Raw genomic sequence first — 72089 nt, forward strand, 5'->3', positions numbered from 1 at the left:
GAACTCCACAGTCAGCCCGTCCAGCCCCGGGGTTTTGCCCATCGAGAGCCGGTCGAGGGCACCGGTCAGCTCCTCTAAAGTGACGGGAGCATCGAGCCTCCGGGCTGAGCTGCGGCAGGTCCTCCCACATAACTCTGCGAGCATCCTCGCTGGATGGATCCGGAGAGAACAGAGCCGTGTAATAATTTCGGACGTGGGCCCTGATACCCTCCGGATGTGAGACGAGGGACCAGTCGTCGGCCAGCAGCACAAGGAGCTGCTGACGGTGCCACGCCTTTTTTCCAGCGAGTAGAAGAAGGGGGAGCCGCGGTCCAGGAGGAGCTGGATCCGCGACCTCACGTACGCCCCCCCGAGCCCCGACGAGCTGCAGGTCCCGGAGCGCGGCCTTCTTCTCTTCGTACGCCCCTTGCAGGGCCGGGTCCGCATCGGGCTGACCGAGGCGTGACTCCAGGTCGAGCATCTCCCTCTCCAACTCCCCGATCCTGGATTTCCGCCTCTTCGTCGACCCCCTCACGTACTCCTGACAGAAGACGCGGACATGAGCCTTGCCCACGTCCCACCATAGCCTCAGGGAGGGGAAGCTTCGCCGCTTCCTTCTCCAGCCGGCCCAGAAACAACGAAACGAGTCCCGGAACCGCTCGTCCTCCAGCAGCAGGTTGTTAAAGTGCCAGTACGTGGAGCCGAGCCTGGCGCCTGTTAAGGCGGACCCCCGGGGTCCCGTCTTTGCGTGTTCTTTCGGAAGGAGAGACTCACACTGGCAACTATGGTTAGACGCAGACAGCAGTTTATTCACAGAATCTTAACTGATACAACGAATCGACAAGCATGCATTCGTTGGAGAAAGTGTTCTGTCTTCTCGTTCAAACTTGACACAATTATACTTCGTGCTGCCTGGAGTCCCCGGTCAGTTCGCCTTCCCCATTGGTCCAGTCATCTGTGCGCGCTGGGGATCCGTCCTCCTATTGGCCGCATCGAAGTTCCTGTCCAGCTCCTGCTGCGCTTGACAATGGCTCAGCCTTCCCCGGGAGCGGTTCCGATCCCGTATTCAATAGTTCATTGTTTCAAGGAATTACTATGCGTCTGACAGGCTAGCCATTTTCAATAGTTTCAGTTTAACTAAATTGACAATTACACTTATCAACTTTAGACTTAAATAGAGCCATTCACACTCAACAGTTACAGGTTCCGATAGAGCAATTCACACTTGTCTAACAGTTACAGATTCCGATCGGTTTCTTTATTAATCCCGAGTTTCGATGGGGCAATTGATACTGGCTGGTATTTACAGGCTCCAAGATTTAACTAACATTATGCATATCCCTTACAAGCTCCAGCAGTCATGCAGTCGCCAGCAGCAGCTCGCTTGGCTGTTGTTAACCATTTCAGGGCTAGAAGTGTCTGTTGCAGAACTAGTGTCACCCTCCCTAGCCCTACATTAAACACCCCAGTGAAATCTCCCCAACATGCCGAATGGAAGGAGTTCCGCTCACACCAGGTGATGGTCCGTGCACGACACCTGCCACATGGAGGCCTTCGGAAAACAGGAGGCGTACGCCCGTGAAACGTACAGGCGGTCGATTCTAGACGCTCCGACCCCAGGCCTCACGAAGATGAAGGCGATGGAGTCGGGATGGAGATTCCGCCAGACATCCACCAGGTCGAAGGACTTGACCAAGTCCACCAACCTCCTCCCGACGCCCAGCCAGTGCGGGCACCGCCGTGGTCCCTGCCCTCGAGGACACAGTTAAAATCTCCAGAGGACGACGCACTGGTTCTCGTCGATGGAAGCAAGATGAGTGGACACTTCGAAGAAGCTCGCTTGCCTTGGCCCGGCCAGGGGAGCGTAGACGTTCACCAAGTGAAGCACCGCACCCCCAGCCGAACCGTCAGGTGAAGCAAGCGGCCTGGCACGGGCTCCCTGACCCCCAAGATCTCCGGCTGAAAATGCGGGGCCAACAAGATAGCCACCCCGCCAGATCTGCGGGTGAGGTGACTCATGTAGACTTCCCCCCCCCTCCATTTGGTTCCAATCACTGCACCAAGCATCCTCAGTTGCTTCATCAATGACCTTCCCCCTGCTTTATTAGGTCAGTGATGATTGTATAATGTTCAGCACAATTTATGACACTCAGAACTGAAATATTTTGTGTCCATATGCAGGCAAATGACACTTGCACCACACAGAAAACAAATAATGGCGATGGCTACATTGAGAGAGAATAGGGCCGCTCAAAGATCAGCAAGGCGGTCTTTGTGTGGAGCTGCAGAAAATGGGGGAGATACTAAACGAGTATTTTGCATCAGTGTTTACTGTAGAAAAGGATATGGAAGATATAGAAAGTAGTTAAATAGATGGTGACACCTTGCAAAATGTCCATACTACAGAGGAGGAAGTGCTGGATGTCTTGAAACGCATCAAGATGGATAAATCGCCAGGACCTGATCAGGTGTACTCTAGAACTCTGTGGGAAGCTAGAGAAATGATTGCTGGGCCTCTTGCTGAGATATTTGTATCATCGATAGTCACAGGTCAGATGCCGGAAGACTGGAGGTTGGCTAACGTGGTGCCACTGTTTAAGAAGGGTGGTAAGGACAAGCCAGAGAGCTATAGATCAGTGAGCCTGACGTCAGTAGTGGGCAAGTTGTCGGAGGGAATCCTGAGGGACAGGATGTATATGTATTTAGAAAGGCAAGGACTGATTAGGGATAGTCAACATGGCTTTGTGCGTAGGAAATCATGTCTCACAAACTTGATTGAGTTTTTTGAGGAAGTAACAAAGAGGATTGATGAGGGCACAGCAGTAGATGTGATCTATATGGACTTCAGTAAGGCGTTTGACAAGGTTGCCCATGGGAGACTGATTAGCAAGGTTAGATCTCATGGAATACAGGGAGAGCTAGCTATTTGGATACAGAACTGGCTCAAATAGGAAGTGTTTGGAGGGATATGGACCAGGTGCTGCCTGACCTGCTTCGCTTTTCCAGCAACACATTTTTCAGCTCTGATCTCCAGCATCTGCAGTCCTCACCTCAGATTACAACAGGATCTGGACCAGATGGGCCAATGGGCTGAGAAGTGGCAGATAGAGTTTAATTCAGATAAATGCGAGGTGCTGCATTTTGGGAAAGCAAATCTTAGCAGGACTTATACACTTAATGGTAAGGTCCTAGGGAGTGTTGCTGAACAAAGAGACCTTGGAGTGCAGGTTCATTGCTCCTTGAAAGTGGAGTCGCAGGTAGACAGGATAGTGAAGAAGGTATTTGGTATGCTTTCTTTTATTGGTCAGAGTATTGAGTACAGGAGTTGGGAGGTCATGTTGCGGCTGGACAGGACATTGGTTATGCCACTGTTGGAATATTGCATGCAATTCTGGTCTCCTTCCTATTGGAAAAATGTTGTGAAACTTGAAAGGGTTCAGAAAAGATTTACAAGGATGTTGCCAGGGTTGGAAGATTTGAGTTATAGGGAGAGGCTGAACAGGCTGGGGGTGTTTTCCCTGGTGTGTCGGAGGCTGAGGGATGACCTTATAGAGGTTTACAAAATTATGAGGGGTATGGATAGGATAAATAGGCAAAGTCTTTTCCCTGGGGTCGGGGAGTCCAGAACTAGAGGGCAGAGGTTGAGGGTGAAAGGGGCAAGTTATAAAGAGACCTAAGGGGAAACTTTTTCACACAGAGGGTGGTACATGTATGGAATGAGCTGCCAGAGGAAGTTGTGGAGGCTGGTACAATTGCAACATTTAAGAGGCATTTGGATGGGTATATGAATAGGAAGGGTTTGGAGGGATATGGGCTGGGTGCTGGCAGGTGGGACTAGATTGGGTTGGGATATCTGGTCGGCATGGATGGGTGGGGCCAAAAGGTCTGTTTCCATGCTGTACATCTCTATGACTCTAAGTCAAGAGAGTGATGAAATACTCCCCAATTGCTTGGATGAGTGCAGTTCCAAAAACCTTCAGGAAGCTCAACACCATCCAAGTCAAAGCAGCCCACCTGATTTGCACTCCATCCGCCACATTCAACACTCACTCCCTTCCTCATGAATGCCCAGTAGCAGCATTGTAACGAAGCAGTAGAAACCAGTTCTCATATATCGGGTCGGTGCCCCTCAGTTAAAAATATGCATTAAAAGAGGTATAATAGAATCGCTGAAGAGCTAGTAGAATACATTAAGAAGATTGGATGGTCGACATATGTAGAACCCCGTATTAAGGATAATGAAGGGAAGCTTTGGATTCCTGACTTCATTTTTAAAAAAGATAATGAAATACATAGGTCATCTACACTACACATTGCAGAAACTAACCCAAAGTCTTTCACCAGCACCTTCTAAACTCACAATCTCGATCACCTAAAATGGCAAAGTAACAGAGTCATGGGAACACCAACCCCTGCCAAACCCCCCCCAAGCTGCATACCATCCAGGCTCGACCACATTGCTGTTTCTTCACTGTCACTGGGTCAAAATCCTGGAACTCCCTCCCGATTGGCACTGTTAGGGTGCAGCTACACTTCAGGGACTGCAGCAGTTCAAAGAGACAGCTCACCAACATCTTCTCAACAGCAATTAGGGATGGGAACTATGTACTGGCCCAGCCAGCAACCATCACATCCCATGGACAGAAATAAATACCAGTGATGGGATAATTACGTTCAAATAACATTTTAGCACAGTGGAGCATCTCATGGAAATTTTCAAAACAAGATCACAACAGTACGCGTAAAAAAAAATGCAGATCAAAAACACAACAAAATCCAAAGTAACTCATTTTATTTTTGATGCTAGAATTCTCATTGTTTTAAAATACATTCCAAACAAAGACTGGAGAATTCAGAATTTTACAAATTAACAGCAACATTTGAAGACAAATTTCCTCAGGAAAAAGTTAAGGTTTCCCTTCTCTATATTTTATCACTTGTTAGTGAAATGGTAGTTCATTCTAACTTTCAAAATCCAGCACTTTTGGAATGTTGGCAGTGGGTCTTCAGAGCAGGAGTATGGAAAAAAAGTTATTTAGCCAAATGAATCATGAAACTGAAATGTGTCTGCAGTGCTTATTATATTATTAAGCAGAACTATATTTAAAATGTGCTTAAGATATGCGTAGCATCTTCTGATATTTTAATACAATTTAAAATGTGACTCTTTCATTTATGGGAGTATTTCATCTCCTTCTCTAGCCCTACTGTTCCATCGATGAAATTATGGTGAAGGAAGAATCATTGTGACCTCCATCCTGTTGAGATGAGGTAGTGACAACTGCTCTGCTTGCCTGTTTACAGTTAACAACAAATCTTACTGCGCTGACCTATAATCGTCCTTGTCCTGGGTATGACATGTTGCAGTTCCAGCATTGCAGAGTTTGTGAGGCTGCGCTAATACAGTACACTTCAGGCAATATTCAGCTTTGATGAATTGAGAGAGTGTTTGGGCTGGATTGGTTTCTGCTGAGGTGAAGTGGAGGATTGGTACTGGTCAGCACTGTGGAGGTAGGGAGGGTGTGTGGGGTGAAAGAAGCTGAGGGCTTGAATTGCGAAATGTTATGGCCCCAGAATTACAAAGTCACAACAGGTTTAGCTCTGAAGCTGTAACATTTAGCTATCATTGGTAATCTGTTGTTTATTTTTGCATTTTCTGTTTTTAAATTGAGGTGTTTTGATGTTTGAATTCACAGTATTGAACACTTGTCTTCTCCAAACAGAATGTATTCCTTGTCTGTCACAATATTCAGTGTTGTTAATTACTCCTGACAGTAGAGGTCATACTTCAACATTGCTCCTAATTTTGTTCCTGCTAAACATGCTTCAAACTTTGCATCCATCTCTTCACTCTGCTCTTTAGTGAAAAGGGATTTCCAGTCTCCAACCACACCTAGATTAAAAACAAAGCAAAGTTGTTAAAACTAATTTGGGCCAGTAATGTAGAATCCTGCCACTAGTTGCCTGTCACTTCTACACACCACCACGTTCCCATGGCAACACTTCCATCTCGGGCCTGCTGCAGAGTTCCAGTGAGGCTCAGGGAAAACTGGACAAACAGCGTCTCATTTTCTACTCGGTTACTGTGCAGCCTTCAGGACTCAGTGAGTTCAGTAATTTTTAGATCCTGAACATGTCTTTTACCCACATGTCCTTCCTTCTTTCATGTCCTCTATCCAGATCACACCCTGACATGACATGAGCGGCTTTCGGTAGAGTCAACACATTTTCACCTACTTATAGTCTCCATTATCAGCTTTTCTTTCTTTCTGGTTTACCATTATCCATCCCTTTGTCTGCCTGAGTGTCTTTCCCTCCCTCTGGGCTTCATCTCCACCAATTCACTTACTCCATTGCCATCTTCAACAGATTTACTACGAATATTTGTGAAAAATCCAATAAATAATTTGAAAAGGGCACTGGAGAATGAAGGAAGGTGAAGAATTTGAGTTGTGAAGAGGACATAATGAGCCTGCAAAGGGATATAAATGGAGTATAGTGTAGGAAAGTGTGAAATTAAGAAGCATATTATTTAAATGGCTAAAGATTGCACAGCTGAGAGATGCTGAGAGTTATGGGTGCCTTTGTGCATGAATCACATAAGGTTAGAATACAGGAACAGCAGGTATTCAGGAAAGCTAATAGAATGTGTTATTTTATTGAGAGAGGAGTTGAATGCAAGGGGAGAGAGGCTACTGTTCAGTTTTATGGGGCATTGGTGAGACCTCACCTGGAGTACTGTGTACAGCACTGGTCACTGGGTATATGGGAGAATCTTAATGCATGGGAAGTGGTTCAGAAAAGGTTTATTAGACTAACACCTGCAATGAGTTGATTGTCTTTACACAAGAAAGTCTCGACCTGTTTCCTCTGGAAATTTAGAACAGTCTGAAGTGACTTACATAGAATCCCTACAATACAGATGGAGGCCATTCGGCCCATTGAGTCTGCACGAACTCTCTGAAGAGCATTCCACTCCATCCCTGTATTTAGCTTGGCTACCCTACCTCGCCTACACACAATTCAGCATGACCAATTCACCTAACGTACAGGTCTTTGGACTGTGGGAAGAAACTGGAGCACCCAGAGGAAACTCATGCAGATACAGGGAGGACATGCAACTTCCACACAGACAGTCACCCAAGACTGGGATTGAACTTAGCTCCCCAGTGCTGTGAGGCAGCAGTACTAACCACTGAGCCACCATGCCACTAATTGAAACATATACGATCCTGAGGAGGCTTGACCTTGTGGATCTTGAAAGGATTGTCTTGTGAGAGAATCTAGAACTAGGGGTCAGAGTGTGCACAACGTTTGTCCGTTTAAAACACAGGTGATGGAAAATAAAACATCTTTCAGAAAGTTGAAGGTTTTGGAACTGCCTTCCTCAAAGACAGTCGATGCAGAATCTTTAAATATTTTTAAGGCAGAGGTGGATAGACTCTTGGTCACCAAGGGGATGAAAGATTATCTGAGTTACGCAGGAATGTACAGTTAAGATTAAAATCAGATTAACCATGTTCTTATTGAATGGCAGAGCCAGCTTAAGGGGTCGAATGGCCTACTCCTGTTCCTTGTTCATCATTTGGAGGATTACAAGACAAAAGCAGAGACGAAGCATGCTTTCACAGTGGGTCAGAAAAACTCTTCTGAGCTGCAAGGATCAATGAACAGCATCAACACATTCCATCTTCCCTTCCCAAACTGAGCATTTCAGACCCTGACGAGAGTTCATTTCTACCTACCCTTTCGGAAGATAACCTTGCCGATGCTGGAGTGAGTTTTCTGGGCGTTGTCACTCATGGCCTGGAAGGTAGCTCTGCTGGCAATCTTTTGAATCTGTTCCTCACTCAGAGACAGGCCGAAGAATTCTGCTATCGACTGCACCCCTTTCGCCAAATCCTATTGGGGGGAAACACACCCACAGGATCAAAATGAATAGAAAACCTGAGAAGTCGGTAAATCAAAATAAATGGGTAAATTCAGCACATCAAGACTCACTCTAAGGCAAGGCATGGCATGTTAGGCCTCTGTCTGACCATGTGCATCTCAAAATACATCGGAAAGCTGCAATTGTGGAAATGTAAAAGCGTGCAAGAGATTTTAATATATTCCACAGCAATCTTCCGTTTACTTGACCCTTGTCTTTTTAGCAACCCCTTCCAGCCCTTGCTTAGAAAAAGATAGGGGTCAAATGTCACCAGTAGTAACTTCATTATTTCCTACATTGTTTCACTCGATTCTCTCTCTCCCTCTCTCTCTCTCTCTAAAGCCATAAGCGAGATCACAAAGTCATTGCGACAGTGTTTGAGGAGAAAGATATTTTCCTCTATGGTAGTTTGAGTCAACTTGAAAGAAAACATGAAAAACCTTGTGATTTTGATTTTTCAGATGGAATCGTTTCCCAAAAATAGAAAGTCACACTCTGCCACAGGGCAACCTACTAAAGTAAGGTCAGCAAAAGAGGAAATAGATGATGATTAAATGGAGTGTTGCTGAAAGAAAACACATTTTGTTGAAGCTTTGCATCTTGCAGGCATCAGGACACTTCATAAGAAAAATACCAATAAACAAGAAGCTAATATTCATTCTGGATGAGAGAAGAGTTCTGATTGGTCTGTAAGCAAACTCTGGTTCTAGGAGGTGGTGCCATGGAGATGATGGACTGTTAACTGCTACACTTTATTCAGATTTCAAATGAGGCAGATTAACTCTGACCAGTCAGGGGATTGTCCTAAGAAACAAGCCAGTAATGACTTACTTTGTTAACCTGAAGTGTGCACAATGTGTACACATGTTCCTGCTGTTTCCATGGTTTCAGTGTCACTGGGTCAAAATCCTGGACTTCTCTCCCTCGTGGCATTGTGGGTCTTCCTGCAGCACATGGGCAGCAGAGGTACAAGAAGGCAGCTCATCGGTATCTTGAAGGGCCACTTGGGACAGCTAATAAATGCTGGCCCAGCCAGCAAAACCCACATCCCACAAGTGAACAAAAAGAACTGTGCCTTGCATTAAAATGTATAGCTGTTGACAGTCTCTCGGCGGCTCGGCATGACCTCAGCTGCACTGTTGCACTGGACTTCTGGCCTCGAGATCATTCCAGCGTGCGCTCCCAGCCTCGAGCATGGAGGTGAATGCCAGCTTTGTTTCTGTGCTGTACATCTCTATGACTCTAAATGGGACTTGATCAGTTTAGGAAGTCTGGTCAGCATGGACAAAGTTGGACCAAAGGGAGGAGGATGTGCTGGAGGCTGGTACAATTACAACGTTTCAAAGCCATCTGGATGGGTACATGTATAGGAAGGGATAGGGATATAGGTCAAGTGCTAGCAAATGGGACTAGATTAGATTAGGATATCTGGTTAGCATGGACAAGTCAGACCAAAGGGTCTGATTCCGTGACTCTATGCCTCTATATGAATTAGGAGCAGACACAGGCCATTTGGCACTTCTAGCCTGCTCTGCTGATCTTATAGTGGCCTCAATTTCACTTTCCTGCCTACTCATGATAACCGTAGCTTCTTAATTAACAAGAGAGTCAGTCTATCTCTTCCTTAGAAATATTAAATGACTTGGCCTCCATCACTCTCTAAAGACAAGAGTTCAAAAGACTAAAGACTCTTAGAAACAATTTCTCTGAATTTCCATCTCAAATGGGAGACCCCTTCTTTTAAACTGCATCTGCTAATACCCAGGACCATGGATCATAATGTAATGCGGCTTTGCTGGATTGGCTCATGGTCAGAGGTGTGGTCCCTTGGACGAAATGTTAAACTGAGGTCTGAACCAAACACTCAGAGGGCACTGACCAACCTGATATATAAGATAATGGTTCAAGAGGAATCAAATGTGAAACTGAGCATCATGGTCTGAGTGAAGATAGTGAGTCCTACATGAGCCTTTGTAGGGAGCAGAGTCCTTATATTTATACCTGAACAGTATGTAATGATATTTACATACAATAAACTAGCTTGTTAACTGAGAACAATGCCTCTTCTGCATAGACTGTAGTAGGGGGGGGAGAGCATACTCTAGCACTGACCATTAGAAAGATCCGAGACAAAGTATAGACAAAGGAGGACTGATGGCAGAAGATTATCTCAGACAACCCTTACTCTGAACCATATACTGGCTGATGGTATGAAGTGCCAGTCATGGAAATTAGGGCAATACCATGGAGTCAATGTTAAACTTTGACAAATATCAAAGATCTCTGTAGAACAATAACATAGAGCTTGCAACAAAGAATAAAATAAAAATTGACTGAATGATCATTGAACTTCAGAGCAATTTTGTGGCATTGGGTGTTGCTTGAGGGATACATAATGGTCTGGACAACAGGGACAGCAACAGTGCAGCATTCCCTCAGTATTGCATTATCCTATCATGTGCTCCTGACCTCTGACTCAGTGTGTTATCACCCAATTCCAGTTAGGTTCTGGTTAATTTTTAGTAAAGGAAAGACATGGATATGGCAAATGCATCAGGAGTCATGGGTGTTTCCCCATTAACAACAAAGTTACACACCCTGTTACAAATTATACTGTCAGCTCAATCTTATGCCAAAACCAGTTACCTTCCTTTTCTGAACTAAAACATATCAATTTATGTATGATACTCATTCATATTGTTTACTTCAACAGCCTGCCCTGGTCATGTACTTCTTTATCTTATTATTGCTTGGGTTCCACCTGACATGCCTTCTTAATATTCTCTTTCTAACTTTTCATCTTCAGCCTCATCTCAGAATCAACACAAATGATTCAATCAATTTATCAATTGTTTTTAATTTTACAAACTTCTACTCAATTGGCAAAACTCTTTTCTGCCAAAAACAAACTTCCTTATACTTTCTACATAAATTAAGTTTCTGATACAAACGATCGAGAGATAATTTTATGCCAGTTTTGTGACAAAGGAGTAGAGACTCACTGTGGTCATGTAAACTGCATTGGTGCGAATTAGCTGCTGTAAAATACTACAGAGAGAATTTTTACCAGATACAAAACAAGCAAGGGGGATTGTTCCTCATAAGAGGGAAATAAAGGTTGACCATTCTGTTAACTGTTCCCACTCTAATATTCAAGAAGGGCTTATGCCCGAAACGTCGATTCTCCTTCTCCTTCGATGCTGCCTGACCTGCTGCACTTTTCCAGCAACACATTTTTAAGCTCTGATCTCCAGCATCTGCAGTCCTCACATTCTCCTCCTTGGTAATTATCCCCCAATAAAGGGAGTCCTGTATACTAATCTACACAGAAAATATACTGACCTCTTTCAGCTCTTCATATGTGATAATCTTCACATTCTCATCATCAAAATGTTTCTCCCACACAAGAGCATGATCAAAGTAGGAGCCCCAACAAACTGTTTTAAAATAAAAAGTAGCATCAGAGAAAAATAATATTAATCATAGATTCAGTAACATATATGATTCTGTGCTACACTGAGTATTTCTCTCAGACTCAGTGCTCCCCCCCACTCAAGAATCATTTCTGTAATTGAGTTCCTCATTCTCTTCAAACAGAAGGGGTAACCTTGCAACACAATATCCAGTGATACAGCATCGACCACTGTTGAACACAACACAACTGTGAATGTGATTTGCTCCTTATGAATAGATCTACTGGTGTCTTAACAGAGTAGTGTCCCTTAGACCTAAACCTGTGAATTTGATTTATTACAATGCAGCTGGTAAATGTTAAGGTATACATTTGTTTAGAATTAAAAACTTACAAAAGTGAAGTCACAGAGCATTACATCAAGAGAATTAAAATGACAGGCAGCCTGTAGGTGCAGTCAGGCTGGAGGGAGAGAAATATCAGACTGGGGCAAACAGACAAAATTCAGATTTAACTCATCATTCAGTCCTCGCTTTATATTTTCCAATACAAATTAAAATGGAAACTTGCCTGAGTAAGTGTTTGATTCTGTACTAACACACCATCACCAATAGTATTTACACACCTAGTTTATATTAGAAATCTGGCCAGGAGTTTAATTATCATTTCTTTGGAAAACTAGTGAGACTGCTGAAAAATTAGATATTTATCTACAACATAGAAAAGAAGCCACTTGGCACAATCCATCCATGCTGTACACAAGCCTCCTCCCACCTCAATGCATTTGTGTTCTTCCATTCCTGACTGTAGTGGACTGTAAGGATGGTAGGGGCAGAAATCCTATAACATTTAGGAAGTATTTGGATGTTAATTTGTGATGCCAAGGCGAACAAGGCTGGGATTAGAATAATTGGGAGTTTGTTTTTGTCCAGCACAGGCCCAAAGGACCGAAGGGCCTTTTCCTGTGCTGTAAACTTCTATAGCTGTATGACATGTTTAGCTCACTGTTCGATGCATCAATGCTATTTGCACAATTGTTCTTTTGGAATACAAGCTCCACACCAAACCACTCTCTGGGAGGTTTCTCTGGAATGTCTGACTGGATTTTTGTGTGAATGGCCAAAAGCAGTTAGAAGAGTTGTTCATGCAGTTCCCCATTCGGGAGAGGGAAGGAAGGGGATCCAGATATTTTCTTGTCAGAGTCACAACAGATGACTGAGAGAACTCCTGCAGAAATTCAGGATTGAAGTTTTCAGCAATGTTAAGAAGGCCAGTACTAAAGTTAGAAACTGCAAAGCAAGTACATTAAATCAGGAGGAAGAAACTAAGAATCAAGTCAGCGGGGAAATAGATGAAATGTCTAACCTTTCTCTTTGTTTCGTTTGTTGAAGCTGAATATAGGTTGCTGCGAGAACACAAAGCAGAGGGGCATATAATCACACACCACTTAGTTCTTCAGAGCATCATAGCCTCACAGTGCCAGGTACCCTGGTTCAATTCTACCCTCAGGCCACTATCTGTGTGGAGTTTGCACATTTCCTGTGTCTGCATCGGTTTCCTCCGGGTGCTCCGGTTTCCTCCCACAGTCCAAAGATGTGCAGGTTAGGTGGATTGGCCATGCTAAATTACCCATGTGTGGGTTAGATGGATTGACCGTAGCAAACGCAGGATTACAGGGATGGGGTGGGTATGGGTGGGGTACGCTTTGGATAGTCGGTGTGGACTTGATGGGCCAAATGGCCTGCTTCTACATTGTACGGATTCTATGTCGAGTTTAAGACTCATTAAGATCAAAGTGTGGGATATAGGTAAAGCAGTGTTACTTCTGCAACCATAGTTATTTATGCAAGGTAAATGAACTCACACCGGTGTATAATTGTTTCAGCCAAGAGCTGAGTTAACACGAATGAAAACTATGTGAAGGAAATATATAATTACTTTTGCATTAGCTAAAGTGTGCATACGAGAATGAAATGTGCCTGCAAACAATGGTAGATGTTACAGACAAATAGATAAGGTGCTGTGAGGGGAGGGCGTGTAGGTTAAGCTAGATACGCCTGTACAAACAGTTACAAGCATCTGTTTGCTGGTTCTGCAAAAACAATCAAAAAGGACCACCATTAAGAGGTCATAAAGCTCTCAAAGACAGAACATGTGATTAAAAATAAATGAAGATTTTCCACCTTTGATTTTGTAGGGTCAGTGAAATGTTTCTGGGTCAACGTTCACTAGGATTGGGGTGAAGGAAGAGCTAAGCAGTTTGTGAATTATTTCACCACGTGGAGCCTGAGGCCTGGGAGATTTGTGCTCCTATTCCTGGGTGTGTGCCTGGCCATGGACTCACACCCGAAGTTGACAGAAATGATGATGTGGCCATTAGCAACCAGCTTTCCTGTTGGAGGCCTTGCTGTTCACGGAGCCAGGCAATACAAAGTGGTGATGGGGTATGGCAGGGTGGCAGGGGGAAGAACACAAACAGGCCTCTCCCACAACCACCCACCCCATAATCTGTGCAGATTGGTGACAGAGAAGATTAACATCAACTCTTTAAACTGAAGTCTAGTTCTTTGGTGGTGAAGGGACTGCAAGAAGGGAGAGTGCCATACTCCCCTTTCTTAGTTCAGGGACTGGCCAAAATTAAGGTGCACCAAATTCCATATGAGCCAGAGTAAGTGGTGGGTGTTTGAATCTCACTGGGTAGAATTTAATCCAGCCCATTACAGCAGCAAACATGGCGGCCAGGCTCACGTGATTACGAACTATGGCCTGCATCAATCTCCCAAGAAAACACACATCCTGGGAATGTTTGAAGCAGGAAAGGATGACGTAAGCAACTAATCCACTTGATGCTTTGGAGCCCGCTGGAATTTAAATGGTGCCTCAGGATTAAATGGGAGCCACATGGCTCTCCACTCCCTCCTGCAGGATGCCCTTCAAATTACTTTGGCTGTCGCTGTGGCCTTGGATTGCAGTTGGGAAGGGTGGAGGTGGAGATGGTTTGGGGAGTGGCTGATGCGTCACAGACACTCGGTGCTGAATTCCCAGCGTTGGAAATGTGGACTGGGCTTGGGTTACTGAGAACTATCCCCTACTTCTCTTAGCTCTGACCCAGCCCTTTGTTGCCCCTTGGGTGACCCCCTTTCTGTAATCCCCACAATCATCAGTATCCAGGGATATAGAGGTGACCATCAGGCTGGCCCTTGGCACATTCCCTGCAGAAGCCTCTGTTCCCAGTGGCACTGACATGTTCTTAAACCCAAGGAAAGCCCCATCTTTGGTCACCAAGTGCCTGAGCTGTGCTTAACTTGGTCGGGTATCCCCACGGTAACAAGAGGTTCCTGCCAGTTCTCCAACCCAGTGAGCAGGATGTCACTGCTACATTAAACCCAGCCTTTGACCCTTAGACAAGGGGTGTTTAATTAAGCATTTGGTCATCATGTGTACATGATGTCTCTGATTCTTGTCAACGAGAGAAAGATGATGGTAGGCAGATTGCATCACACTTCAGCTCTTAACACCTCGCCCCCATCAACATTTTTACTTTTCTCAACTTCATGATGAAGGTGACTCCTTCCTGGAACAGAAGCCGGTGCCTCATTTTAACAGTTTCAAATTGACCCACCATCGGAAGCTGGTTATTTGGTCCTACGCTCTGGAATGCTCTCCTTAAAGACCCCAACATTTCTAACACTCTTTTCTCCTTAAAGGTCTACCTCATTGACCAAATAGTTGGTCACCTGCCCTAATATCTCCTTAGGTGGCTCAGAGGGCCTGAGTACAAGTGGGTCACAGCCAGACTGGGGATAAAGAATGGTTTAAGTGCCAGTGGGGCAGAAGCTACAGCCACAGATAGGTTCTGCTGAAGGGGACTCAAAGAGAAGGATCCAGGTTGAGATTGCTCCTGGATTACCACATCAATGTACTTGATGCTGGCCTGCTCGACAGCATCCCATCAACCACTTTTACACTGAAATTTGTACTAGGAAATAAATAGTCAGAAAAGAAAACCTTAGTTTGACTGAAAGAAAAAGTCTGCCTGCCTGTATGCATTGTTTTTCTAATGCTTCAAAGTTTTTCCAGAAAACTTTCCTCGACTACAGATATTTCTTTTTTGCTTTGCTGCATATATTTGTATGCGTGATGTCAGCTTTTCCAAAATCTGGGAATGTACAGATATTCGTTTGCTACTAGAGAACTTGACTATCGATGAAAAAAGACTGTTTTCTCAAAACTTTTTTGTTTTGCACTCATCAGGAAATGCTTCCACCAATCTGAGTCCACTTGTCAGCCATTCAGAGGTCTCCTCTCACGTCATATAAATGCTGGTTCATTCTTTGAACTGGTGTTTTTGCAAAATGTCCTGGTGAGTGCAGGTGAAATTTTTCAATAAAAGACATCTTTTTCAGCAATGCCCAACTCGTATTATGCTGATAGTGTATAGCTAATATGTGAGTAAAATTCTGAAAGAACTATACATCTGGGAATGTCTAAACCCACGAGTAATTGTAGCCAAGATGCATTACCTTCTCCAGTCATGTACTTTCTGAAGAACTCATCCCAAGATGAATAGGTGGGCAGTAAAGGATTATTCTGACAGAAGTGATAGTAGGACACTGCATTGTCTTTGGGATTGCGAAATACAACCAATGTCTGTGGAGAGGTAACAAGACAAAAGCATTTAATCTTTCTGCAGAGAAGTGGAGCGTGAGCCAAACAGAATATTACCACCATCTATTCTGCTTTCAGTTTAACCAGGGGAAATCCTCCAGTGTAGTTTGCAAACCCAATTTCAATCAACGTTCGATTTACTAATGAGAAATACTGTCAGCATTATTAGAAGACATTACACTCTGTCTTGTTCATGGTTTACTCTGAAACCTCACCTTTCTTGTTAATTAGATATTTTTCATATTCCAGTTTCTAGGCTGATGGATGCCATGCAACCAGCATGCTCTCGTGTTCTATTAATTTGGCCATCAAGTTTATTTGATATGACTCAGCCTTTGTCTATATAAAACAAAGGCCTGACCTATACTCTGCAATTTCTGGATGACAGTCATGTTTATGATCTTATTACAGAAATCAAACTTCAACTGGGACTCTGCCAGCTAAGGCTTATCACACTAGGTACTGATCAAACCTGCTGTGACACGCAAAAAATGTTTGAAGTTAAAAAACAACTACCACTGCTTTTCTCTGCAGCTTTCATTTTTATCCATTTTCCTTCCTGGATTCCTTGGGTCTATGTATATTCCCTTGCCGGTCCTTACCTCTCCAATACCTTATCTGATTGGCTAGCTCGATTGGAACCCAGAGAGAAAGACCCAGACATTAGATGACCATAAAACCCAAGGGTTTGGGAAATCAAAACCATCCTAACCAATTTCCACTTTGCTTAAAATACACTTCCATATGGATCAATTATTAAAGTACTTTTACTCGAAGTTAAAAATCACACAACACCAGGTTATAGTCCAACAGGTTTATTTGGAAGCATACTAGTTTTCGGAGCGACGCTCCTTCATCAGGTGGTTGTGGAGTATAGGATCATAAAGCACAGAATTTACAGCAAAAGTTTACAGTGTGATGTAATTGAAATTATATTTTGAAAACGACCTGGATTGTTTGTTAAGTCTCTCATCTTTTGTATAATTTCAATTACATCACACTGTAAACGTTTGCTATAAATTCTGTGTCTTATGATCCTATACGCCACAACCACCTGATGAAGGAGCAGCGCTCCGAAAGCTAGTGCTTCCAATTAAACCTGTTGGACTATAACCTGGTGTCGTGTGATTTTTAACTTTGTACACCCCAGTCCAACACTGGCATCTCCAAATCATGACTTTTACTCAAAGCAGTTTTGTAATTATAAAATGGAGTTCAACCTTACTTGAACTCATTCAACTAGTTCTGTCTGGTTTGTGTATAGAAATCATAATCTCACTGTTTGATTAAAGGTGTGCAAGGTATACACATCACTTTTGGAATGTGGTTTGTTTTAATAAGAAAATGCTATTGGATGCAAGTTATGGCTATGAGATTTTTGTTTTTTAAAAATTCATCAGCAAGTCTTCCTGGAGTATGATCTAAATTCAGCCTCACCCAGAAAGCATATGATTGCAACCCACTATGGAGTTAATGGAAAGACTTTTTAATTTTTCTTATTTATCCTACTTTTTCTAATCAATTTGCTCCAGAGATGAACCTCTGGAGCAGTTGGCACTTGAACCTGTGCCTTCTGGTCCAGGGATAGGGACACTACTACTGTGCCACAAGGAATGATTTGTATACTACTGGGTTCATGAGTCAACCAAATGGGATCAGGATCAAATCAATTTAGTCCTTTGAAAGTGTGGTTAAGGTGATTAAAATCTTGGTTTGGTCTCACACTATTGTGCACTGACATTTAATGTAATCTTACCTTTGTTTTCTTCTCATTTATAGACGGTGGTAGATTGTTGTAATGAGTGTGCAATCCATAAATACGAGGAGACTGAAAACTTTTCATCATCTTGAATGAATAACCAAATAAACATGTGTAAGAAATGGCAGGCCAGGAAGGGCAACTGCACCACAACAAAGGCAGAGATTATTTTGTACTTACAAAATTATTTCTGCTAACATTTTGCCAAATATCTCCCAATAAAAATAAAATTATCAACCTAAAACATTAATTCCATTCCTATTTCAACTGAATCTCTCTGACCTGTTCAGTGAGTCTTTCAGGCATTTTCTGTTTTTGTATCAGTTATTAGAGAGTGGATGAAGAAAGATTCCAGTTGAACAGCAATGATGACACCAGAACTTCATGATACTTCAGCTAAATCAATAGTGTCATAAGCATACAACCAAGCTCCCTCTGTACTGTCAAAGCAGCATGCTTTAACATTAGGGATACCAGCCACTATTCATAACTCCTAATGTGGATACTGCCATACTTTCAGGGTCCAATATCAGAATCAAGCCTCTAATTCAGGCTAAAGAGAAAATGCTGGAAAATCTCAGCAGGTCTGGCAGCATCTGTAAGGAGAGAAAAGAGCTGACGTTTCGAGTCCAACTGCTGAGATTAGATTTGACAAAGATTTGTCAGGAGCTTTGTAACTTGGCTATCTTTACTCGGCAGTGCCATGTTGAATTCTAATCATCACACCACAAAGCAGGAATTAGAAAGGATGACAGAAAAATAAGAGATCCTCAGAATAGATTACATTATAGTGTGGAAACAGGCCCTTCGGCCCAACAAGTCCACACCGACCCGCTGAAGCGTAACCCACCCATACCCCTACATTTACCCCTTACCTAACACTACAGGCAATTTAGCATGGCCAATTCACCTGACCTGCACATCTTTTTGGACTGTGGGAGGAAACCGGAGCACCCGGAGGAAACCCATGCAGACATGGGGAGAACTCCACACAGTCAGTCACCTGAGGTGGGAATTGAACCCAGGTCTCTGGCACTGTGAGGCAGCAGTGCTGACCACTGTGCCACCGTGCTGCCCAAATACCATGCAGGGATTTCAGAAAAGCAAAGATGAACTTGAGTTCTACAGTGCACAAAGAGAAGATCAAAAGGAAACTTCATCACATCACATGAAATATTACATTGAATACAAAGCAGGTCTAAAAAATTATTTTCAATTAAATCAGGATAGGAGGACCAAAGGATAAATGAAGGAAAGTTACGAAACTTTAGGACAAAAATCTTTTACTCAAAGATCTTCTCAGCAGGGATTAGAATATAAACTGAAGTTACACACAAATCCAACTGGGTGCAGCTAGTTCATAAATGAGATAGAATTGCTCCCATATATTAAAAGGACTTTACTCAGCTTCTCGTGCAAAATATGGAAACTTAAAATGGTGCGAGAGAAACATCATAAACATTCCTGTGGAAACTTCTCAAGGTCATTGACATTTTCTTATGTAAATAAGAATTTATTTAATAAAAAGGTTTTCTCATAAAATGCAAACTATTTGCTTATTCATAAAGCATGCAACAGTGCAAACAAATCTGTCACCTTAACACTGACTCACAGAAGGTGTCAATCAATTGGAATGCAAGACACAGTTGTGAGAAATCAAAGTCGACAGGAAAAAGATTAACTTGTTATTGGGATATATATACCTGGTTTGAGATAATGGGCAATGAAATTGTAACTTATCTCTTGCTTAAAGCATTAAATACAACAATCTGTGTTGCAACCTAATAAGTTTCAATAGCCATCTAAAGTGACTTTTGCTGATTGTTCCTCTTTTGCACAGAGCTCATACTTCAATGCAGCATATCTCAAAAAGACATCAATGTCAAAATAACAAAATTAAGACTTGTATTTATATAGTACCTTTCATGACTATTAGGCTGAATCAAAGCACTTTACAGCAAACTAAGTAATTTTTGAAATGTACTTAATATTATGTGTTATATATTATGTGTTACAGTTATATTGTAGAAAAGTACTCATGTTAAGTAAGTTATCCTATTTAAGGAAACACAATTTGGTGCCAGCACTAATTCTTAGAAGCTGGTTATTTAGAATCGGCAAGATGCTATGAAGAATGAATTAAGAATTAACAAGGGTGCCAAAATAGCATAATGAAAAATACCACCTACAATTTGAGGGAAGAATGTTACAAAAACAATATCAACACTTCTTCCTACTTTTACAAATTACTGTTTCTGTGCCAATGCCTGGAAATTAAAGCTTTGTCATGGCATGCAAGATTCACTGGGAAGGACAGCATTAATCCCAATCCCTAATTGCCCTAATTGCGTGCTCGGGGCGTTTCACAGTCACTACAATGCTGTGGGTCTAGATCCCACATAGTCCAGACTAGGTCAGGACAGCAGATTTCCTTCCCCAAAGGGCATTGATGAACCAGATGGGTTTTCACAACAATCAATTATAATTTCATGGTTACCATTACTGAGATTAGCTTCCAACTGCAGCTTTTTATTTGTTTGAGGTTAAATGCCAGCAGCTGCTATGGTGCGATTTGAACCCATGTTACCCAAGCATTAAGCTGGGTCTCTGGATGATTGATCCAGTGACATTAGCACTATGTCCATTCTAATAAGGAAATGGAGTACATCATGAAGAGAGCAAGCATTGTGAATTCAGATGAGACAGTGTAGAACCTGAGCTCATTCATTGGCAATGAGCAGGATGCACAAAAGGAGCAGAATAGATGTCACCTCCCTAACTTAATAACAGAAAATACATTCATTCAGATTCACAAGAGCTTGTGTTAATCTGATGAGATGCTTGGACCAGATAGTCAATAGATTGGGAACATTGAGTGGCTTTCATAATACTTAGGATTGAGTACATGAGTACATTGAGACATGACCTGTTACAGGAAGGATGTTTGGAAGAAACAGTTGTCTGATGAGGCTTAAACATGGATTTATTAAATTACGCTGATCAGTCAACAATTCCATTACCATTGTATCGTGCAACTATCAGGACGCTAACAGGCAAGCTTTGTTCCTTGTGAATCCTACAATTCTCATGTTACAATGGATGGGACATATTCCTTCAGTAACTTTATTTTTAGCTCCTTATCCCTTTTCCTCAGCTGAAGGCACTGACCCCCTTGTGCACTACATTCCATGGGAGTTTGGCACCTCCCCATTCGGTATTCTTCATACTGGGGTCATGACAGTGGGGAGTGGGAAGTATAAACCACAGCTAAATGCAACCCTGCCCTCATTGGATGTCCACATGAAGGAATATAATGTATTATCACAGACATTGAGCGTGGCCATAGTTTAGATGCAAAAACAGGAATTGCTGGTGAAGCCCATCAGCTCTGGCAGCATTTTTGGGAGAACAGTAGAGTTAACATTTTGAATCCGGTGAGCCTTCATCAGAACTGATAGCAGACAGGTGGAGACAGAATTTAGAGAGGCAGAGATCTGAAAAGGATAGGTAAACAAGGGTACTATTGATAGTCAGTTAGGACAGAAGAGAAACTGAATAAAGTGACCTCGAGGGCTTACAGTTGGAGAGAATGGATAGGTTGTGCTAAAACCAAGCCATGCTATGACAGGACTGAGTGTGAAAGTGGGTGGAAAATATGAGAGGGTGGGATCTGGCTTAAGGTTATTGAACTCGATGTTGAGTCGTGGAGGATGCAGGGACATCACCCAATCTAGTCCATTGTACTTGCTGTTCACAGACTGGTCCCCTCTATAGTGAGGAGACAAACCGCAGACTGGGAGACCGCTTTGCAGAACACCTACATTCTGCAAAAATGACCCCGAGATTCTAATTGCTTACCACTTCAACACCCCACCATGTTCCCACGGCAATATTTCTGACAGGCCTGCTGCAATCTCACAGAACAACATCTCATTTCCCACTTGGGGACCCTGCAGCCTCCAAGACTCCACACTGAGTTCAATAACATTAGAGTCAGATCCCATCCTTCCATGCTTTTTATCCACCTCACACCCACGCCTGTCATGGTGTGGGTTACTTTTAGCACAGCCTATCCATTCTCACCCACTCTCAGCTCTCATTATCATTTATTCAGCTTCTTTTCTGTCCTCGCTTACTACCAAACCCACTGCTTTCCTATGTGGGAGGCACGGTGGCATAGTGGTTAGCACTGCTGCCTCACAGCGCCAGAGACACGGGTTCAATTCCGGCCTCAGGCGACTGACTGTGTGGAGTTTGCACGTTCTCCCCGTGTCTGTGCTCTGTCTCCACCTATCTGCTGATTCCACCTTGTCTTCAGCATAAATACCACCTTTCCCTTGCTGCTATTATTTCGGATGAACAGGTACCAGGCTGGAAACATAACTGTGCTTTTCCCCACAGATGCTGCCAGCCAGACCTGCTGAGTTTCGGCAGCAATTTCTGATTTTGGTTCAGATATCCAGCATCCACAATTCTATGTTATATTTATGCCATTATTTAGATGTTGTCCATTGCAATTTATGTTAATTAGCAGTTCGCTGTTGAAATCATATCACCAGCACGTGGGTATGGTAGCATAGTGGTTATGTCACTGGCCTCAGAATCCATTTCCCTGGACTAATGATCAGGCTCCAATCCACCATGGTAGTTGGAAGCATTTAATGCAGTTATCAGACAAATCTAGAATTTGACAATCTAGATTTTCCAGATGAGCAATGTATTAACAGCTGCCCGCTCTCTGCTTGTAAAGGCTCCCATGGCACTGTTTCAGAGAACTGCTATTCCCAGTGTCCTGACTAATATTTATCCACCAATCAATATCACATAAACTAAAGATCTGGTCATTATCAGATTACTGTCTGAGAGAATTCACTGTGTACATCTTGGCCACCATGTTTTCTACATTACAGATTTTTAGGGGTCATGTAAAGCAACGTATAAATGCAAGTCTTTACTTTCTTTACAAGAATCAAACACAATTTCTCATCCATATACCTCATATCTCACAGCATTTTCAAATTCCAATAACTTGACTTTATTTTGAACTCCAGGTTTTCCGTCTTTGGATTCAGTTTGATTTTCAGAAGCAATATTGCAAAGTAGGAAATAGACCCAATTAAATCCTGTAGAACATGGATAAATACAAGAGTTATTATAGCTGGTTACTTCATCAATGTAAGCAGCCACTTGCTGCAGTAACAGAACCTGGCCTAGGGCAGAACACTAACTCAAGATGCATATAAAATTCCAGAATTACTTACCAGAGAATACAATCATATGTCTAACATCTCCCTTAGGCAGCCACTCCAGGCACCTGACAAACCCCAAAGTGTTTCCTTCAGGAGTACCTTCCCTGATGACTGCTGCAACTAAGGCTGGAGTGCCTCATGAGGGAAGGGCGAGGTTGCAAAACCAAACAATAGCCACATGTACTCTTGCCAACTCTCCACTCAAGATTCAGAGTCATTGGGTCATATAGCACAGAAACAGACCCTTCGTCCAAATTGGTACATGCAAGAATTCTGGGTAATCCAAGATGAAGGACGGGAAAAATTTCTGGCTGTAACAGCTGTTCCTTTTGTGAGGTATTTTAGGTGTTGGAGGTGATTTCCTCGAATTCTAGGAGCAGCAATTACTGTTTTATATGCTGTTGCATTGTTTTGAAACTTTAGAGAAAAGAAAAGTCAAAACAACAGCACTTTTAAAAGGGAGAGGAACAGACAAAGGCAGCTCATGGCGAGGTCAGTGCAGGAGAGAGAGTGAGATAGATAGAACGAGGAAGAGACACTTACTGCCTTTGCTGTTTGAATTCATGTATCGTTGGACAGCAGAGGTTGTCTGAGAAAATGAACAAACAGTAAAATTCACAACTAATCTTGGAGGAACATGTTTGGGAAAGTCACAGCACAGAAACAGATAAGTGAATATTTTTAAGTGTGGCCTTACAGTAAATCTGCAGTAGTGAGCACAGTGGGTTCTTTCTTAATTATATGTTTTATTGAGATATGTCTCGATTAAACTTAAAAATATAAGCCATAAGTATTAAGTTAGCCTGAAGCAGTGTTTTGTAGAGGAATAAGACAGTGTTATTTTCTGGGTATGTAGATTGGAAGAAGCAAAACTGGCCTTGAGTAGAGTGATATGCTCTTCTTGTCGAATGTGGGAGTTTAGGGAGAGTTTACGCGTTACTGAGAATTGTATCTGCAATAAATGCCATTGGTTGCGAATCCTATTAGATCAAATGGATCGGTTAGAGAGACAGTTAGAAGCAATGAGGAATTTGCAAGAGCAAGGGGATGTGATGAATGGCAGTTATAGGAAGGGAGAAAAGTTGCAGATACAGTCACATAGATGGGTTAACTCTGGGAAAGGTAAGAGAGGTAGGCAGGTAGTGCAGGGGTCTTCTGTGGCTATCCCCATTAGGCTGTTTTGGAAAATGTAGGGGGTGATGGATTCTCAGGGGAATGTAGCACGAACAGCCAAGTTTCTGGTATCGAGACTGACTCTAATGCAATGAAGGGTACATTGGGTTCCAAGAGATCAATTGTGTTAGAGGACTCTCTAGTCCAAGGCACAGACAGATGTTTCTGTGGCCAGCAGCAAAAAATCAGAATGATATGTTGCCTCCCTGGTACCGGGTTCAAGGATGTCTCAGAGTGGGTGATCTCAAGGGGGAGAGGGACTAGCAGGAGGTCATTGTCCACATTGGAACCAATGACATAGGAAGGGAAAGGATTGAGATTCTGAAGAGAGAATATAGAGTTAGGCAGGAATTTAAAAAGGAGATCCTCGAGAGTAGTAATATCTGGATTACTCCTGGTGCTGTGAGTTAGTGAGGGCAGGAATAGAAGGATAGAGCAGATGAATACATGGCTGAGGAGCTGGTGTATGGGAGAAGGGTTCACATTTTTGGATCATTGGAATCTCCTCTGGGGTAGAAGTGACCTGTACAAGAAGGATGGATTGCACCTGAATTAGAAGGAGACTAATATATTGGCAGGGAAATTTGCTAGAGCTGCTCAGGAAGATTTAATCTATTAAGGTGGGGGATGGGACTCAGGGAGATAGTGAGGAAAGTGATCAATCTGAGACTGGTACAGTTGAGAAAAGAAACTAGTCAAACAGTCAGGGCAGGCAGGGACACAGCAGAGAACAAGGTAGCTCTGATGAATTAAACTGCATTTATTTCAATGCAAGAGGCCTAACATGGAAGGCAGATGAACTCAGGGCATGGTTAGGAATATGAGACTGGGATATCATAGCAATTACAGGAACGTGCCTCAGGGATAGACAGGACTGGCAGTTTAATGTTCCAGGATACAAATGCTACAGGAAGGACAGAAAGGGAGGAAAGAGAGGAGAGGGACTGATGTTTTTGATAAGGAATCGCATTACAGCTGAACTGAGGGAGGATATTTCTGGAAATACATCCCAGGAAGTTATTTGGGTGGAAGAGAGAAATAAGAAAGGGATGATCACCTTATTGGGATTGTATCATAGACCCCGTAATAGTCAGAGGGAAATTGAGAAACAAATTTGTAAGGAGATCTCAGTTTTCTGTAAGAATAATAGGGTGGTTATGGTCAGGAATTTTAACTTTCCTAACATAGACTGGGACTGCCATAGTGTTAAGGGTTTAGATGGAGAGGTATTTGTTAAGTGTGTACAAGAAAATTTTCTGATTCAATATGTGGATGTACCAACTCGAGAAGATGCAAAACTTGACCTACTCTTGGGAAATAAGGCAGGGCAGGTGTCTGAGATGTCAGTGGGGGAGCACTTTGGGGCCAGCGATCATAATTCTATTAGTTTTAAACTGGAAACTCCTGTAAACAATACAGTAATGATGCAAGTACACGCCCATAATTGACTTGATATGGCTGAAGGTACTAACATTTCAGTATAAAAATGCCCAGGACAATTCAGTCCAATGTTTCTAACAGCTGTTTGGCAAAACTGGCTATTTAATCACACTTGCATGCTCTTTCTCCTATATTTTTCACCCCTTCAAATATTTACCTAATCCTGTTTCAAATATTACTATTGGATCTGCTTCTGCTCACTCTCAGTTAATGCAATCCAGATGGTTGCTCAAGTCTTGTTATTGTCAAAAGTACAAATGGATTTGTTATGTTGGGGCTTATGAAGCAAATAGTTCATGGAGTGTCTTGAACATTCTGATTGATCTGCCATGTTTAAATTACAGATTTCCAGGGAAACCAGCAACAGTCTAATCAATAAAAATCAACTGTTGAATGTTTTCCAAAGAGCTTTACATTCATTTGAGCAAGCAGTCTTTCCATCAACATTCTGCTTTCAGTTTCACAGATATGATGGCTTCTGTTTTTTTTAAAGCAGAACACAGATTTTCTGATTCTGCTGTGAAAATCTGACTGAAGGGCCAGATGGGGGAGTCTTCTTCTACATCTCATGGTGGATAGATGCCAAACAAACAGTTAATTATTCCATAAGTTACACAGCTGTAGCACGGCACCAAGGATACTGCTTCAATCTAGAAAGCAAATGGTTATATAACCAGAATGGTAAAAGTATAAATTTTAATCTTCATGCATTTTACTCTCAATGAAACATTACACTTTCTTCAATACATTGTTAATCCACTCGCCCCCCAAGCCCAACCACACATGCCCTTTCTCCAAATCACAACCTAACCCTATACCACTGCTGCTCTGCGTTTCCCAACACACTCAACATCTGTTTTTCATTTCAACACTGACACAAACACTCTCTAGTTCCAGTTACAAATTGTATTACATTCCACTGTTCTGAGAACGTTCACATTTTACATTGGAGATACTTGCTTCCACACAACCACCAGCCCTTCATGCTCCCAACTTGCTGCTTTCATACTCAACATAAATATGTATCACAACCCAATCACAGGTCAGGCACTAACTTCACCAAAGCAGTTTGGGATGGCCAATCAATGTTGGCTCAGCCAGCAACACCACATCCTGTGAAGAAATAAAATAACTGAAAGCAAACCTTAGCAGGACCTATACACTTAATGGTAAGGTCCTAGGGAGTGTTGCTGAACAAAGAGACCTTGGAGTGCAGGTTCATAGCTCCTTGAAAGTGGAGTCGCAGGTAGATAGGATAGTGAAGAAGGCACTTGGTATGCTTTCTTTTATCGGTCAGAGTATTGAGTACAGGAGTTGGGAGGTCATGTTGCAGCTGTACAGGATATTGGTTAGGCCACTATTGGAATAATGTGTGCAATTCTGGTCTCCTTCCTATCGGAAAGATATTGTGAAACTTGAAAGGGTTCAGAAAAGATTTACAAGGATGTTGCCAGGGTTGGAGGATTTGAGCTATAGGGAGAGGCTGAACAGACTGGGGCTGTTTTCCCTGGAGCGTTGGAGGCTGAGGGGTGACCTTATAGAGGTTTACAAAATTATGCAGGACATGGATAGGGTAAATAGGCAAAGTCTTTTCCCTGGAGTCAGGGAGTCCAGATCTAGAGGGTATAGATTTAGAGTGAGAGGGGAAAGATATAAAACAGACCTATGGGGAAACTTTTTCACACAGAGGGTTTACGGTTATGGAGTGGGCTGCCAGAGGAAATGGTGGAGGCTGGTACAATTGCAACATTTAAGAGGCATTTGGATGGGTATATGAATAGGAAGGGTTTGGAGGGATATGGGCCAGGTGCTGGCAGGTGGGACTAGATTGGGTTGGGATATCTGGTTGGCATGGATGAGTTGGACTGAAAGATCTGTTTCCATGCTGTACATCTCTATGACTCTGTCTACACTTTCTGCAGAAAAACAATGGAATAACGAAAGAAATGTGGACAGAACTAATAAAAGCCCACCAAGCATCCAAGCCCTCACTCCAATGGGGGGCATTGCCATGGAGATAACTGGCACAGCATGAATAGAGGGTCAGAAATGCCAAGCTTGGATATCATGTACAGGAGGGAGAGTTTGACAATCTGCAAATATCTAAATGCCTGACTCCTTCCCTCGCCTCAAATAACCAGGCATGCAGGCAGCTGGAGAACTTGGGCTGATGTTGCATTGTCACTCATCTGCCGGTGCTCAGCCTCCACTGAAGCTGCAAGCACTTGACTCTCTCAGGCACATGATGGATGGGTGGAAGGATTGCCACTTTATTATCACCAATTTACTGCAAATCAGTATTTCTTTTTGTTGCGGTGAGAAACGTTGTTCAGAATTGCTGTTGCATGGAGGGGTGGGGGGTATAGAATTATTTCAGTTCAAGCTTTCCTCGGTTAGCTATTGCCCAACTCTCTGAGCACAAGCTAAGACTGAGAGCCTACCTCCATACCCTCTGGGAGTCATCCTTACCAAACATAATGAGCTTCACTTTGTACAGCCTGGATTGTTGGGATAATGTTGACAAATGGTCTCACAGTGTGAATGGGCCACTCCAATCAGACAGTCTCTCTCTGGGCTATGCTGCCAAAAGGCCACAAGATTCATCCACGCTCTTGGTAACACTTTCCAAACCGGTCACCTCTACCATCCAGAGGGACAAGGGCAGCAGCAGCAGCATGGGAACACCAGCCCCTGCAAGTTGCCCTCCCAGCCAGCCCCCATCCTGACTGTCAGCGTTTCCTGCACTGTCGCTGGGTCCTAATTCTCTTCCTAACAACACTGTGGCTGGCCCTACATCACATGGACAGCAGGGGCTCAGCACCATGCTCTCCAGGAGCTTGGCCAACGATACCTACATCCCATGGAAGAATAAAAGATAGCAGCAAGTGTGAACTCGCTGGCTCCTGTATGTCAATAAGGCAGATCGTATCATTGCCCAGTGACACTGAGGTCTATGAATATAGCGCTTTTATTTTGTTGGAATAAAGGGAGGGCAGAGATGGACGGGGGCACGAGAAAGTTTGACTGTCCGAGAAAGTGAAGAGTAATGTGGTTTCTAAAGATATTTCGAGTTCTCGGGAGAATTAACTGAACCTGTCCGTCTGAATTTTCAATGGAAAGAACAGCAAATCATGTTAATATTGATACAACTAAAGTGCTGTAATTACAGCAGTCCATGCCATCAAAAGAGAAGCAACAAAAGCTGTGAGATCTCAGTAATAATGAAGATTTAACAATCCCGCAGAAATCCCACCAAATGAGTGAAAGTGGCAGGATCTGTACAGAAGGGACTGGGATTGAAAACAGCTTTGAACTTCGGTGCAGAGACAAACTTTTTCTCATTCAAATGCATTTCTTTACTGTGAACTATTGTTCAAACTTTAAACAAAAGTCGATAAGTATCAGACGGTCTCACCGCATTTGGGGTAGGAAGAGATCACCAGGTCTTCGGGACGAGCCTGGAAGTTGCCCAGAGCCTGCAGTGTTTGGACTGAGCTCAGCACCGAGGGGTAGAGAACGCCCTTGTAGCGGAACACCAGCTCCTCGGGTTTTAGCTGCTTCGCTTTCTCCAACATCCCCTGCACCCTCGCCTGGAAATCGGCTTTGTCAGCCTCCGCACTCCCATCGCCTTTCACCTCCATCGCCCTGGGACAGACCGGCAGAGCGCACAGCCTCCCGTTTTATTGGCGAACGGCGACTCCGACGCCTGGACGCTCGCACGCTACATGGCGTGCCAAGGGGCGATTAACAATGACAGCAAATTACTTCCTTCCTTCGGCGCTGGTTTGCTCCCGCACTCTTTGTGGTTTCGCAGAGATTGGGACTGATAAACATCAAGTGCAGCGAGCAATAAAACCCACAAAACCTGAGAAGTTCTGGAACTGCTCAGCATTATCTGTGGAGAGAGAGAGATAATGTTTGCAACTGCCTAGGAATCTTTTTTTATTTAAAAAATATACTTTATTCATAAAATTATTTGGATCTCTATACAATCGGTCGTGCCATTCTTATGCACACATTTCATTACATACAGACATCGAAATTTATATTTCCTATATACAAGTCTGTACATTTACTATCCAGCTCTTCTGCTGAGGCGCCAGCGGAGCCCAAATGACAGCGTGGGTCCCCTGTTCTTCTTATGTGGCCGATGTTACACGGTGGTCTTTGCCCACCGCGCCTTGGCAGCAGCTGCCCCAAGCTTCAGCGAGTCCCTCAGCACGTAGTCCTGGACCATGGAATGTGCCAGTCTGCAGCACTCAGTCGGGGTCAACTCCTTCAGCTGGAAGATCAGCAGGTTTCGGACCGCCCAGAGAGCGTCCTTCACCGAGTTGATGATCCTCCAGGCACAGTTGATGTTCGTCTCGGTGTGCGTCCCGGGGAACAGGCCGTAGAGCACGGAGTCCCGCGTCACGGCGCTGCTCGGGACGAACCTTGACAAACACCACTGCATTCCTCTCCAGACTTCCTCTGCATAGGCACATTCCAGAAGGAGGTGTGTGACAGTCTCGTCCCCCCCGCAGCCGCTTCGAGGGCAGCGTGCGGTGTGGCTGAGAGTCCGGGCGTGCATAAAGGATCTCACAGGCAGAGCCCTTCTCACCACCAGCCAAGCCATGTCTTGGTGCTTGTTGGAAAGTTCTGGCGATGAGGCATTCTGCCAAATGGCTTTGACAGTCTGCTCAGGGAACCGCTCGACAGGATCTGCCCTCTCCTTTTCCCGAAGGGTCTCAAGGACACTACGTGCTGACCACTTCCTGATGGACTTGTGGTCAAAAGGTGTTTTTCTTCATAAACTTCTCCACGAAGGATAGGTGATACTGAACGGTCCAACTACTCGGAGCGTTCCGCGGCAGCGAGGCCAGGCCCATCCTTCGCAACACCGGGGACAGGTAGAACCTCAGTACGTAGTGACACTTGGTGTTTGCGTACCGGGGATCCAGGCGCAGATTGATGCAGCCACGCACAAAGGTGGCCATCAGGGTGAGGGTGGCATTGAGCGTGTTTTTTCCCCCATTGCCCAGGTCTTTATGCATTGTGTCTCTTCGGACCCGGTCCATCTTTGATCACCACATGAAGTGGAAGGTGGCCCGGGTGACTGCGACGGCACAGGTTCTGGGGATAGGCAAGACCTGTGCCACATATAACAATACTGAGACAACCTCACACCTGATGACCAGTTTTTTTCACGCGATGGAGAGCGACCGTTGCTCCCATCTGCCCAGTTTCTGCCTCATTTTCCTGATCCGTTCCTCCCAGGTCTTGGCGCACACCCCAGCCTCTCCGAACCAAATACCCAGCACCTTCAGGTGGTCAGTCCTGACGGTGAAGGGGATTGAGGATTGGTCGGCCCAGTTCCCGAAGAGCATGGCCTCGCTCTTGCCTCGGTTTACCTTGGCCCCCGAGGCCTGCTCGAACTGGTCACAAATGCACATGAGTCTGCGCACGAACAGCGGATCTGAGCAGAAAACGGCGACATTATCCATGTACAGGGAGGCCTTAACCTGCAGGCCCCCACTGCCAGGAATAGTCACCCCTCTCAGGCTCGCATCCTTCCTGATGGACTCGGCCAATGGCTCTATGCAGCACACAAATAAGGCAGGAGGGAGAGGGCAGCCCTGCCTGACTCCAGATCTGACTGGGAAGCTATCTGATTCCCACCCATTGATTGAGACTGCACTGACAATGTTGGTGTAAAGCAGTCTGATCCAATTGCAGATTCCCTCCCCAAAGCCCATTTTGGAGAGGACATCCCTCATATACCTGTATGATATCCTGTCAAAGGCATTCTCCTGGTCCAGGCTGATCAGGCAGGTGTCCAACCCTCTGTCCTGCACGTAGGCGATCGTATCCCTGAGGAGTGCGAAACTCTCAGCGATCTTCCTGCCCGGTACAGCACAGGTTTGGTCAGGGTGAATCACCGATCCCAGAGCAGACCTGACCCGGTTGGCGATGACCTTTGACAAGAATTTGTAGTCTGTGTTTAACAGTGAGATTGGTCTTCAATTTCTAATTTCCTCCCTCTCCCCCTTCTGCTTGTAGATGAGGGTGATGATGCCTTTTCTCATGGATTCACTCATGGTACCTGCCTAGGAATCTTTACAACAGCCAGAGCCGAATCCAGAATATACCATCATCCAAACCGAGGGGCAGGAGAGGTGTGATATAGTCATTATATACCAGGGAAAGGATGTGTGTGTGTGTGTCTGTGTGTGTGTGTTGGGGGGGAGGGGGAGGGAGAACAAAAGGGAAAGTCTGGGACAGACTAGTAAAGATATAAACAGAAACAGAGAATGCTGGAATAAGCCTGGCAGCATCTATATATAGAGAGAGAGACAACAGAGTTACCGTTTCCTGTCCCTGGGAATGGTCATGTTTGTGGTACAGGCATAGAACATTTCTCCAGAGTCAGTGTGAAGGTCAGGAGCAGAATATGAAGTTGAATGCGGAGAAAGGGGATATTTTGGGAGTAAGAATAAAAGGGGAGAGAAATGGAATAAAGTTGAAGAGGGAGATGGCACGGAGCAGGGTGTCACTTAGCCCATGGACACACAAGGTAGCCACTGAGCCATCAGTGACACACATGATGGAGAGCAAACACAGACACTGCCTGGGGCCACCAGAATGTCCAGCACAATGCACTCACAACCTAGTTGATTAGTTTGAGGCGGGTGGGGGAGAGAATACCCATGAGTAACGTATATTGCCCACCAATACCTTTGATAGAAATGCTAACAGTTTGATACCGACTCAATACAAAGTACTAATAGCCAGGGCTGTGGTAATCGTCCTTCTCAGAAAGAGCGATTAGAACCCATTACTACAGCAATGGATGTCCGCGCAGACATTGAAACTGACAATGTCAGCACTGAAACTGACAATGACCACACTGAAATTAACAAAGGCTGCACTGGAACTGATAATGACTACACTGAAACTATCAAGGATTCTGCAATGTTTCCAATAAACAAACTATGTTACAGAGACAAGAACCTCATCGCTGACTTATTATACTACAAAATGTATAAAAGTATATTGACATGTGCTCCTGACCACTGTGCTGTTGGTGTCTTTCCCTCCCCGGAGCTCCGGTATTTCCTTGTACAATAAACTCTGTCATTGAACCCCGACTCTGACTCCCAAGACTGGTGATTTTCCCCATAACAATTGGCACTGCAAGCAGGGTTCTTATTCCTGGTGTCCTGGTCAAAGGCCATGATCAGTGTGGGGGGTGGATGGGTGCCAGGGTAAGAACCAAGTTGTACCTGCAAACAGGAAGAGCCAGACTGGGTCAGGGACACAGTTTTATGGGTATACTGATCGTAATGTCTAACTTGCTACAGTACTGAGTTAAAAAAAATTTAAGTACATGTCTGTGGAGGATAAGTGTTTAACTTGTATCAACTGCTGTAAGAACCTACTGCTTTTGCTGTAACAGCCAGAGGACAAGGTAGTGCCTGTCTCAAAAGTCCTGCCCTAAACTGATTGTTAAGAGAGGTAGCCTCCCCCACGTGAAGGTTGGGATTTGAAGTGGGAATTGAGGCGCTGAGGGCATTAGGAGTTGTGAAGTGCAAGTGGCAAAGTCAGGTAACGCTGGACTCTGTAGGGGCAAACAATGCAGAGACCAGTTAGAGTTTAAGTTAAAAGTTGGGTGCTGTTTGTACTTGTAATTTCCAATGTGGTGAGGAAGAGGAGCTGATCACTCTGACCAAGAGCCAAACCTCAGTGGAGCGCATGTTACCAAGGTAGGGAGCATGGACATTGTGAGTAACTGCGATATCCTGTCAGCCTGTATTAGAACGACAGAGCTCGAATAGTGGCGGTGGCCAGGAGGGTAAAGAATCCTAACGGTAGAGAGCACACTGGGCAAGAGATAGGTTTCTGAGCCTATCAGGAGGTGTTGGGTCAGTAGGGGTGGCCAGGAGGGTAGAGAAGTCCCACTGGTAGACAGCACACCCTATTTAACCAGCATTCCCAGCCGAACGGTAGGTACTGTCTAGTAGTGGTGACCGGGAGGGTAGAGATGTCCCACCGGAATACAGCACACCTTGCTCGGAGGCTGCTACGGCTGTACAGATGGTGCTGGGACAGTATTATTGGCCGGGGGGTAGGGGAGTCCCCACTGCATTAGGAACACTTTACTATTGGTTGTATCTGGGGATACGCAATCTGCTAAATGGCAGATCAATGTTTTAGAGGGGATACTGCAGATTCCCTTATTGAGAAAGACAAGGCAGGCAGACAAGGGTTGACAGACCAAATGAAGAAAAGTGGTTGGGATCCATCCCAGACATTAGCACAACAGAGAGAGTGGATAGATAAACAAAAACAAAATAAAACTAAAAATGTTAGTGTACCAATTAGCAGGCCTAATTGAACAAGTAGGTGCCTCCACTAGCAGGTGGAGAAAAGGCCAAGAATGAATTGAGGAGTTAGAGGACAGGATAAAGGAGCTAGAACAAAGATTAGAAAAAGTCCAGGAGGAAAGGGAGACTGACTCTCTCCCCTCCTACAAAACCGTACATCAGGGACCAACTGCTCCCTGTTGGACAAACCGTGCAAGAGTATAACTCAGCGCCCATTACCGGAGGAGGAACAGAATCATAACCCAAAACGAATTATAAACCCTTCACCCCGGGGGAGAGGCAGCAGATTATGGCCTCCCTGGGCAAATTACAGCCCCAGAGTGCAAACACCAGGTTCTGGGAAGAGCTGGATAATGTATGGGTCAGGCACCAACTACACCTGAGGGACATACACCAGCTGGTCCGGGCAGCTTGCCCAATGGACAAGTGGAGGCAGGTAGATGGTGGACCCAATGCTACAGCAGCCTGAGACTTTAGGGGAGGATGGTGGACACATGCCATTGCCCTCACAGCTGAGATAGATGTCCAGCAGGCCCCCTTCACCGACCCAGAGGATGCTAGGAAATGCTCCCATGAACTGGAGCAAGATCATGACCTCTAAGCAACTTAAAGGGGAAGGAGCCTCTGAGTGTGGGGAATGATTATTTCGGGTCTATCAGGAATGCTCAGGGCAAGCGAATCCAGCTCAGGGGGACCGAGCATTCAACCAAGCTTTTAGAGATGTGCTCTCTAGCACCCACCAAGCCATCCTGAAAATGGGAGTAATAATGTCCCAGGATTATGATGACCGAGTCGAGTGGGCTAACGGGGTGCAGGAGGCAGAAGCTCCTGTGACAAAGGCAAGACCTGACAAAGCAGCTTACCGGAATGGAGGTGTGAATAGAATAAAACAATCCTGCCACAACTGTGGCCGGCAGGGACACTTTGCGAGAGAGTGTAGGGTCCCATGAACAGGGGATAGACCAGGGAACAGTGTAAAATACTGCAGCCACTGCAAAAGACCAGGACACACAGAAGCAGTGTGCTGGGAAAAGCATGGGGCACCCCCAAACACCACTCGGAACACCGCAAAACCGCAGGAGTCCCGAGGTCAGCAGAGCTGACAACCAGCTGCCCCCATTCGTGAGGGTAAGGGAGAGGGGAGAATTTACATATCCACAGTAATGGGAGGGAGGAAATGTGAAATGTTAGTAGACACAGGAGCGGCCGTATCTGTCACAAACTTACCCTTACCCCACACAAATAAAATGATTCACTTAACTGAGGAAGGAGGGGATAAAACACCAGCTTACCTAAGCGAAACTACCCTTGTAGAAATAAACAATATAAATATATATTCCCATGAAATTCTATGTATGCCAAAATAATGAGGGCACCATAATAGTGTCCTCCAATGATCTCATGAAAGAATATAATATTCTAATCGATTGTGCAAAAGGGAAATTGATTTGGCCTAGACAGGACGGTCGAAAGACCGAGATTGAGAAACTTACAAGTCACCTTGAAACTATTAAAGTGGCTACAGTCACCAGTAGGGACTGGAACCTCGAAAAGGGGGGATTTGGAGCCGTCTGTGCCTTTGTCCCCAGAACATGGGCAGAAACAAAGTTAGATACAGGTCTAGCTAACATAGACCCGATAAGAGTTCCCATACCGGAGCATAAGCCCCACCGGCAATACCCAATAAAACTCAAAGCAGAAAAGCAGTTGTGGAGATAGTGAAAGGACTAGTGACACAGGGAATCCTGAAAGAAACCACAAGTACAACTAATTCCCCGAGGTGGCCAGTACTAAAACCTGATGGAAGCTACATGCTCACCATTGATTGTACAGGATTAAATATGGTCACCCCCAAATTGCACCCCATTGTAGCAGACCCCTCCACTATTTTAAATGGCTTGGCACCTGAGTACAAGATTTTTACTGTTTTAGACATGGCCAATGGTTCCTGGTCCATCCTGTTACACTCCGAGCCCCAGAACAAATTTGCTTTTACAGTAAGGAACAGGCAGTACACGTGGACTTGCCTGCCACAAGGGTTCCACAACAGCCCCACTATTTTTCGCAGGGTGATGAGTGACATTCTGAAGAGAGTAGATTTACCAGAGGGTAGCACTGCCCTCTAATATGTAGATGATATCCTAATTGCCTCAGAGTCAGAGTCAGGACACCAGGAAGCTTTATGTCTAGTATTGCAGGAATTGGCAACTGCAGGGTTAAAGTCAGCCCCACAAAGACACAGATTGGCAAAACACAAGTCTTATACCTGGGACACCTTATATCCCAGGGACTCAAAGAAATGCCCAACAACCACAAGAAAGCAATTCAACAGATGGCGCAACCTGGCACTGTCAGGGGAGTCAGAAAGGTCATGGGGCTAGTCAACTACAGTCGGAGCTTTATAGCCGAGTTTGCAAAATTGCTTGAACCGATCCAGAGATTAATTAAAGAGGGCAAGCCCATCTTAGAACCTATAACCTAGGGGCCAGAACAGGAGAAGGCATATAGTCAGCTTAAAACTCGACTAGGGCTGCCAGATCCCAGCAAGGGTTTTCACATCCACTGTAATAATGCGGGAGGATTTTACTCCACAGTGGTCACCCAAGACCACGGTAACAGGAGAAGGCCCGTGGGTACTGCTCAACTACAGAAGGGCCAGTAGTCACCAGGTTGCCCAGGTGCATAGCAGCCTTAGACACTGCTGCTTGGGCTATTAGGGTCAGCGGGCCCAAAGTAATGATAAGGAATGTCATCCTCCACACTAAACACACCTTAGTAAAGATGCTAAACACAGGGAAACTGAGGGCTGTCTCCAATATGAGAAGGGCAAAGTGTGAGGCAGTTCTTTTACCAACCCCTGTTTTAAAAAATTCTCAAGGTCAGGTTCGTAGGAGAGTAGTCTGACACAGAACAAACGACCAAGAGGCGAGTCTGCTAGAATATGGGCATTTTATTCCCCGCAGCATCGCCACAACCAACGGGTCTGGCTTATACTCACTCTACATGTTACCGGAACTGGGAGCCGTCAGTTCTCGTAGAGCGGTTGCCAACAACCCACGCTCGGCGGTTAAACGTAACCCCGGAGCAGACTCACCGAACTGGAGACTTTTCCAGCTGATATACTCTTTTCCAGATATAAACATTCATGTGAACAGCAGAGCAAGGCTAAAAAACACATTCCATTCTGGTTACATACAGATAAGAAGATTCACACGGGGAGGTGTGTAATAAGATTCACACGGGACTAAGCAACACCTCCATTCCGGTTAGATTCACACATGTATTGGGACATAATTTTTAACCGTTTCACCACATTCCACTGCTTGGCCCAATACATGTGTTACATTATGCTTAATTCAGTTCAATTCGTTTCAGTTAATTTCAGTTCAGTCAATTCAGTGTAGTTCAATTCAGTTCCGTCCATTTCAATTCAATTTAGCTCAGTTCCATTTTGTTCCGTTCAATTTGATTCACTTCAGTTCCACTCAGTTCAGTTCAGTTCAATCCCATTCAATTCTGTTAACTCCGCTTCAGCTTTTTGGACATGCCCACATCCTCCGCTGTACCCCAGGCAAGGGGTTCTTCGGCAGGACTGGGATCCTCTCTCAAACAAACTGCCACGTACATGCCCACATCCATGCCATCCCGGGACGGTCGGGACCTCCACAGTTTGTTCTTCTGGTTTCTTAGTCTTTTTCCAAAACATTGTTCTGTATCAAAATCTCTCCTCAATTGCGATTGATCCTGCCGACTACGCCAAATGTTTTAAAAAATTCTCAAGGTCAGGTTCGTAGGAGAGTAGTCTGACACAGAACAAACGACCAAGAGGCGAGTCTACTAGAATATGGGCATTTTATTCCCCGCAGCGTCGCCACAACCAACGGGTCTGGCTTATACTCACTCTACATGTTACCGGAACTGGGAGCCGTCAGTTCTCGTAGAGCGGTTGCCAACAACCCACGCTCGGCGGTTAAACGTAACCCCGGAGCAGACTCACCGAACTGGAGACTTTTCCAGCTGATATACTCTTTTCCAGATATAAACATTCATGTGAACAGCAGAGCAAGGCTAAAAAACACATTCCATTCTGGTTACATACAGATAAGAAGATTCACACGGGGAGGTGTGTAATAAGATTCACACGGGACTAAGCAACACCTCCATTCCGGTTAGATTCACACATGTATTGGGACATAATTTTTAACCGTTTCACCACACCCCCCCACCCCCCCAAGTCAGTCTGTGGTAATAGTTAGGGATACGGGAGAAAACCCAGCTGAGAGAATTCTAGACACGGGAACCGCACAACTGTGGGGATATAGATGGGCATGAGGATAGGGGGAGAGTAAAGGATACCCCCCTAGACACAGTCGAGGAGACCCTCTTCATGGAAGGGTGACGAAAATACATAGCAGGGTCGCCCTGAACAGGATGGGCTGTGATAAATGATAAGTTAGAAACAGTTATGTCTGGAAGGATTGATGGAAGTCAGTCTGCACAGGTAGCAGAACTGGTAGCACTCACCAAAGCACTGGAACTAGCGAAAGGTAAAACCGTGAATATATATATATATATATATATATATATATATATAAGATATATATAAAACACAGACAGTCAATATGCCTTCGGTTTAGTCCATGACCACATGGTGGCATGTGGTAAAAGAGGGTTCACCACTGCAGGGGGAAACACCTATCAGACACCAGTTAAGAATTCAGGCACTATTGCGTGTCAGTGAACAGCCAAAGATGCTGCAGTAATAAAAATAAAAGTCCATCAAAAGGAGCCAGAAAAAGAGAGCGCAAATTGGCTAAAATTCAAAGGAAACCAGGCAGCAGATTGAACAGCTCAGAAAGCCCTAGAACAAGAAGCCATTGATGAGGCTGCAATAGCCTCTATTGAATTAGCAAAAGACGCTATCCAAATTCAGCAGCTAAAGGAGGACACCCCCACGAAGAGAGAGAGCAATGGAAACTGCAGGGGGCCTTCAAAGGAGAGGAAGCTGCCTGAAAGCGAGCAGACAAGGTGGTAGCATCAGAGTTTAGATCAGAGTGGTGCTGGAAAAGCAAAGCAGGTCAGGCAGCATCCAAGGAGCAGGAAAATCGATGTTTTGGGCAAAAGCCTTTCATCAGGAATACAGGCACAGAGCCTCCAGGGTGGAGAGATGGTGTGGGGAGTGGGGGAGAGAGAGAAGATTGCAAAGAGTACAATAGGTGAATGGGGGTGGGGATGACGGTGATAGGTCAGAGAGGAGGGTGGAGCAGATAGGTGGGAAGGGAAATTGGCAGGTAGGACAGGTTATGAGGACAGTGCTGAGCTGGAAGGTTGGAACTGGGGTAAGGTGGGGGGAGGGGAAATGAAGAAACTGGCGAAGTCCACATTGATGCCCTGGGGTTGAAGTGTTCCGAGGCGGAAGATGAGGTGTTCTTCCTCCAGGCGTCGGGTGGTGAGGGAGCGGCGGTAGAGGAGGCCCAGGACCTGCATGTCCTTGGCAGAGTGGGAGGGGGAGTTGAAATGTTGGGTCACAGGGCAGTGGGATTGATTGGTGCGGGTGTCCCAGAGATGTTCCCTAAAGTGCTCTGCGAGGAGGCGTCCAGTCTCCCTAATGTAGAGGAGACCGCATCGGGAGCAACAGATACAATAAATGACTTTGGTGGATGATGTGGAAGGCTCCTTTGGGGCCTTGCAAGGAGGTGAGAGAGGAGGTCTGAGCGCAGGTTTTGCAAATCCTGCGGTGGCAGGGAAGGGTGCCAGGATGGGAGGGTGGGTTGTTGGGCGGCATGGACCTGACCAGGTAGTCATGGAGGGAACGGTCTTTGCGGAAGGCAGAAAGGGGTGGAGAGGGAAATATATCCCTGGTGGTGGGGTCCGTTAGAGGTGGCAGAAATGTCGTCGGATGATTTGGTTTATGCAAAGGTTGGTAGGGTGGAAGGTGAGCACCGGGGGGGTCTGTCCTTGTTACGGTTGGAGGGGTGGGGTTTGAGGGCGGAGGTGCAGGATGTGGACGAGATGCATTGGAGGGCATCTTTAACCATGTGGGAAGGGAAATTGCAGTCTAAAGAAGGAGGCCATCTGGTGTGTACTGTGGTGGAACTGGTCCTCCTGGGAGCAGATACGGCGGAGGCGGAGAAATTGGGAATACGAGATGGCATTTTTGCAGGAGGTAGGGTGGGAAGTGATGTAATCCAGGTAGCTGTGGGAGTTGGTGGGTTTGTTAAAAATGTCAGTGTCAAGTCGGTCATCATTAATGGAGATGGAGAGGTCCAGGAAGGGGAGGGAGGTGTCAGAGATGGTCCAGGTGAATTTAAGGTCAGGGTGGAATGTGTTGGTGAAGTTGATGAACTGCTCAACCTCCTCGCGGGAGCATGAGGTGGCACCAATGCAGTCATTAATGTAGTGGAGAAAGAGGTGGGGAGTGGTGCTGGTGTACCTATGGGAGATGAACTGTTCTGCATAGCCGACAAAGAGACAGGCATAGCTGGGGCCCATGGCTACCCCTTTGGTCTGGAAGAAGTGGGAGAATTCGAAGGAGAAATTGTTAAGGGTGAGGACCGCTCAGCCAAACAAATGAGTATGTCAGTAGAAGGGTACTGTTGGGGACGTCGGGAGAGGAAGAAACGGAGGCCTTGGAGGACCTGTTCATGGTGGATGGAGGTGGAGAGGGATTGGATATCCATGGTAAAGGTGAGGCGTTGGGGACCGGGGAAATGGAAGTCTTGGAGGAGGTGGAGGGCGTGGGTGATTCTTGAATGCATGTGGGGAGTTCCTGGACTAGGGGGGATAGGACAGTATCGAGGTAGGTGGAGATGAGTTCGGTGGGGCAGGAGCATGCTGAGACAATGGGTCGGCCAGGGTGGTCAGGCTTGTGGATCTTGGGAAGGAGGTAGAACCGGGCAGTGCAGGGTTCCCGGACTGTGAGGTTGGAAGCTGTGGGTGGGAGACCTCCTGAGGTAATGAGGTTCTGTATGGTCTAGGAGATGATGGTTTGGTGATGGGGGATAGGGTCATGGTCGAGGGGGCGTTAGGAGGAGGTATCTTCAAGTTGGCGCCTGGCTTCAGCGGTGTAGAGGTCACAGCACCAAACTACCATGCACCCCCTTTATCTGCGAGTTTGATGGTGAGGTTGGGATTTGGAGCAGAGGGAGTGGAGGGCTGCGCATTGTGAGGGTGAGAGGTTGGGGGAGGGGGGTAGACAGGTTGAGGCGGTTAATGTCTCGATGGCAGTTGGAAATGAGGAGATCGAGGGTGGGTAATAAGCCAGCGCGGGGCGTCCAGGTGGATAGGGTGCATTAGAGGCGAGTGAAGGGGTCCTCGGAAGGTGGATGGCATCCTGATTGAAAAAGTGAGCTCGGAGATGGATGCGGCGGAAGAAGTGCTTGACGTCACGGCGTGTATAAAATTCATTGATGCGTAGGCGGCGGGGGATAAAGGTAAAGCCTTTGCTGAGGACCGATCGATCGTCCTCAGTGAGGGGGAGGTCTGGAGGGATGGTGAAAACTCGGCAGTGTGGTGGCACCAGCGTGTATACAGAACACATTGCTTGAACTGCACTACGCGCTCTCCCATACAGGTAGAGAGGCCATGATAGCAAGCCTAGGGAGAGAGTGGTGGTGGAAGGAATGGGAAGAGATGTGGCCAAGTACTGCCACAGATGCATGGTTTGTGCACAACATAACCCAGGGAGACCCATAAAAGTTAGGATGGGACACCAGCCCAGACCTAGGGGACCCTGGGAATATCTTCAGGTGGATTTTACTGGGCCACTACCAACCTCCTGTGGGAAAACGCACTGCTTGGTCATCGTAGATCAATTCACCTGGTGGGTAGAAGCGTTCCTGACCAAAAGCTGCACTGTGATCACTGTAGCCAGAATATTAGCAAAAGAGGCAATCCTGAGGTGGGGGGGTACCCCTCCAGATCCACTCCGACCAAGGGACACATTTTACAGGCAAAGTTATGAAGACTGTCAGCCAATTACTCGGCATTAGATAAAAATTTCACATTCCCTATCACTCCGCAAAGCTCAGGGATGGTAGAGAGAATGAATACAATGCTCAAAAATACTTTAGCTAAGGCTATGCAAACCTAGGGCAGAACATGGGTTGCAGTGCCATACTAATGAGATTAAGAGCCACCACAAATCAGGTAACCGGGCTAACACCATATGAATTAATGACCGGGTGAGCAATGCAATTGCCAGAGACAATAATCACAGGTGGCACTGATGTGGGTCTATTAAAAGACAAAATTCAGTGATATGTCACAGAATTAAGCGTCCAATTGAAAGGAATGCGGAAATCTGTAATTGATAAACAGGACAAAAAAGAACAAGGCAGAGGAACTCAAAGTCTTCCCTGAGGTCCCAGCAGCAGGAATCCGTATGAGCATTGCCTGACAAACCAGGCTTTGCCCCAAACTGGAATGGGCCATATGATGTGGTAATAAGTGGGGACACTTGTGCCTGCATCGATTTTAAAGGAAAAGGGGCATGGAAGCACTGGACCCAACTCAAACTGTTTAAAGACTCCTGTGACCAAACTAATGTTATTGACCATTGCCCAGATGCAAACAGGAACGGTGGACAGAACAGTCATCCCGGGGGGAGTACCAAAAACCCAACAGAACAAACCACACAGAAGCCAGACTGTACCTCCTGACGAGAACAAAGACTTTGACTGATAACTTTATTTTAACTGCAAAATGTATATACCTGTATATATTTCACTGTGTTTAAGTGTCACAACTGTTGGGAGCATGTCAGGATTTGAGGATAACCTCTTCTATAAAACCCACCTAAGCTTGCATGGGAACTGAACTGTCTGCTACCCACTGGCGTGATCAGTGGAATCCCTATTTGTGGCCACCCCAGTGTGGAACCCTCACGACCTGTATACAGCGGACATCTCGAGAGCACTGTGTAAAGGACAGATAGGGAAATATAAGCGGGGACTCCAGGGTAGATGAGTGCAACTGGACAGGATCATGGGGCGGGGACCCCCAGCCTAGGGAAAGGAAGACCCATTTAAAACCCGGTAATTACCCAATCTGTTTCACAGGGCAGGGATGGGGATGCGTTTATGGCCTGGATCCTAAAAACGACTCATGCATCCAGAAACAGTGCACTTATCAACACCATATGGTCACTAGAGGACAGTTTATTTGCACCTGCAGCAAGGAGGCATACATGAATGTGACTGTGGGCAGACAATTCATATGTGGTCAGTGCAATGGCACACATGTCAGGTGCCACATGGACCTATCGGTTTGACACTTACCAGCTGAGTGGGGCACCCGGGGGATCAAGGATGACATGGGTGGACAGACAGATGGGAGGACAGGACAATGTCTATTACTGAGCAGCGAAGGGATTTGTTTTTCTATTTAAGGAGATTTATGCAATGGATACCCCAGACCTCGCAAACCTGTTCTCTCAGTAGGGACAGTTGCACCCCTTACTGTACCATGCCCCAGCGGGGACATATTCTGAGAAGGATAATGACCCACTCCATCAGTCAGGAGTTCTCTGCTGACTGGCAGGGCATCACCACGTTAGGGTCATCATTGGGATACGGATTCCTGGGATCTCTATATTTGGGGGGGTGCAGCAGGGGTAGTCAGTGCTGAAAACTGAAATTATCTTGTATGTTGCTTGACTATCCTAGGCAATAGTACCTCGAAACCTCTGGAAGCAATTAACACCGAGCTGACTGAACTCAGACTCTACACGCAGCAGACACGTTACGCAGTGGATTATTGATTAGCAAGGGGGAGTTTGTACAATTATTGGTGACACTTGTATTACCCATGTTATTGCTGCCTCTTATAACATTACAGAAGCCATCAAGAATATCCAAGACCAGCTAGACAGTTTTCAACAGGGAGCCACAGTTACAGACAGCTGGCTAAATTGGTTGCTGGGCAAATCTTGGGGACCCTATTTGGCACAAGGGATAGTTCTCCTCACTGCACTCATGCTGGTATTCTGTGTGGGCCTCGGGTGTTTAAAGCTCTGCTGTAAGGCGCTACTGATGAGAACTGTACCAGCAGCAAGTGTCACCATGGAAGAACTCCCAACAAAATTGGCACTCCATGATACCCCTCAGGAGGAAGAGTTTCTAGAGATGACCTACCTCTATATGTAAATTGGGTGGTCTGCGGGAGATCTCTGAAGTCACCTCCTTGACCACAAAGGGGGGAGCGAAGTGAGATACGAGGGTGCCACTAGGCACACGGACACACAAGGTGGCTCCACTTGACACACAAGATGGCCACCAAACCACAATATGGAGAGTGACAGCAGAGCAAATACAGACACTGCCTGGGGCCACCAGAATGCCAGCACAATGCACTCACAACCTAGTTGATTAGTTTAAGGCAGGTGGGGAGTCAATACACATGAGTAACATACACTGTCTGCCAAAGTTTCAGGGTCCAGCTAACTGCTTTTATAGAAATGCTAACAGCTTGATACGGACTCAATACAGAGTGCTAATAGCTGGGGCTGCAGTAATCGTCCTTCTCAGGAAGAGCGACAAGAGCCCATTACTAGAGCAACGGACTTCCACGCAGACATTGAAACTGACAATATCTGCGCTGAAACTGACAACAACTGCGCTGGAACTGGCAATGACTACACCAAAACTATCAACGATTCTGCAATGTTTCCAATAAACAAACTATGTTACGGAGACAAGAACCTCATCACCGACCTATTATATCATAAAATGTATAAAGGTATATTGACATGTGCTCCGGGTTGAGAGAAGACTCGCAGCTGACCACTGTGCTGTTGGTCTTTCTCTCTCTGAAGCTCCTGTATTTCCTTGTACAATAAACTCTGTCATTGAACCTCGACTCTGACTCCGAGGCTGATGATTTTCCCCATAACAAAGTGTGCATTTCAGAAGGGGGTACACTGCTGAGGGAGCTCGGGGTGTATCATTGAAGGTGGAAGGACGCAGCTCCTAAAGCAAGGAGGCAGGGACATTGCTAGAGAATCCCCATTGTAGCCCAATCCCTGGGAATTGACAGGGAAGTGGCATCATTCCCTATGCATCTACATCTGAAATGCTCCGAATGTCTTCATTTCAGTTGGAGACTTTGGAAGGTTCTGATGAAATTAAGTAAAATAGTTACTCAGGAAACGTTAGACAATTAAATACCAAGTCCAACTCCTCAGTAGCTTTTCCATACCCCCAATACACCACCCCTAGGTTCCTCACAGCACCAGACCTGGTCCCTCTGATCGCACCCCAACCTGACCCACACACTAACCCAGATCCAAGCTGACCATTCCTCTCCCCAGGCTGGTCTTGAACTCCACCCCTACCCCCTCATCCCAAAGACTTAAACCAACCAGCTCCCTCCGTCAACTCAGACATTGCTTATTCATGTTGTGTTGAAGAATCATATTATACTTAAAAAGTCACCTGTGTCTCTCTCCACAAATGCTGCCAAACCAACTGAAAACTTCCAGAACTTGCATTTTGGAAAGGCAAATCAGGGAAGAACTCATACACTTAAAGGTAAGGTCCTGGGGAGGTTTGCTGAACAAAGAAATCTCAGAGTGCAGGTTCATAGTTCTTGAAAGTGAAGTCACAGGTAGATAGGATTTTGAAGAAGACATTTGGTATGCTTGCCTTTATTGGTCAGAGAATTGAGTATTGGAGTTGCGAGGTCATGTTACAGAGCTGTACAGGACATTGGTTCCTGATGAAGGGCTTTTGCCCGAAATGTCGATTTTCCTGCTCCTCGGATGCTGCCTGACCTGCTGTGCATTTCCACCCCACTCTGATCTAAACTCTGGTTTCCAGCATCTGTAGTCCTAGAACATTGGTTAGGCCACTTGTGGAGTATTGCGTGCAATTCTAGTCTCCATCCTTTCGGAAGGATGTTGTGAAACTTAAAAGGGCTCAGAAATGATTTACAAGGATGTTGCCAGGGTTGGAGGATTTGAGATATATATGGAGAGGCTGAATAGGCTGGGGCTGTTTCCCATGGAAGGTCCAAGGCTGAGGGGTGACCTTATGGAAATTTATAAACGTTTTGGAGGCTGATGGGTATGGATAGGGCAAGTATCCAAGGTCTTTTCCCTGGGATAGGGGAAGTCAAAAACTAGAGGGCATAAGTTTAAGTGAGGGGTAAAAGATGTAATATGGACCTAAGGGACAATCTTTTCAGGGTGGTGTGTGTGTGGATTGAGCTGTCAGAGGAAGTGGTGGAGGCTGGTACAATTACGTACAACATTTAAAAGGCATCTGGATGGGTATAAGAATAAGGTTTGGAGGGATATGGGCCAAATGCTGGCAAATGGGACTAGATTAATTTAGGATATCTGGCTGGCATGGACAGGTTGGACTGAAGGGTCTGTTTCCATGCTGTACAGCTTTATGACTCAGTGATTCTAGTAATGAGCAAGTTAGATCAAGGAGAGCCAATGGATGTTATCTACCTGGACAAAGTTAAAAATCACACAACACCAGGGCCCAAGTACTTGCTGGTGTTATGTGATTTACAAGGATGTTGCTGGGGTTTGTGCTATGGGGAGAAGCTAAATAGGCTGGAACTGTTTCTCCGGAGTGTCGGAGACTGAGATGTGACATTTGGAGATTTATAAAATCATGATAGACATGAATAGGTTGAACAGTCAAGCTCTTTTCCCCATGGAGTCCAAAATTAGAGGGCATAGGTTTAAGGTGAGATGGGCCCAGTGCAGACTTGAGTGGGCCCAGTGTGGACTCGAGTGGGCCCAGTGCGGACTAGAGTGGGCTCAATGCGGACTAGAATGGGCCCAGTGTGGACTCAAGTGGACTCAGAGTCGATTCAAATGTGCATACAGTTGACTCGAGTGGACCCAGTGTGGACTTGAGTGGGCCTAGTGTGACTCAAGTGGGCCCAGTATGACTCGAGTGGGCCCATTGTGGACTTGAGTGGGCCTAGTGTGACTCGGGTGGGCCCAGTGTGACTCGAGTGGGCCCAGTGTGGACTTGAGTGGGCCTAGTATGACTCAAGTGGGCCCAGTGTGGACTTGAGTGGGCCCAGTGTGTCTCGAGTGGGCCCAGTGTGACTCGAGTGGACCCAGTGAGGACTCGTGTGGGCCCTGTGTGGACTTGAGTGGGCCTAGTGTGACTCGAGTGGGCCCAGTGTGACTCGAGTGGGCCCAGTGTGGACTTGAGTGGGCCCAGTGCAGACTCGAGTGGGCCCAGTGTGGACTTGAGTGGACCCAATGTGTACTCGAGTGGGCCCAGTGTGGACTCGAGTGGGCCAGTGTGACTCGAGTGGGCCCAGTGTGGACTTGAGTGGGCCCAGTGCAGACTCGAGTGGGCCCAGTGTGGACTCGAGTGGGCCCAGTGTGACTCGAGTGGGCCCAGTGTGGACTCGAGTGGGCCCAGTGTGGATTCGAGTGGACCCAGTGTGGACTTGAGTGGGCCCAGTGCAGACTCGAGTGGACCCAGTGCGGACTCAAGTAGGTCCAATGTGACTTTGTGTGGGCTCAGCGTGGACTCGTTTGGACCAAGTGTGGACCCGAGTTTGCCCAGTTTGGATTCTAGTGGGCCATTTGGACTCGAGTGGGCCCATTGTGGACTCGATTGGCCAGGTGCAGATTCGATTGGGCCCAGTGCAGGCTTGTGGTGGCAAAGTCAGAGATCATTTGGGTTCCCAGCAGCACCTGCATCGACGAAGCGGTCGTAGCGACAACTCATGGCTGCTGCTGCAGAGTGGAGTTTGGGTTTCCTGGTGCTTTGTATGATGGAATGCAGCTCTGTGCATCTATCCAGGCTGGACATGGCTCACCACAGCAGGCACTGAACTCTCCATGGAGCCAGAGCCATGCTCAGATACCTGCGGCAGCTGGGTCCCAACTACATTGCTACAGTCAGTCCTGGTCAAACTGCCAGATTTTAAGAAAAGCACACTTTATTCATATGTTACAGTTAAAATACAACAAAAGGAAAAAGAAATTGGAATAACTTTACTCTACTGGAAAACTTTACAAAATAATAGATTATTTTACTACTAAGAGTAATATAGTTGCATCCCGCAAGCATCCCTTGGCAAAGGGCAAATTCATTAAAATAGATTGTCTCACATGCAATTCTAGCAACCCAGGAGGAAAAATATCAGAAGAGAAAACTCTGAGAGAGACAGTAGCAGGGAATTTTGTACTGGAGCTTTCAAACCCAGCTTCAAGGCCCAAGTAACTGTTACTGAAAAACTGCCTTCATTGCTCTGTCCTTTGAGTATAGGAGTTGGGATGTCATGTTGAGGCTGTACAGGACATTGGTGAGGCCTCTTCTGGAATACCGTGTCCAGTTCCTGTTGCCCAGTTATTGGAAAGATATTATTATTCTGAATCCTGGAGAGGGTTCAGAAAAGAGTTACCAAAATTTTGGCAGGTATGGAAGGTTTGAGCTATAAAGAAAGGCTGAACAGGCTGGGACCTTTTTCACTGGAGTGTAGGAAGTTGAGAGTAGCCCTTATAGAAGTCTATAAAATAATGAGAGGTATCATTTGAGTAAATGGTAGCAGTTGTTACCCCATAATGGGAGATGTTAAGAGAAGGGGACACATTTTTATGGTGAGAGGGGAGACAATTGGAAAAGACATGAGGAGTAAATTTTTTTACTCAGCATGTGGAGTGAACTTCCTGAGGAAGTGGTGGATGCGAATTCAGTTACAACACTTAAAAGTCATGTGGGTAAGTGCAAGAATAGGAAAGGTTTGGAGGGATATGGGTCAGGAGCAGACAGGTTGGACTAGTTTAGTTGGGATTACGTTCAGCAAGGACTGATTGGATTGAAGGGGGTCTCTTTCTGTGCTGTGTGATTCTATGAATCAATACGTCCATAAAACTAAAGATCCTGATTCTCTGGGAGCTTGACCCCACCCGCTCAAGCTGCTTCTATTGTTCCAACTGATGGTCCTTACTCCAGACAGCTGAGACTTGGATGGCAACCTCAGGCCAGCCCTGGCATGGGCTAGCATCGACCCTTCCACTGCCAGTCCTTGAAAAAAAAGGACACCTGTCCCCTGCACCACCCCTGCAGCAGGACCTGCTGGTTCCCCCTCCTAAAGCAAGGTGCCAATTTCCCCTCATCTGCCAAGCCCTGGGGAAATGGTATCCAGTGTGAGGGGCATCTCTGAGTTCTTGACCGTACGTTCATCAGATTTTAAAATGGTGCTGATGCCAGGCATCCTGGGATATCTTGGCAGTTTTGAAGATGAGCTGGAAATGTGTTGCTGGAAAAGCGCAGCAGGTCAGGCAGCATCCAGGGAACAGGAGAATCGATGTTTCGGGCATAAGCCCTTCTTCAGGAAGATGCCCACATGCAGTGAGTGGGAGAATCAGACTGGCATCAGACTCATGGGGCACCATTACAGTATGACACTAGATAATGAAGTAAGCTTGAGATGACTCGAAGAGAACTCGCTCAGCCTCGTGGAGTGAGACACGATAAAACTGACACTTGGCTGATGTCAGGTAAATTCCAGCTCTATAATTCCTATGTTATGAAGGTGTAGAGGTATACTGTACCTTTAAGAGAGTTGAAAAGCTAGCAAGGACTGTCTGAAAGCACAAAGTGTCCTGAACAAGGTAATAATGTAACACTTGCTTGAAACTAATATTAGAGGTGAGCTGCCATGATACAAAAACAAATTCAAATTCGACCAATCAGTTTAAATTATGGCCAAGATACCAAAATCCAATCAAATTTAAATTTAATATTTAGATATTAAAACCAATGAAATGATCCAATGTTTTGGGGTATAAAACCAGATATTTTGAACAGCGAGAGGGGGAGAACTGCCAAGGCACCAATAAGTAGACTGTCAGCAGAACAGCTCTCTGAAAGGTACCTGTCTATCAGAAGTTTGCTCAGCAGAACATCGAAAAGATGACAGAGGAGAATCTGCAGAGGAAGATACACACAAAAGATTTGACAGCTGACTGGTGTTGAAAGTTGAACTTTTTTTGAAAATCTTAATTGGGATCTTTTATCAGACCGGTATTGTAGAGTGGGAGGTAAAGGATAGGTTTAAGAGAGAGGAGTTGTAAATATTTGTTGGTTTTAATATTCTCTGTTGGACTTAAAGAATAAAGTTGTTAGCTTTTACTTTAAATAGTGATCTCTGGGATATTCTTTGCCTCTCGAATTTTAACAGATTACAGCAGGAGATGAATCTTTTCTGTCTGGCTGGTTTAAGTTAGCAGGAGGGTTTATCCCATTATGTAACACTTATTTGGGAGCTTTCATCCCGCGACTTGAACTGGTTTAGACAGATCCAGTCTGAGATTTGGACAGATTTGACTAGATTTAGGGTAAGAAAAAGCCGAGTAGATTGAAACACTTGCAGGTTAGTATCCTAGACCTTTAAATAAAACGTAAGTGAGAAAATTTGTTTAATTTCGGTGACTTGTGGTTGGTTAAATTGAAAGTGAGAGAAATGGTTCTTAAAATTGCTAAAAAGCTTCTGGGATTTGAAGATGATTCTCAAATTTGCCAAGAAAGTTTAGAAAGAAGGAAAAAGGCCATATTTTTAGAATTAGCAAAAATGTAGATTCAGGTTTAACCAAAGACAAAAGTAAATTTTAAGGTAGTTACTTAGATGTGTCAGAGAAACAGACAAATGCAGTAGAGATAGAAAAACTTAAAGTACAATTGAGGAAAATGAAGTTAGAAGATAAACAAAGGGAAAGAGAAAGGGAGAAAGAAGAGAGAGAGAGAAGAGAGAGAGAGAGAGAGGGAAGGTTCTTAGCTGAGCAAAGAGAGTAGAAATGGAGAGAGGAGAAAAGGAGTGAGAAAGAGAGAAGAAAGAAACAGACAAAAAGAGAGAGAATTTGAACTTGAGAAGTTGCAATTTAGTCAGCAAAGTCAAGTTAACAGGATGGAGATTAAAAGAGAAGGTAGTGATACATACAAATATGTCAAAACTCTGCCACATTTTGATGAGAAAGATGTTGAAGCCCTCTTTATTTCATTTGAAAAATTGGCGAGGCAGATGGAGTTGTCCGAGGATTTATAGGTAATGCTAGTTCAGACTAAACTGGTAGGCAGAGCTAGTGAGGTATTTGCTGCGCTGTCAGATGAGGGGTCAACACATTATGAAGAGGGTAAGCAGGCTATTTTAATTGCTTATGATTTGGTACCAGAAGCATATAGACAGCGGTTCAGAAAGACAAAGAAGGAACCAAGCCAGACATATGTTGAGTTCGAAAGAATTAAACATAGTCATTTTGATCGGTGGGTGCGTGCTTTAAAGATGGGTAGGACCAATGAAGCTCTAAGAGAGATTATTCTGCTGGAGGAGTTCAAAAACTCACTTCCAGAAATTCACGTGGAGGAGCAGAAAGTTCAGGCAGTGAGAAGGGCAGCAGAATTAGCAGATGAATACATGTTGGTGCATAAGACAAGCTTCCGGCCAGAATTTTATCCTGTGAGGAATAGAAGTTGGGAGAAGGGGAGGTCCTACACTACTAAACCAAGAGTAAAGAGCACTGGTAAGAATTTACCATAGGATAAAAAATCAGCCCAAGAGGGTGGAAAGGAGGTGAAACGCCTCAGGTGTTTCCACTGTGGTAAAGTGGGACACATAAAGTGACAGTTAAAGAAAGACGCTGTGGGAAAAGATGTGGGAAAAGACGTTATGCCAGTGGCATTAGTGATGGTAGTAAAGGACACCCAAAGAAGAGCCAAGGAGCTGCAGGAGAGTGCAACAGCCTAGGCAGGAGCTGGGAACGGACTTAGTATCTGATTTCTACAAAGAGCTCGCCTCTGTGAGTAAAATTTACTCAGAAAGAACAGGGGGAGAAGGACAAGAAGTTATCATTTTGAGAGATACAGGATCTAACCAGTCGCTGATAGTAAGGGATGAGCAAATTTGCACTCTTTCTGATCTGTTATCCGAGAGTGTGGAAATTTGTGGGATAGATGGACAGAAATTTAGCATTCTCCTATGTAAGATCAGATTGGAGTGCCAACTCAAGACTGGGGAAGTTACAGTGGGAGTGATTGACAGAGTGTCAGTTCCAGAAATGTGGGTTGTTCTTGGGAATGATTTGGCAGGATCCAAGTGAGAGTGACAGATCTTGTTGTGGAGAAGCCCAAGGAAAACCAAGAAACTGAGGAGTTAAAACAGAAATATCCTGGTATTTTCCCAGACTGTGTGGTAACCAGATCCCACTAACATAAATCGCAGCACGAAGCGAAAAATAAAGAGAAAGATGAAGGAGTTGAGTTTCAGTTAGCGGACACTCTTTTGACATAATGGCGTCAGAAAAACCTGCACAGGCAGAGAGTCAGACACAAGTGTTTAGTCCTGAAAGGCTAACAGATGTGCAACAGCAAGACAAGACAATAAAAAGTATGTATGTGGATGCGTACTCTGAAAAGGAGGCAGAGAATATTTGGGAGGGTTATTATTTAAAAGATAGAATCCTAAGACAGAAATGGAGACCATGCACATGAGTGCAGAGGAGAAATGGGCCAAAGTGCATCAGATGGTCGGTAATATATAGACAGGAGGTGTTACAGGTAGCACATGAATTACCTGTAGGAGGTCACCTGGGGGTACGAAAGACTCGTGCTAAGGTGCAAAAATATTTTTATTGGCCTGGAATGCACAAGGATGTGGTTAACTTTTGCCGTATGTGTCATACGTGCCAAATAGTAGGTAAGCCAGAGGTGGTAATAAAACCAGCATCTGTTGCCAATTCCCACACTTAAAGAACCTCTAATGCAGGTTATCATTGATTGTGTAGGTCCCCTCCCGAGAACTAAAAGTGGGAACCAGTATTTGTTAACCATAATGGGTGTGTCTACCAGATTTCTGGAGGCAATTCCATTTCGGAGTATCAAGTCAAGAAAAGGTAGTAGAGGAGTTAGTAGCTTTCTTCACACGGTATGGACTACCCAGAGAGATTCAAATGGACCAAGGGTCAAATTTTACTGTTAGGCTGTTTAAAGAGGTTATGGATACTTAGGTATCTTTAAATCCTTTAAATCCAGTGTATATCATCCTGAATCTCAGGGAGCTTCAGAAAGGTAGCATCAGACCTTGAAGACCATGTTGAGAGCATACTGTCAGGATTACCCGAATGATTGGGATAAAGGTATCCCATTCATATTGTTTGCCATGAGAGATGCCTCAAACAAATCTGTTCAGTTCATTCCTTTTGAGTTACTATGTGGGCATGAAGTGTGAGGCCCTCGAAATTTAAATAAAGAAAAATTGACAGGATCAAAGTCTGAGATCTCGCACTTAGATTATGTGTCGGAGGTGAGGGAGAGATTAAACTGAGTAGGTGAGTTAGCTAAACAGCACTTAAAGAAGGCATAGTATAGAATGAAGCAGGTAGCAGATAAAAGCTCTGAGACTCGGACGTTCTCCCAAGAGGATGATGTGTTAGTACTGTTACCAGTGATAGAAGATCCCTTCAAAGCCAGATTTAGTGGTCCCTATCAAATTGAGAAAAAGTTGAGTCAGGTGAACTATTTAGTACAGATACCAGATAGAAAAAAATGGTATTGGGTATGTCATGTGAACATGTTGAAACCACATTATACTAGAGAGAAAGAACTAGAGAAACAGGTGTTAGTTACTGCCCTGCAGAGTGAGGAATCAAATCCAGATGATGTGGATTTTGATGTGCCTCAAAATATGTTTAAAACAATGAAGAAGTCCTTGAAGAGTGGGATAGGTTAAAGTATTTGTCTCAGGAGCAAAGAACACAATTAAAAGATTTGTTACTGCAATACAAGAAAACATGTAAGAATCAGATTGGGAGGACTAATGCTATTGTACATGAAGTAGCTATAGAGAATACTACTCCGATGGGGGATCCAAGATGGCGGCGACCCAGTAAGACTGAGTCTATAGTGCTCCTCCCAAGACCTGGGCACAGTGGGTCACCTACCCCCTACCAAGCTCACCAAATCATTTATAAATCATTTATAATAGTTTAGTAACTGAATTAGTGGTTTAATATTACATTTAAGCTACATTTAAGCAACTTTATCCTAAGTCAAAATGACTAAAGGGAAGGGAGCCCGCAGCTCTCAGCAAGCAGCAACCCCTCCCCCACACTCTCCAGCTGCAGCAGAGGCGTCCACAGCCGCCCCGGGGGACTTACCTACAGTAGCAAGCCTTACAGAAATGCTTTCCAAGCTTGACTCGAAGATCGATGCCTTTATCGTCGAATCCAGGAACCGTTGGGAGTCGTTGTCGGCCGCGCTGAAGAAGCACGACCGTGAAATTGAAGAAATTCAACGCTGAGTCGGAGGGGCGGAGCTAAAGGCCGCGACCTCGGAGACAACCGCTCAATCGGCCGTGGATCAGGTCCGGACTCTCGAGCAGCGAGTCCGGACCTTGGAAAATCATATTGACGACCTCGATAATCGAGGTCGTCGAAAAAATATTCGTTTGCTGGGCCTTCCCGAGCAGGAAGAGGAAGGCCAGCTTACAGCATTCCTGGAGCAGTGGCTGCCACAACTTTTAAATCTGCAAGCTGGATCAGGCCAGGTAAGGGTGGAATGGGCCTACCGGGTCGCAATACGGGGGCCCGGCTCGAACCAGCGCCCACGCCCGGTCCTGTTCCGGCTGCAGAGCTACAGGGAGAGGCAGATACTCCTAGAAGCCTCTAGAAATCTCGGAAAAGACCCCCAAGCTATGATCTACAAAGGATCCAAGATCATGCTATTTCAGGACTTTTCCCCGGCTCTGGTTCGAAAGAGGAAAGCATTCGACGAGGCGAAGAAGCGTTTAAGGGACTTAAATGTTCAGTACTCCTTACGCTACCCAGCGATGTTACGCTTTAACCATGAAGGTTCTGTATATAACTTTGGATCACCAGAAAAGGCTAAGGAATTCTTGGACTCTCTTAGATAAACTGTAGGACATAATGGATGTTGGTCTGCCTTCCCCCCCCCGTTTTGGTTTATATCCCCTCCCTTTTTTTTTCTTACCTTATTGCTTAATATTATTATGGGGGGTGGGGAGAGGGAGTTGATTTTCTCCCCCCCCCCCCCCCTTGGAGTTGTTTTCTGTTATTATTTTATGTATATATGAGGGGTGTATGTATATGTGTGTGTATGTATGTATATATATATATATATATGTATGTGTATGTATATATATGTATATATAAGTTGGGGGATTTGGTTAATGTTGGTGGGGGGAGGTGGTTACCTTATTCGATTTTACCTCTGTCTTTAGGAGCGGGGTTGTTTTTCCCTTCGTTATTTTGTATTATCATATTTAATTATTATTTGTTGAACTGGTAATTTTATAGTTATATGTTTATATATGGTATTAACATTACCAAATATACCCAGGTGTTGGTAGGGGTGGGGGTGGGGTGCTCACTGTTAACTCTAGCTTTGTATTATATTTGAATTTTCCTCACTTTATTGAGGAGTGCCTGGGTCAAGGGTGGGGCATTGGTTGGGAGAGGATATGAGGGATTTTTGGAGAGGAAGTGATGCCCCCTGGGAACAAGGGGGAAAGTCTCCACTTAGATACGTTTTATATTTTTTTTATTTAGAAATAGTTTTTTACTGTATTGTTGTGGGTGTATTAAAGAGGGTTTATTTTTGTAAATTTTACATGTTCCATGCTCGGGATGTTCTGGATAGGGTTCCCCCTCCCGAGGGGTCTCGGATTGGCCCAGAGGATTATGGTTGATCAATCGGTTAAGTGGTGCACCTGGAATGTCAAAGGGAGTAATTCGCCACTTAAAAGGAAGAAAATATTATCAAATCTTAAGAAGGAAAGAGTTGATATAGCTCTCCTACAGGAGACGCATCTGTCAGATAAAGAACACTTGAAATTACGACAGGGCGGATTTGATCAGGCCTTTTTTTCTTCTTTTAGCTCAAAAAGCAGGGGAGTTGTTATTCTTGTTCGGAAGAATTTCCCTTTCAAAATCCTAAAGCAGATAAAAGACGAATCTGGACGATATATCTTGATTAAAGCTCTTATAAATGGAGAGGAATATGGGATTTTAAATTTGTACTGCCCCCCGGCACACCCCTTTAAATTTATAACAGAAGCCTTCTCAAAATTGATGGCTTTTGATGCCCGTCATATAATTATAGGGGGAGACTTTAATTGTATTATGGATCCGGAAATAGACAGGATTCCCAAGAGTACTGCAGGAGTATCTCCCAGATCTAGACAATTGATGGATCTGAACAAAGAATTAGGATTAGTAGATGTATGGAGATGTCTTCATCCACAGGGTAGAGATTTTTCTTTCTACTCTAATCCACATAAATGTCATACCAGAATTGATATGTTTCTTGCCCCCTCAATTTTTTTAAATTCCATATCATCCTGTAAAATAGGTAATATAGCAATTTCTGACCACGCTGCTGTATATATGGAAACTAAGGCGAGGAACAGTGGGACATCCCCTCGGCATTGGCGTATGGACCCCTTCTTAATGAAAGATAGTAAATTTGTAAAGTACTTCTCTCAAGAATTTAAAACTTTTTTAGAAATTAATTCAGGTACAGCTAGCAACCCGTCAATGATGTGGGAGACCATCAAAGCTTACACGCGAGGCTTGATCATCTCCTACTCAGCGACCCAGAAGAAATTAAAAGGAGAACAACAGCGTTTGCTTGAAGCCCGCTTAAAAGCGGCTGAAACAGCATACACTGATAGACCCTCTATTATTAAATTGCAAAGGATTACAGCTCTTAGGACAGCTCTAAATACTACACTTACTCAAACGGCTAAGAGGGAAATATTTGCAAAGCAAAGATTATATGAATATGGCGACAAACCGGGTAGATACTTAGCATTTCTTGCAAAGAAAAAAAAGGCCCCTCAGACGATTATGTCTATTAAGGAAAGTACGGGTATTTTGACTCATGATCATAAAAAGATTAATGCGACCTTTAGAAAATTCTATTCTGAGTTATATAAATCACAGGATTGTGAAGATAGGGCGAAGAGGATGCAGTCATTTTTTAAAAATTTGACTTTTCCAGACCTAACTCCGGAACAAGTATCGGTCCTAAATGCTCCTCTTACACCCCAAGAAATAGTTGATGCAATTAGGCACCTTCAAAATGGTAAGACGCCGGGCCCAGATGGCTTTCAAGCTGAATTCTATAAAGAATTTACAGAAATACTGGTTGGTCCACTTATGGACATGTATAACTATGCATATAGTCAGGGCTGTCTCCCGCCTTCGCTGAAAGAGGCAAATATCTCTCTTATCCTCAAAAAAGGAAAGGACCCAGAAGATTGTACATCATACAGACCAATATCCTTGCTAAATGTAGATTTTAAAATCCTCTCTAAAACGTTAGTACTGAGATTAGAAAGGATACTGCCACATATTATAAAGGAGGATCAGACGGGGTTTATTAAGGGCCGTAGATCATCCAATAATGTTAGAAGGGCTCTGAATATGATTCAAGCTTGTCATCAGGGAAAGATACCAGGAGTAGTGGTTTCATTAGACGCGGAAAAGGCATTTGATAGGGTCGAATGGTCATATTTGTTTTACACATTGGAGAGGTTTGGTGTTGGACAGGTGTTTACCAAATGGATCTCAACACTGTATAGTGATCCCAAAGCAGTTGTGGTTACCAATGGATTAGGCTCGGATAGCTTCAGTGTGGGTAGGGGCTGCCGTCAGGGATGTCCCCTCTCGCCATTGTTATTCACGCTAATAATTGAACCACTAGCAGAAGCTATACGAGCTGATCCTAACATAGTGGCCCCAAGGATTGGTACAGGTAAACATAAAATTACCCTTTATGCAGATGATGTTCTTCTATTCCTCAGTAACCCTTTGATGTCCATACCTCGCTTAATCCAAGTTATTAATACATTTAGTGCATTCTCAGGCTATAAAATTAATTTTTCAAAATCGGAAGCTATGCCAATGGGTGGCCTTGCTGTGATACCCCGCTTAGCGGACGGTTCCCTTTTTCCCTTTCGCTGGTCCCTGGAGGGTTTCTTATATTTAGGCATTTTTATTACTCCAGTATTTGGTCAGTTGTATAAGGCTAATTTTGTGTATTTATTGGAAAGGATAAGGCAGGACCTCCAGCGATGGGGAGACCTGCCAATTTCCTGGCTGGGTAGAATAGCATTAATCAAAATGAATATCCTGCCCCGTCTCCTATATCCTATGAGAATGCTTCCGGTGATGCTGCCGAGGACAGCTTTATGTAAATTATACGGCTGGCTGAGTTCCTTTATCTGGAACCATAGGCGACCCCTCATTAAGCTGAAGAAGCTACAGCTTCCACAGGCAAGGGGTGGATTGGACTTCCCAGATTTTAGGAAATATCAATTAAGTTCCCTATTAAGTTATATAGCTGATTGGGTCTTGTCTGATCCACAATCAATCTGGTTGGACATCGAGGCTTCTCAAGTAAAATACCCACTTATTAACCTTTTATTCTCAGACAAGAGGAAAATCATTACAGATCACTGTAAAAACCCTATAATACTGAATACAATCAAGGCTTGGAATATAATGCGGCAAAATGAGGGTAATTCACATAAAACATCCCCCTATGCACCGATAGTGGGAGCATGGGGATTCCAACCGGGGTTAACAGATGCCACTTTTAAACTCTGGAGAGCCAGGGGTATCTCATGTCTTGGGGATTTATTTAAAGATGGGGTCCTGATGTCTTTCGGACAGCTGCGTCAGAAATTCGGATTACCCAATGGAGACCTCTTTCGATACTTCCAAATTCGAGATTTTATACAGAAGAAGACTACGTTATTAGATAGTCTTTATAAATCCGATAGAGAATGTAGTGTCCTACGACCAGTGGGGGTATCTTCCGTCAGTAATATTTATCATTTGCTACATGATGAAGTATCGGGAGATATGGATAATCTGCTTAAAACATGGGATCAGGATCTGGGACTAGAAATCTCCACAGAAACGTGGAATGATATCTGGGAAAATGCTAGAAGAATTACTATTTGTAACAGAACCCAGGCTATCCAGCTGAAGATACTTCATAGGGCCCATATAGCACCGGTTCGATTGGCAAAATTTAAGGCAGGAGCATCTCCAATGTGTCCTAAATGCAAAATAGAGGTGGGCACTCTTGTACATTGCTTATGGACCTGTCATAAGATCCGTGGATATTGGACTAAAGTAGCAAGTACCCTGACAGAAATTTTAGGAACGGAAATAAAAGTGGACCCCGTATCTCTCCTCTTGGGCTTTTCGAACTTTCCCTCCCTGGACACGTACGGGAAGAGACTATTTTCTATTCTTTCTTTCTGTGCAAGGAAAAATATTTTGATGAACTGGGTGGCGGAGGGCCCCCCTGGACTTTCAAATTGGCACAGACTAATTATGGAATGTATTCCCCTTGACTTCCTTACAAATATGGTGCACCGAAAGACCGAATTATTTTATAAAATATGGCAGCCCTTTTTGAATTACATAAATACAGATATTTCGGCTATCCTAACAAGGGCTTTTATTTAATTGAGACTACGAACCTGGCTGGTCCGCGGCCCCTCGGGGGAGGAATTCCGCACGAATACGGGTTTTATCATATCTGATGTTAACACATCCCGAGCATGTAAGAGACTTAAATATACACCCTGGTTAGTTTTAGGTTAGATTAGTAGATAGTTGAGTTTTGTCTGTTTGTTTTTTTTGTTGTTTTTTTTTTGGGGTTTTTTTTTGTTGTTTTGTTTTGTTTTTTTTTGTTGTCAAATTTTGGCTATTGTATATTTGAGCTAATTGTATATCAATGTTTATATCTGAGAGTTTTGTTTATTTTTGTAAACTTGTAAAAATGTTAAATTTCTAATAAAAATATCTATAAAAAAAAAAGAGAATACTACTCCAATAAATCAACACCTCTATCGGCTTAATTCTTTCAAAGCCAAGCAGGTCCAGAAAGAAGTGCAGGCCATGGTCAACGAGAATGTCATCAAACCGAGCCAGAGCAAGTGTAGTTCACCGATCGTCTTAGTTCCCAAACTGGATGAGACTCAACGATTTTGTGTGGATTATTGGAAGGTCAACGCCATTACAAAATCGGACTCATATCCAATTCCGAGATTGGAGGACTGTATCGAGAAAGTTAGATTTGCCAGTTACATCACCAAGTTGGACTTACTACGTGGTTACTGGCAGATACCTGTATCAGAGTTGGTGAAAGACATTTCTGTGTTTGCAACCCCAAATGGATTATATCAATTCAAAGTGATGCCCTTTGGAATGAAGAATGCACCCGCCACATTCTAAAGACTCATGAACAGAATTGTGGCTGGGTTAATTAACTATCTGGGTGAAAGTCCCGGAAAGATCACATGGTACAGTCGGCAGAGCTCTTTGAACGATTATGAGAACCAAAACTAGTAATAAACTTAAACAAAATTGAATTCGTGAAAGCAGAGGTCACCTTCTTGGGACATAAGATCGGTCATGGAAGGTTGACTCCACAAAACGCAAAGATGAAGGCCATCGAGGAATTTCCACGACCAACTTCAAAGGAAGAGGTGCTTCTATTCTTGGGACTAAGTGGGTTCTATTGGAAGTTAGTTCCAAACTTCAGCAGTGTAGTGGCACCGTTAACCAATTTGCTGAAGAAGAACACAAAGTTTCAGTAGGCAGAACAATGCCAGGAGGTATTTGACCTTTTGAAAGCAATATTGAACACTGCACCTGTTTTAGCCACACCAAACCTTTCCAAACCTTCTAAAGTTGCCATCGATGCTAGTGACATAAGAGTTGGAGCTGCACTGTTACAGGGAGATGATGATGGGATTGAACTGTCAGTTGGTTACTTTTCAAAGAAACTCAACATCCACCGGAGGAAATACTCCCATAATTGAAAAAGAACTATTGAGGTTGGTGCTGGCCTTACAACACTTTAATATGTATGTCATTAGATTAGATTACCTACAGTGTGGAAACAGGCCCTTCGGCCCAACAAGTCCATACCGACCCGCAACTTACCCATACCCCTACACCTAACACTACAGGCAATTTAGCATGGCCAATTCACCTAACCTGCACATCTTTGGACTGTGGGAGTAAACCAGAGCACCTGGAGGAAACCCACACAGACACGGGGAGAATGTGCAAACTCCATACAGTCAGTCGGCTGAGGCGGGATTTGAACCCAGGTCTCTAGCGGTGTGAGGCAGCAGTGCTAACCACTGTGCCACCGTGCCACCCACTACAATGTGTCAGAGACAGTTCTTTACATGGATCACAATCCTCTTATGTTCTTAGAATGCTTTAAAGACAGGAATGTGCGACTATTTTGTTGGAGTCTTATATTGCAAACTTTTAATTTGTATACTGTACATTTTGCAGGTCATAAGAATATAATCACAGATGTGTTATCGTGGATTTAACTGATCAAGTGTCAGTAAGGTTGGTATCTATTCAATGTTATATTTATGTGGGAAAGGAATACAGAAATAAAATGAAGCTATATTTTCATTATAATGTTTCATTTCTTTCTTAAGGGAGGAGGTGTTGTGAAGGTGTGGAGGTGTAATGGACCTATAAGAGAGTTGAAAAGCTCGTAAGGACTGACTGAAAGTACAAAGAGTCCTGAACAAGGTAATAATGTAACACTTGGTTGAAACCAATAGTGTGTTTGAGTTGCAATGATACAAAAACAAATTCAAATTCAGCCAATCAGTTTAAATTATGCCTCCAGATACCAAAATCCAATCAAATTTAAATTTAATATTTAGATAATATTAAAACCAATGAAATGATCCAATGTTTTGGAGTATAAAACCAGACATTTTGAACAGCTAGAGGGGGAGAACTGTCAAGCCACCAGTAAGTACAGACTGCCAGCAGAACAGCTCTCTGACAGGTACTTGTCTATAGGAACTTTGCAGCGCAGAACCTCAAAAAGATGACAGAGGAAAATCTGCAGAGGAAGATACAAAGAGAAGATTTGACAGATGACTGGTGTTGAACCTTGAATTTTGTTTTTGTAAATCTTAATCAGGATTTTTTAACGGAGGTTAAAAAATAAGTTTAAGAGGGAGGAGTTGTAAATAGTTGTTGGTTTTAATTTTCTCTGTTGGACTTAAAGAATAAAGTTGTTAATTTTTACTTTAAACTGTGATCTCTGGGATAGTTCTTTGCCTCTCGAATTTTAACAGATTACAGCACGAGGTGAATCTTTTTTGTGTGGCTGGTTTAAACTAACATAGGAGTTTACCCCGTGACATAACACCTACTTGAGATAACCCTGGTCTCAATGGATAGATCAGAGGATGTCTGACAATGCACAATATTGAGTGATTGCGTGCAAGGTTCTTAGAAGTAGAAAATGTCCTATTTAAACAATGTAAACACGGTGTTAGATTACAGAGAAATGTAATTTACCCTGACAGTTACAATTATGTACACTGCTGCTAGGAATGTGGTCGAGCCTGCCTTTATTTGTTTGAATGAATATAGCTCCAATTATACTCAGGGAGCTCAAACAACAGCGAGGATAAAGCTGTTGGAATTCAGTAATATGCCAAGCCTCCTGTGATAGCACCTGCCAAACCTGTGACCATCTCCACCCAGTAGGACAGGAGCAGCAGCAACGTACCATCCTGGATTGGAAATGTATCGCTCTTCCTTCAGCGTTACTGGGTCAAAATCCTGGAACTCCCTCCTGAATGACACTGTGGGTGGACATTGCAACAATTCAAGAAACCAGTTCACGCCCAATTTACAATGAGGGCTGGAAAATACACGTTGACTTTGTCAGTGCTACTCAGTACCTGGGAATGAATAAAAGGTCTGTCTTATCTGCCCTATGTAAAAGAATAGACAATATATTAGCTGATTGACAGGGGATTACTGACCAACTAGTGGGAAATAAATTTGAACTGTGGAATGTGACATCTTTAAAGTGAGACATTGAACTGAGTTCTGCCCCTTTGGGTGAACAAAGGTTTACAGGAAAACACAAGGAAGAAAAAAACGTCTCTCCCAACTGCTGCTTGGTGTTCCTGGGAGCACAGCACATCTGAGTTTATTCATCCATTTTCTTCTCCTGACTTTATTTTCCGAGATCAATTAAAGAATCCAGGGGCCTGTCAGATTGAGAGAACAGTTTTCAGATAGTCCACCACTAGGGTTAAGAAAACATTTACAAGGATATTGCCAGGGTTGGAGGATTTGAGCTATAGGGAGAGGCTGAACAGGCCTGAAGCATCGGAGGCTGAGGGGTGACCTTATAGAGGTTTACAAAATTATGAGGGGCATGGATAGGATAAATAGACAAAGTCTTTTCCCTGGGATCGGGGAGTCCAGAACTAGAGGGCATAGGTTTAGGATGAGAGGGGAAAGATATAAAAGAGACCTAAGGGGCATGTGTTTCACGCAGAGGGTAGTAAGTGTTTGGAATGACCTGCCAGAGGGTGTGGTGGAGGCTGGTACAATTGCAACATTTAAGAGGCATTTGGATGGGTATATGAATAGGAAGTGTTTGGAGGGATATGGACCGGGTGCTGGCAGGTGGGACCAGATTGGGTTGGGATATATGGTCGGCATGGACAGGTTGGAGCGAAGGATCTGTTTCCATGCTGTACGTCTCTATGACTCTATGCCTCAGAGACCCCAGCTCAATATCTCAGGTTGTGACCCCACTGGGGGATCTGATCCCCAGAATTTGGAGGTTTAGGAGCTATCTTTGACAGCAATTTTGTTTTTAACCTCTAATTGAACTTGGCAAAAAGAAATGCAGAGTCCTGTGACCTGTCCAGAAGCAGGGGACAGAGTCTCAGAACAAGCGGCAAGTTATTTAGAATGGAGATTCAAAGGAATTTCTTTATTCAGAGGGTGGGGAGTGTTCAGAATTCTCTACTCCAGATGGATAAGGGGCCTCAGTCCTTGAGAATATTCAAGCTGCAGAGATCAATAAATATTAAAGAGATCAAGGGCTATGGCAGTAACGTGAGAAAATGGTGTTGAAATAGATGATCAACCATGAGGAACAGCCTCGAGAAGGTGACTTGAGCTACTCCTGCTTTTAGTTACTAGAAGTGAGGAACAGATAAACAAAATTATAGAGTCATTGAATCATAGAGATGTACTGCACGGAAACAGACCCTTTGGTCCAACTCGTCCATGCTGACCAGATATCCTAACCCAATCTAGTCCCACCTGTCAGCACCCGGCCCATATCCCTCTAAACCCTTTCTATTGCCCACTAACGCTATCCTATTACCTACTATCAGTATCCTATTCCCTATTATCTGTTTCCTATTGCCCACTATCGGTATCCTATTGCCCACGATCAGTATCCTATACCCATCCAAATGCCTTTTAAATGCTGTACCACCCACGATCACTTCCTCTGGCAGCTCATTCCATACACTCACCACCCTCTGCGTAAAAATGTTGTCCCTTAGATCTCTTTTTTTATCTACCCCCTCTCACCCTAAACCTATGCCCTCTAGTTCTGGACTCCCACACCCCAGGGAAAAGACCTTTTTCTATTTACCCTATCCATGCCCCTCATGATTTTATAAACCTCTATAAGGTCACCCCCCCAACCTCTGACGCTCCGGGGAAAACAGCCCCAGCCTATTCAGCCGCTCCCTATAGCTCAAATCCTCCAACCTTGGCCACATCCTTGTAAATCTTTTCTGAACCCTTTCAGGTCTCACAATATCCTGATAGGAAGGAGACCAGGATTATATGCAATATTCCAAAGATGGCCTAACCAATGTCCTGTACAGCTGCTTCACAGTCTATCCCTTTTGTTCTTCCCACCCTTTCCCTGTCTCTTGGCCCTTAAAACCTGTGACATCTCCAACATTTCCTGGTTCTGCTCCAAATAATTGAGCTGGGCTGTAAATTCTGGGCTGGATTTTCTGGAATATCCCCAGGTTCAGACACCAGTGCTGAAAGGAAGATCCCATCCTACATTGAATGTCTGCGCAATCCTCTTGCAGCCCCCTGTCCCCCCAAATAGTCAGTGTGGACAGGGGGCCAGCAGTGCAGTGGCCTCAGCAGCGCCAATGCTAGTGGTGCCAGTGCTGAGCTGCAGTCCCAGTATGGGGTCTCAATGCTGAGGTGACCTTAGAATGAGATGTTTGGTTTGGGGACTGGTCTTCCTGACAGAGGCAAGATGCCCATGGGAATAGAAATGGTCCGTATTTAGCCATTAAAGTGGCCCAATGAGCCATCCCACTGCTGGCAATATGCTAAAGTGACAGGAAGACTCCAAGCTCCTCCACCTAACCTTCCTCCAACACCTTGCCATTTCTCAACATAACCCCAATAGGGTAGGAGAATTGTTCCTCTGTTTCTCTCTCCACCAGTCTGCTGAGTATTTCCAGCAATTGCTGAATGCTATCCCTTTGCCATCCCTTTATGTTTTCTCCTGGCAGTGGTTCATAAATTGCACGGATTTTACAATTGATTGCCCTGGATACAGAATGTTGCTCTATAAAAAACAATCAGCTCAACTAAGACAAAGTAAGGACAGAAAGTTTATTCAAGATCACAAGAACCCCTTTGCACCTGGAAAACTGAATGTTCCTTAGTACTTTCCTTGTCACAGTCTTGAAAATGTGATCATCTGTTTTCTTGAAAGACTAAAAGAACTAGGTGTCTATTGTTGGGAAAAGGACCTTATGGTAATTGTATCAGTTATAGGCAAAATTATCATAATCTTACCAGACCACAGAGCTGTTTTCTCATTAGAGAGAGATGCTTGGTGGTGGTTTATCCTGAGGATCACCAGACTCCAGGCAACGAGAGAGGTTGCTATGAGTTACCTTACTCAATTTAGGTCTAGTATGGCTTTTTAGCTGCCTCAGGTCCACATAACGGCAGCAACTACAATGGCTTGCTGGCCTGGATTCTGAAGAAAATTTTAACCATTTGATTAGATTACTTACAGTGTGGAAACAGGCCCTTTGATCCAACAAGTCCACACCGACCCACCAAAGCGCAATCCACCCATTACCCTACATTTACCCCTTTACCTAACACTACAGCAATTTAGCATGGCCAATTCACCTAACCTGCACATCTTTGCACTGTGGGAGGAAACCAGAGCACCTGGAGGAAACCCACGCAGACACGGGGAGAATGTGCAAACTCAGTCGCCTGAGTCGGGAATTGAACCCGGGTCTCTGGTGCTATGAGGCAGCAGTGCTAACCACTGTGCCACCGTGCCGCCCACAAAACATGGCTTTGTTTTGGGGTTTTGTTGTGGGCTGACCCAGAGTCTCTCTGATCAGGATACATCCTGAGTAAAGCCTTGCGATTGCCTGCATTCAAGTGGTGTTCCCCAAGCTCAATTGGACCGGTGAGGGTGTCCACTTCCATCAGAATACCCTACAACTCATATGCTCCACTTGCTGCATGTTCCAAAGATAAAGTCAGTTGTGGTGCCCATTTGACGCCCACTTGGGCTTCAGCCAGTAGGTACTTTTCTATAGTTACATCATTAATCCCACATACTGACTGGTCTCTAAACATCTCATTCAGGGTTAACCCAAAGTCACATGCCTCTGCCAGTCATCTTAACCTCCTCAAAAATCCCAATGTGGGTTTACTCAAGTTGTTGAGTAAAAAGGATAGCATCTCAGAATTAGAGGAGGCTTGGGGTTGTAATATAAATTAGCTATATCTGTCAATCCTTGAAAGAGACCAATAACCTAGTGGGAAGATTTGCTCATTCGATTAAGGGAGACTGTAAACTATTAGAGGGAGGAGCTGGAGAGATCCTAAGTAGCAGAGTAAATGGAAAGATAGATGAGGATGCTTTTGAATCTGAAAAGAACAAGTTAATTAGAAAAGACAGACAAGAGCAAGTCAGAGGACAAGGTAAATCTGAAGAATTAAACTGCATTTATTTCATTGCAAGGGGTCGTACAGATAAAGCTGATGAACTCAGGGCATTTTCGGGAAAGATGGGATTGGGATGTCATAGCTATTACAGAAACATGGGTGAGGGTTTGTTGGGATTGGTAGCTCAATGAACCGTGGTTCAGATGCAAGAGGAAGGGTAGAAAAAGAGACAAGAGAGTAGAGGGAGTGGTATTTTTGATGAAGGAAAACATTTCTGTTGTAACTAGAGAGGCTATTTCTGAAAAATCGACCAGTGAAAATATATATGGGCTGAAATTAGAAATAAGAAAGGAATGATCACATTGATGGTATTGTACTGTAGACCTCCCAAAATTCAGAGGGAAACTGAGAGACAAATATGTAGAGAGACCTTAGATATATGTAATAACAATAAAGTTATAACAGAAGGTGATTTTAATCTTCCAAACACTGACTGGAACTACCATATCGTTAAAGGTTTGGATGGTGAACAATTTGTTAACTGCATTCAAGAAAATGTTCTTTATCAATGTGCAAATGTTCCTACTGGAGAAGGAGCAAAGCCTTCTCTTGGGTAATAAGGCAGGGTAAGTGATTGAAGTGATAGTTGGGTTGTGATCATAATTGTATTTTAAAGTAGTCCTTGAAAAAGATAGCCTTCCATAAAACTTAAAATTCTTAATTGGAGTAAGGCAAGTTTTAATGGTATGAGACAAGAACTTTCAAAAATTGATTAGAGTAGACTGTTCACAGGCAAACAGATGTCTGATATGTGGGAGGCTTTCAAAGGTGTGATAATAAGAGCTCAGAGGCACTAAGATCCTGTTAGAGTGAAAAGTAAGGCTGTAGGATTAGAGAACAATGGATGAATAAAGATAATGAAGTCAAGAATAGAAAAGAATCATACATTAGATATAAATAATGGGTTCAAATGAATCCCTTGAACATTATAAAGAGTGTAGGGCATTCTTAAAAGGGAGGTCAGGAAGGCAAAGAGAGGACATGAGATAGCCTTGGCAAATAAGGTTAAGGATAAACCAAAGAGATTCTAAAAGTATATTAAGAGCAAGAATGCAACTAGAGAGAGCAGGACTCCTTAAAGATCAGCAAAGTCATCTTTGTGTTGAACCTTAGGAGACGGGAGAGCTATTAAATGAATATTTCATGTCAGTTTTTACTGTAGAGAAAGAAATGGAGGCTAGAAAACTCGGGAAATAAGTATTGATGTTTTGAATGTAGTTCATATTATAGAAATGGAAGTGCTGGAGGTCTTAGGAAATATAAAAGTAGATAAATCTCCAGGATCTGATCTAGTGTATTCCAGGACTTTGTGGGAAGTTATGGAGAAAGTTGTGGGCCTCCATGTGGAAATATTTGTATCATTTATAATTATGGATGAGGTGCCCAATGACTGGAGAGTGCTAATGTTGTGCCTTTGTTTAAGAAGGAATGTAAGGAGGAGCCTGGGAACTACAGACCTGTGAGTCTGACTCCAGTAGTGGTAAGTTGGAAGTGATTCTGAAAGTTAAGATTTATATGCATTTGGAGAGGCAAGGAATGATGAGTGATAGTCAGCATGGTTTTGTGTAAGGCAAATCATGTCTCACAAACCTGACTGAGATTCTTCAGGATGTAACCAAGAAGATTGATGAGGGCAGAATGGTAGACACAGGTTACTTGGATTTCAGTAGAGCCTTTGACAAGATTCTGTATGTTAGACTAATTAGTAAAGTTAGATCGCATGAGATTCAAGATGAGCTTGCCAAATGGATACATGCCTAATTGGCCAACGGCAGGAGACAGAGAGTGCTGGTAGAGGTTTATTTTTCAGGCTAGAGGCCTGTGACCAGTGATGTTCCACAGGGATTAGTGCTGGGTCCACTTCTGTTTGTCATTTATATAAATTATTTGCATAAGAATATAGAAAGCATGGTTAGCAAGTTTGCGGGTGACACCAAGATTGGTGGTATAGTGGACAGTGAAGAAAGTTATCTAAGATTACAAAGAGATCTCGATCAATTGGGTCAATGGACTGAAGAGTGGCAGATGGAATTTACTTTGGACAAATGTGAGGTATTGATTTTTGGCAAAAACAGCAAAAACAAGACTTGTACACTTAGAAGTAAGATCTTGAATACTGTTGTGGTATAGAGTGACCTAGAGGTTCAGGTACATAATTCTTTGAAGCTTGTATCACGTATAGATAGAATGCTTAAGAAAGCAATTAGCACGCTAGCCTTCATTGCTCAGACCTTTGAGTAGAGGAGTTAGGAGGCTATCGTGAGGTTGTACATGACATTAGTGAGGCCTTTTCTAGAGTACTGTGTCCAGTTCTGATTGCCCTGTTATAGAAAGGATATTATTAAACTGGAGATGGTTCAGAACAGATTTACCAGGATGTTGCTGGGAGTGGAGGGTTTGAGTTATAAGGAGAGGCTGGAACATTTTTCATTAGAGCATAGGAGATTGAAGGGTGACCTTACAAAGATTTATAAAATAATGAGGGGTATAGATCAGGGGAAAGCTAAAAACGCGTTGCTGGAAAAGCGCAGCAGGTCAGGCAGCTTCCAAGGAACAGAAGAATCGACGTTTCGGGCATAAGCCCTTCTTCAGGAATGAGGAAAGTGTGCCAAGCAGGCTAAGATAAAAGATAGGGAGGAGGGACTTGGGGGAGGGGCATTGGAAATGCGATAGGTGGAAGGAGGTTAAGGTGAGGGTGATAGGTCGGAGTGGGGGTGGGGCCAGAAAGGTCAGGAAGAAGATTGCAGGTTAGGAAGGTGGTGCTGAGTTTGAGGGTTGGGACTGAGACAAGGTGGGGGGAGGGGAAATGAGGAAACTGGAGAAATCTGAGTTCATCCCTTGTGGTTGGAGGGTTCCTAGGCGGAAGATGAGGCGCTCTTCCTCCAGCCATCGTGTTGCTATGGTCTGGTGCTGGAGGAGTCCAAGGAGCTGCATGTCCTTGATGGAGTGGGAGGGGGTGTTGAAGTGTTGAGCCACGGGGTGGTTGGGTTGGTTGGTCCGGGTGTCCCAGAGGTGTTCTCTGAAACGTTCCACAAGTAGACGGCCTGTCTCCCCAATATAGAGGAGGCCACATCAGGTGCAGGATGCAGTAAATGATGTGTGTGGAGGTGCAGGCAAATTTGTGGCAGATATGGAAGGATCCCTTGGGGCCTTGGAGGGAAGTAAGAACACCTCTGGGACACCCAGACCAACCAACCCAACCACCCCATGGCTCAACACTTCAACTCCCCCTCCCACTCCATCAAGGACATGCAGGTCCTTGGACTCCTCCATCACCAGACCATAGCAACACGACAGCTGTAGGAAGAGTGCCTCATCTTCCGCCTAGGAACCCTTTAACCACAAGGGATGAACTCAGATTTCTCCAGTTTCCTCATTTCCCCTCCCCCCACCTTGTCTCAGTCCCAACCCTCGAACTCAGCACCACCTTCCTAACCTGCAATCTTCTTCCTGACCTCTTCGGCCCCACCTCCTCTCCGGCCTATCACCCTCACCTTAACCTCCTTCTACCTATCGCATTTCCAACGCCCTTCCCCCAAGTCCCTCCTCCCTACCTTTTATCTTAGCCTGCTTGGCACACTTTCCTCATTCCTGAAGAAGGGCTCATGCCCGAAACATCGATTCTCCTTCTCCTTGGAAGCTGCCTGACCTGCTGTGCTTTTCCAGCAGCACATTTTCAGCTCTGATCCCCAGCATCTGCAGTCCTCACTTTCTCCTATAGATCAGGTGAAAGGCAAGTGTCATTTCCTTAGGGTTGGGGATTTCAGACTCAGGCATATTTTTAATCTGAGATTGCTTGGTAAGTGTCGAGTTGTAAACTTTTCACTGTCCTCTTGTGAGTACATGTGACAATAAAACTTATATACCTAATTCTTCTCATGTAGTTTCACACATAGGTGGCTATTCTCTCTCTGGTATCTCTTTAAAGAAAAAATGGGCGGCACGGTAGCACAGTGGTTAGCACGGTTGCCTCACAGCGCCAGAGACCCGGGTTCAATTCCCGCCTCAGGCGACTGACTGTGTGGAGTTTGCACGTTCTCCCCGTGTCTGCGTGGGTTTCCTCCGGGTGCTCCGGTTTCCTCCCACAGTCCAAAGATGTGCAGGTCAGGTGAATTGGCCATGCTAAATTGCCCATAGTGTTAGGTAAGGGGTAAATGTAGGGGTATGGGTGGGTTACGCTTCGGTGGGTCGGTGTGGACTTGTTGGGCCGAATGGCCTGTTTCCACACTGTAAAGTAATCTAATTTGAGAGGAGAAATATTTATAAAAGATACGAAGGACACTTTTTTCTTTTACATAGAGTGATATGAACTTCCAAAGGATGTGGTGAATGCAGATACAGTTACATAGAGTCATTGAGTCATAGAGATATACAGCATGGAAACAGATCCTTTAGTCCAACCTGTCCATGCCAACCAGATATACCAACCCAATCTAGTCCCATCTGCCAGCATCTGGCCCATATCCCTCTAAACCCTTCCTATTCATATACCCATCCAAATGCCTCTTAAATGTTGCAATTGTACCAGCCTCCACCACACCCTCTGGCAGCTCACTCCATACACGTACCACCCTCTGCGTGAAAAAGTTGCCCCTTAGGTCTCTTTTGTATCTTTCCCCTCTCACCCTAAACCTATGCCCTCTAGTTCTGGACTCCTCGATCCCAGGGAAAAGACTTTGTCTATTTATCCTATCCATGCCCCTCATTTAAAAGACATTTGAATAAGTGCATGAATAAGAAATGTTTGGAGGGATTTGGACCAAGCGTGGGCAGGTGGGACTAATGTAGTTTGGAATTATGGTCAGCACTATTGGACTGAAGGGTCTGTTTTTGTGCTGTATGATTCGATGACTTTATGACTCTAAGTGAAGGAGAATTATGAATGTTGTCAGCAGGCGTGGTAGACTTTGTTGGAAGGTAAGGGCAGTAGCAGAGTTAGAGTCAGTATGAGGTCTCAGGGAGATATGATGGCACTTACTGTCACAGAGTACAGAAAGTCATCAATGTTCTTCCTGTACTACTGAGCATTCCTCTGGACCATGGACACTACACTGGTCCAGGTGGTAACTTCGGACCAGGCTGGCAGGGTCTCATGCAATAGAATTAGAATTAAGTTTATTGTCACATGTACTCAACTTACAAAAGAACAGGGCTACAGTGATAAGTATACAATGTTATCACCACACTGTACCATCTTAGGTACTAAATGTTCTCTCTGGCAGTCCTGATGAAAAAGGATGATCCTCCTCTGTCCACCAAGATCTTCAGATC

The 72089-nt window shown here is 44.5% G+C and overlaps 1 protein-coding gene across 1 annotated transcript; it reads right to left on the bottom strand.

Moving 5' to 3' along the window:
• Window positions 1–4754: 4754 nt before the first annotated feature.
• Window positions 4755–29335, bottom strand: LOC122552661 (sulfotransferase 6B1-like). Its single transcript, XM_043695482.2, has 7 exons — window positions 29026–29335; window positions 22744–22871; window positions 17746–17835; window positions 15845–15971; window positions 11252–11346; window positions 7725–7881; window positions 4755–5872 (listed from the first exon to the last, which is right to left on the bottom strand). The coding sequence occupies exons 1-7, from the start codon at window positions 29249–29251 to the stop codon at window positions 5742–5744; spliced, it is 954 nt and encodes a 317-aa protein (XP_043551417.1). The 5' UTR covers window positions 29252–29335; the 3' UTR covers window positions 4755–5741.
• Between the last annotated feature and the right edge of the window lie 42754 nt (window positions 29336–72089).

This window comes from Chiloscyllium plagiosum, unplaced genomic scaffold (assembly GCF_037043375.1).
Source record: "Chiloscyllium plagiosum isolate Xiang-an unplaced genomic scaffold, Cpla_swu_hap1 HiC_scaffold_10, whole genome shotgun sequence".
Taxonomy (NCBI): domain Eukaryota; kingdom Metazoa; phylum Chordata; class Chondrichthyes; order Orectolobiformes; family Hemiscylliidae; genus Chiloscyllium; species Chiloscyllium plagiosum.

What these genes read in the sequence shown, in the direction of transcription:
- LOC122552661 (XM_043695482.2), bottom strand. Translation starts at nt 29,251, where the DNA reads ATGGAGGTGAAAGGCGATGGGAGTGCGGAGGCTGACAAAGCCGATTTC. An exon ending in AAAATGCTGTGAGATATGAG is followed by an intron (nt 17,836 to 22,743) that starts GTATATGGATGA and finishes TATTCATTCAAG; the next exon opens with ATGATGAAAAGTTTTCAGTC. An exon ending in CAAGGTTATCTTCCGAAAGG is followed by an intron (nt 5,873 to 7,724) that starts GTAGGTAGAAAT and finishes TTTTTAATCTAG; the next exon opens with GTGTGGTTGGAGACTGGAAA.